Genomic DNA, 60,948 nt, shown 5'->3' on the forward strand with positions numbered 1-60,948 from the left:
CCAAGTGTATTATTTTTATCTTACAATATAATTACATGGTGGTTAGCTGCTGCACAGACAATAAATATGAACCACAGAGCTGCTTAGGGATCTTTGTTATCTTTGTTTGCTCCCAATTGTCTCCTGTATCTACTCATAACATATTTGCATCTCTACAGTATCATAATCACAAAAACAAGCTAAATCCCATGATGTGAAAAATTGTGAAAATGTATGCAATGAATCTTACAAAAGATGTGTCCCTAAAAGTAACAATGCTTGTAACAATTATTTATTTCTTGCAATGTTCCTTTACGCAGAAAACGTTATCTGAGTTGGCTTCTTCCTCCCACTGTGTTATACTATTAACATCTACTGTGTGTTTTTCTTCACTTTACATTTTGTCAAATTCTTCTTAACCACAAGGACCCCCGCCACTCAGGTTCTCACGATCCCTGTCAGGGAGTCACTCCGTGGGCTGTGAGAACCACCAGCAAACCCGGCTGCCGGAGGCCTCAAGATGTGGTCGGGTCCCTTGACACATGCACACAGACACAAACACAAACACGTACAAACATGTCACAAGTCAACGTATGTTGTATATAGGCAGAATCAAACAAGCGTACATAATGGCACACGTGGCTTATGCCTACTTTCACACTAACATCCTCTCCCCTTTTTCCGTCTTTCTTAAAACAAACACAGCTGTGTAGGTTGCTCCGCTGTAGATGCTAAAGAAGTGCTTTGTGTTGATCATAGCAATTATCACATGTATCACTTACTGTATGTAATTAGAATTAGTGTTTAGTGGTGTTCTTTTTCATAGTATGTAATTATCAAGTAGTTGCAGGAGTGGTAATACTCACACTGATAGTAGGTGTTGCAGCGCTGGCAAGCAGCACACTGGAAAAAAGGAATTAAGATATATGGGACAATAATGTGTGTTTGATATCTTTTTTCCACAAAAAAGTATAATTACCCCTTTAAATCCTTAAAATGACAGGTGCTCTTTCTATCTCATTAAAAATCCAGAATCTTTGAATATGCAAATATATATCATTTCAGAAATTTAAGTGCAAGACACAATATGTCTCCAACTTCACCAAAAAGTCCATTCTCAGTGTTTGTGCACTGGAGGCTTCAAGTTTCCACATCACAGCTCTGTAAATTGAATATCGGACTAGAATTTACTCCCAAACTAGTTGCGATGTCACTAATTCTGCTCATAGACTCGCCCCTAAAAATCTGATTTTCAATTTCCACTTTCAGATGAACGTGAAAACAGCCTTCAAGTGCATATACATCTTTCTGCACAGTGACACTCAAACATTCAGCTGTAGGAGCAAGATGAAAAACATATTTTTGAGTGGAGCTGGACTTTAAGGGGCACAGCCTTCCACATGCAAACAAAAGAACAACCCTACCACCATAATTCATAATACAGGTTGGGGCCTGCTATAATTCCCTCAATGAAAAGTCTGTTACTGTGGTGGTAGTGGTAACTCTCGTGGTAGTTTTGGAAATACTGATAGTTATGACACACTACAGGGTCATCACTGTGTTAATATTCTTCCATTCCCTTTGGGATCTACTGCAACCATGGAGAGGTTTGCCTTGTCTATTGTCATCATCATGCAGTCATCAATAGTTGAATGAAGAGAGTGACCATTTTGAGCAGATGGTTTGCTGCAGAAATACTTCCCTTGATGTTGTCTTCCCTGTCAAAAATTTCCAATAGCATCGGGGAAAAAAAGCAGCTCAAGCTGGCCAATCACGTGATACCTCCAAAGGTGCTGTAGCCCCAACGTGTCGTTAACATTGTTGAGAAGGTCCACATCAGCCACTCAGCTACAGCGACTACGTGCGAAGGCTTCGTTGCTACGCTGTAAACCCTGAATGCAAGACTATAAATGTGGCGCGACTCGTACTACACTTCTATACTGAAGTCTGGATCTTTACAACCTGAATGATTGGTTTCAGCACCCACTGAAACCTGTGCTGTCCAGATGTTGTATTTATGAATGGGCACAGGCAAACACATCACTGTATAGGTGCAACGCCTTTAAAGTCGATGCATCTCAAAAGTCAATTTTTCAGATTTTTTTGTAGTCATGGATTTACTGTTTTCTCTTTTGCCTCTTTGCCTTGGTTATACAGAAATACAAATAAAAGTAAAACATCTGACAACATAACAAATGTAAATACTTCCAGGCACACTGTGGTCACTGAAAGGTTTGTTGAGTTTTGAAAAGGATGTGGATCATAAGCTGTGGCCTTGACAGTCATCAAAACACCCATGGAAGGAATATCTTTTGTGAGAATGCTGTTCATCCCTCCAAAGAGTCCACAACACGACTTTATGACTCAACGTTACAGGGGGCGCTGAGGCTTCTGTGGCTCTTTGTGGTGACCCAACACCTTACTGATACACTTGATGTTTTCTTTAATTTGTCACTCGCCTGTAATTATAATGTACTGTACCATCTGTAATGTAATTATATGTTTTTAAGATAATTGTCATCATAGATTTACGATATTATTTCTGCCCACTTTTGTAACTTCAGTGTTGGTATTTCTGCCGCTACAGTTTTGTTTGAGCTTTGTTACTTCTGTGATGGCGTCCATCCCCACAAAACGTCTCACCACAGCTCATTAGCTGCACTGATGACTCTGAGCAGAAACTGCTGTGAGAAACGTCATTAACATCTGTTTGTGGTCCACACAGTGAGGTTGAAGGCCATGTGAAAACAAAACAACACTGACGAGGCTAACAACTGCAGAGTCTGGAGCATGGACCAAACATGGGTTCCCATGACTGTGTCTTCTCCCTCCCTCCTCCCTCTGTCACACCCCACCCCCCTCTCCCCCGCTGTTTTTCTTCCTCCCTTCTTCCCACTCACTGTCCCTCATTAAATCTCACCCTCTCTTCATCTTTACCTTCTTCCCTTCCTCTCTTTCTCTACCTTACTTCACCCTTTATGACCTATTTTCCTTCCCTTTGCTTCCTCCTACGCCTCCTTATTTTCTTTTATTCTCCTCCTCCCCTCTTTCACTCCTCTCTATCTGTCAGCGATATGAAGAGCAATATTGCAGCAGCTGGGTGGTGAAATGAGACCGCAACCTGAGGATCCAGACCTCAACATCAGCATGCATCTGTTCTGACGAAGTGTCCTTGTGCAAGACACTGAAGAACTATTAGCTGCATGTGCTCTTCTGTATGTATGACCTCTGACCTCCCTGTGGAGGAAAGAGAAAGTGCTGCAGTAGGAAAGGAACAGCTCTAGAAAGTCCCTGTCGTTTGAACACTTGAAGGTGTACAGTATGTACTGTACTGTAACCATGTTCATCAGTTTCAAAGGTCAAGCAATTTGCATGTGTAATTAGTATCAAGGCAACATGTTTTCTTACTTATTTCAAGGGCTTCTTTGTCCTCACAATGTGATTTGCATCTATTTTTTATAGATAAAAAAAATAAAAAACAGAAACTCTGCAGATTTTAGTCCTCTCACTAAAGTCATGAATCATCCAGTTGTGAAATATGAAATATAGAGAAAGACAATGTGTGTTAAAATTATTTTTGTTTCTGCCTGTTACAAGACTATAAAACTTTTTTCTCCTAAGTACGCAATAGTATAATATAATTTTGTATCAAAATACAAAGTACAAGTTGTACAGAGATCCTAATATCTCAAAATACTTCTGCATTTTTATATGCATTTCTGTACGTGTATTAATGTTTGCGTATATGTATGTACAGGTATTCATATTAGTATATATGTATCTGGCTGGCCACACTGACTTAATGTACCTGCAACATTCATTATTTATGTGAGTAATCAACAACAATTTCCATGATTTATCTCCCTTTCTTGTTATAAGATAAGATAAGATAAGATTTTATTGATCCCCAGAGGAGGAATTGACATGTTACAGCTGTGCAGGAAACAGATAAGAACTAGGAGTAATAATACAAACAAAATAAAAAGTCAAGTAAATGGATTTCAATCTATATACATTATAAACATTACAATACTTGTGGATTGTAAAAATAAAAAAGTTGTGAAAAATATGTGCAGAAGTAATGTTGCTGGTGTTATACAGGTGAAGTAGTGAATACAAAGTATATATACACATACATAACATGTATATATATATGGTGTATATATTTTATTATACATTACTTTAATTATTTTTCTTCTCTAATGCACTTGGATTTTCTTTTCTTCTTCTCCTCTATCACTCATTCACACCATGTATTAAAACGCTGCAATGTGTAATAAAAAAAGCGTAAAAAAAGTAAGCAGCTCATGCACAGTTTGCATGTGACTTGTGTTGTCGTGACCCTTTCATCCAAAGAGTTTTCCAGATTTTATTTTGAAAGATATATGATTTCGTGTAGCAGATATATCTACTGGTTTTCTCCTGGTTTCCCTAAGTTGTCCTAAGATTTATCATGTGGTCCTGACCCCCCAGTTGGCAACCACTGGTCTCCAGTACTAAAGGCCAAATACAAAACAGAAATTTAACTTACTGAACTGACCAGAGAAGATTCAGTATGGAACATAACAGTATTTTTTTATTGCTTCACAGTCTTGTATCAGTTTTGTTGTTTCCTCTGATGTCACCATGAAGATAAAGGTAATGTACTGACTACTTTGCAACGACCGGAAAAGCCACTTAGGCAATATTCCTGGAGATCTGGCACTCCCATACTGCACACACATACACATTACCACCCTGTCTGTGCCCTCTCTGTCCTGGTGTGTGTGTTCCTGCATGTTTATGTGTGTAGTGTGTGTCTGTGACAGGGTACAGGTGGCAACTTCATCATCAGCAGAGAAAAGTTCTATTAATATATCAGAGTCTGAGAGGAGCACCAACACACATACACACACAGACACACACACACACACACACACACGCACACACACACACACACACACACACACACACACACACACACACACACACACACACACAGGGAGGGAGGTTAGGCAGCATAGAGATATGGAGAAAAAGAAAAAAAGTGGATTAAAAGAGGATAAAAAAGAGACCCATTGTACTGAATTTCCATAAAGGCAAACTCAAAGAGCATTTAGAAAGAGAAGAAACAGGGGGGGGGGGGGATAGACATGGACGTTGTTCTCGTCTCCCTTTAGTGTTCCTGGCTCAAGACCAAACACAGAGTCTGACTGCCTCCCCTGGGGAGAGTAACTCCAGGCCTGAATTCCTTTGTGTTATTTCATGTTTTCCTCTCTACCGCAGCAATTTCTCCCTGAAACACAGTCTGTGTACCAGCCCTCATTAAAGGAACTTTACCAATGTCTGCAATGCTGTAAAACACACTGTATAGGCAGCTATGTGAGGTATACAAGCGCATGCAGACAGGCTTGTATGCACACACATTAACACATATAAGCATGCTGCCTGCTGTATAATATCCAGATACATACACACATTGACACTCTGCCTCATCCCCCTTTGTTTTCCTGTCACATTTACATTTTTATAAGGCTAGTCAAGGCGTTTTGGAGGGACTGAAGGAGAAAAGCGAGGGTCTTACATACACAGAAGTCATTTCCGCTGAGTTGGGGAGGTCTGTGAAGGGTCAAGCCTTCCCCAGCCCCGGCTGTGTGAATCACATAAACACTCCGCAACACTCCCACTTTGTACCCGACTACAGCCTCACACTGCAGGAACCACACTTAGCCTCTTACACACCACTTCATACTGTACTAAGTACCGAGTGTTTAGGTATGGAAATATTGTATGTCCATTGACAGTTGAGTCCTGCCAGATTGAAAATTCTTGAACCCTTCATGGATGTAGAAATGGATGAGGAGATATATTTCCAAAGCACAACCCCACCCACCTGCAAACTTTTTGACTAGCCACCAAAAATCTCAGAATATTTAGGCTGAAGAGAGCTCCCGCAGAGCCACAGAAGACGTTGTACACAGCTGTTTTTACAGGCTCAGTGGTATTCAACATTATGAGTAAACTGACAATTGTGGAGTGTCCCTTTAATTGAACTTTATCAACCTTTAAAAGTCTATAATGTGAAATATGTGTATGATCCTGGTATATAAACTCCTCCTCAAGTCATTAGACCCACAAAGTCATAGAAAAACTACCCTAGAACGTGACCTTGGTGTCCTCAGAAGCCACAGCCCTGGATGTGTAGACAAATTTGGTGATGATCTATTCCTAAATAATTCAATTTAATAAAATACACTAATATTTTCTGAAGATGTCTCTCTAAATATTGATTCAATAAAGCCCTTGTGAGCTTCAAATAAAAAAATCATTAACCACCCTTTTATTTTTTCTTCTTTTTGTTTGTTTTTTTGATTATATTTAATTGCATTTTTGTGGTGGGTTTTGTACTCTGACAATAGAATAAATAGATGATCCCATAAACACACTGAAACTGTTAATCTCTCTTTTTCATGTGTCAGAAATGAGCAGCCAACCCGTCAGTTTGGTGTATTGATTGCTTCCCATGAGAAAATCATCCCACTGTAGCGTTTCATTGCCGAGCAGCAGATCAAACATGCCTGTGGAGGATCAGGGTCGATGTGTTTGTTTTCTCGCACTCCTGTTAAAATCTGTTCCTCGTTTTCAACCTTGCAGGTACACTGACACAAACACACACACATGCAGACACACAAACACACATCAGCACTGCAGTGTGACTGTTCCCACAGCTGACCTTGTTCTGGGACCTGAAACCAGTGATAGTAGCACTGTATTATATCACATACAGTAGATGAAAGACGGAGTTAACAGCAGAGGTCACATAGGCAAATATTAACATACCTGATTCCCTTAAAGGTACATTCCATGATTTTGTTATAACATCTAATATGCCCTCTAATCCCCACTTTTCTTGTAACTCTGTATTTATGTTTTGGAATCAAAGTCTGTGATAAGTTTGAAAATTTAAGCAGTTTAGGATTTGGTCACACTGGTCATCTCCTCATCTGAACACGAAAGGTGGGGACATTTTTCTCTTTCTGTAAATTCCAAAATAATAATAAACAAAATAATCTCAAACTGGTTTGAGGAGCCTCTGTCTATTTTTATCCTCCCAAAGTTCCTGTCAGGTCAGAGGACATGTCGACTAAATTTCACACACACACACTTCACTGTGTGTAAGCAGACAGGCTGGGTGATGTAAGATGTAATGTCAACATTACAAAACACTTGTAGCTGCATTATAATATATGTAATCAGTACATAAATTTTCAAGCCATAATATCTGAAAGGGTTGTTTTTTTAAATGCTTAAAATGAAAATGTTTATGTATTCCTGAAATAAGTGACCTCTTGTGTTTGTGCAAATATTAACGGTCATTTCTCAGTAGTAAAGATAGGAGTAGAGTGATGTCAGCGCTGCGGAGGATTTTAGACGAGAGGTCAGGGTGGTCATACAAAGCGTGTGATTTTGACACTGCTGGAGTCCGTGGATCATCTTACATCTCCAACAAACTGTCAACGTGGGTTTCTTTTAACCATGAAGAGACACGTTTTAGTTGCCTGAAGACCTAAACCATCAAGGTGTCAGATCAGAAAATGCTCATAGGAGATGTTTTGGGGTCTTTTGGGTTTTGGTTATTAATGTAATTTTGTAAGGCAAATACAACCTTATTTGTCCTTTTTTGTAAAGGATATGATTGTGACGTGGCTGGGTATACGGGGACAGACAAGTACCAATAGCAACACCAACACACCTATAACATAAAGATTACAACATTTTTTTGCCAGTGTATATATATTTTTCTTACATACTAATGAACACACAGAAGAGTAAAAGAAGAAAACAACAAACACTAACACCACCAAGTTTCCTGCTTACCACAAGCCAGTGGTGAAAAGTAGTGTACTCAAGTATAATTTTGGGGTAAAGATGAAATCGGTGGTTTCCAATCTTTTTGGCTGTTGATGTCTTACAAAAAGCAGTGTGTAGTCGGGGTCACATTTCAGATGTCTGAGTTGTTAACAGCTCCACCAAAATAGTGATTTTTCCCTCTAAACTTCTCACATGCTTTCATTTTCATAAGTGTTCAAATGATCAAATATTTTACCAAAAGTCAAAGATAAGAGAAAAAGTCCACAAACTGAAAACAGATTTTTGTATCATAACTTTGTTTTTTCTTCTTTCCTCTCCCATTAATCATCTCACGACCCCTCAGATTTATCTGGTGACCCTTTGGAGGGGCCCGACCCCTAGGCTGGGAACCACTGGACTAAACTATCTAACTGTATATAAAGTAGTTCAAACTAGCTCCAATTCCAGCAGCTACAACAGTAACATAACTTGTACTTGTAATGAAGTGTTTTTCATTGCTGTATTGGTATTTTTACTTAAGTAAAGGATCTGAATACTTCTTCCACCACTGCCACAAGCTAGTTTTTCCCAAACTGCGGGAAAAGCACGTGTTGCTAATATCATTATTGATTGCTGCATTGCATTTCAATTGTTATTGTTAATAGTTTTTATGTACTTTTCCTGTTAGTTTTCAAAATGAAAAAGGTGTATGAATCTGATTAATCTGAAAATGACAGAGAAGCAGCAGAGCTCTGTTACTAACAAGGCTATCATGATTCATGCTAGCAAGATTTATTGAGAAAGCAAAACGCCATGTGAAGTACAAGATGGACAAACTTTTGACAAGCAAGAAAATTTAAACCCTTGAAGGGATTTTTTTTGGCTCCTAAAGGGGAAAAATTTGGGAACTTGTCCCAGAAGTAATCATTAAAGGTCAACTTTAATGGAAATTATTAATGGGTTTGGAATGCATGTTGGACCAATTAAATTGCCACTTACATCTTTTATTATTTTTTTTAAAAATAATGTGATTGTGCAACAACTCTGATCATGAAACACTTAAAAACACACAGTAAATCAAACTCTCACACTGCAAGGCAAACCAGGCTTAAACTGTAAATGTACCAAATAATGTGATAATATGGTTATAACTGACTTTATTTGCTGATTTGATTCCTCATGCTTCAATACAGACAACATGTAGAAAAAAAGGAAATTGGCTTCGCTCTTGATACTTCTGGCTTCATGTTTTGTCAAAATAGTTCTGGTAGACAAAGTAATAAAAACCTTTTTTTGTACTAAATCAGACACATCACCTTTGGCTAACTGTGAACACATGCCTTTGTGTTTTCATTGTGTGTGAGTCATGTAGATGGAAGCAGGATTTCATCTGGACAGCGCTCATGCATGTCCTGGCTTGTCTGACTGACCGTCTCACTTTAGACTCTCAGATGTCTCACGGCGTGTGTTTATACAAGTGTATGTAGGCGATGGTGTATTGGGTGATGTAGCAGCATGTACATAAATACTGTATATTTGCATGTTTCATTAACATTTGTACAATATGTTTGTGTGCCATGTTTTTTTCTGTATGTATGGATTACGAATGTGTGCAGTATGTGTGTGCGTGACACCAGTTTACAAGCCTTCGCTGTCAGTGATGCTGTTAAACCCATTTTGCAGGCTGAGGGTTAGTGAGCCCTGAACGATGACAGTTTCAGGTTTCAGTGTGTTCCTGAACACGCAGCGCAGCCCTGCAGTTGAATTTAGTGTCTCCGTCCACAGCTCATTTACAGCTTAGGTGTCGGGCGGAAGTATTTGGTTAGTGGTCCACCTACGGTCACTTTCCCAAGACTGTATAAATACACAGGCTTAAAATGGAAATGCAACTGAATTGTAAATAAAAAGAAATGCGGGTGAGTATAGACGTTTTCATAAAGGCAAAGCATGTGAAAAGCAAAAAGGATTCGGATGGCATGTTGCTCTTCAAGCCTCATCATAAATAAATTTCATTTTGCACGGATAGTCAGTTAAAATTGTAAAACAGAAACACAAATTTGAGTAATTTTATGGCCACTAACACAGAGTGATCAGGTTCAATGTCACTTCAACAGGAAACACTCGTTATGGGGATTGAACTTGTGGCTTTTTTAAAGTAATAACTATAATTCTAAAATAATGAGAAATAAAAAAGAGATTGTTATTACAGGCCTGATTGTTGTCTTGCCAACTGTTTCATTTCTATGTTGCTACAGTAAGAGCAGAGTTGGATTAATCCCAAAAATGTTTGGTTAGGATCTCATCTACACCACAATTCCTTCTCCTTAGTTTGAACTATTGCAAAAAGTTTGTTTTATTGCATTTTGTAACAAGATCCACTTGCTTTGTGTTTCCGAAGCTTTCAACCACATCTCATGGCTTTCCTCGGTGGATGAAGTTGCTCACTTGTCACAGAGAAGGTGTAGTTGTTATAATGTGACCTAAGTAAGTAATTTTGAAAACAGGAGGTCATAACCCCTGTCTCTGTTAAAGGATGGTCCTGCTCCAGCCATGCACCTACATTTTAGGTCATGTGATAATAACTAAACTATCTCCATTACAACTGAGTAGCTTCATCTGCTGAGGAAGGCCACACGATGTGGTTGAAAGCTTTGGAAACACCAAGTAACTGGATCATTACCTTTTTTTGTCAAGCTTCTGTTTCTAAAGTCATGAATAAACCTTCAAGCTCAACACCTTGTAATTGGTTCATTTAGGTTCAATCTACCAAATTGCTATGACAAAACGTGTAAATAAATCTCGAGTATTGAGAAGTAGTTTATTTTGTCTGTTTGGAAGTTCTGGCCACGGCAGCAGTGGAAAGAGCACAAAGCATATTCGTGCTATTTGTTGTAATTGGCCCTCTTTGCAGTTATGCTGGTTAAGAAGGAAGAAAAATGAAGCTTAATTTTTTGCTCTGCTCAGGTTTCCAAGTGTAATGGAACTGCTGGCTTCCAGACGTTAACATCCATCTACTTATAAACCCTTATGTTATAAGGTCATTTCCTGTAGTTTATTAGGGATTTAATTCTCACTCACAAACAGTCACTAATGCATCTCTCCACAGTAAGCTTGTAGGGAAACAGAAAATTGCATTTTCAAGTATAATTTATCCGGCACCACTTGAGTTTGAATGGCAGGGTTATAAACCAATTTAACAAACATAAGGACCAGTGTGTAAGATTTAGTGGCATCTAGTGGTGAGGTTGCAGATTGCATTTAGGTCCTCTCTAGAGCCAGTGTTTGGTTTGTCTGTTCTGGGCTACTGTAGAAACATGACGGTGCAACATGGCGGGCTCCGTTGAAGAGGACCCACTCCCTCTATAGATATAAAGGGCTCATTCTAAGGTAATGAAAATGCAATGATTCTTATTTCCAAGGAATTATACACTAATTAAAACATACTTATGAATATTATATCCATTTCTGCCAATAGATCCTCCTAAATCTTCCACACACGTCCTTTAAAGCTGCTCTAATCAATATTTTAATATTAACAATGGATCAAAAGACTATGTGATAAGTGTCACTTTTCACCTGACTGCAGTTCCCCTCAGCTCTATGGAGCATTTTGGTATCTTTCAGCTCATTGTTTTGGTTTTACAGCCCACTGCTGTACTGTTTTGGTTCACTCTCACCGCTCTCATGAGCATCGTTTTCAGCAATTTTCAACAAAATCACACTGATAAACCCACTTTACACTACCTGACTAAACACCAAACAGCAGACACACAAAGTTATCATGAACATAAAGGAGCAACTAAAGGGTTGAATATTTCCCTCAGAGTTTGGTGGAGACCTGGATCTAGACAGATCTAGAAAGATTAATATTACTGTAATCTTATATTCATCAGGCGGTCTGAGACACATCTCCAAATAAATACTCTCTGTCTGTTCAATGTGTTAATAGTTAGCTGTTTGCATATTAAGTTTCTCAGGTGATAATATACCTCTGAGTGGTCAGAAAAGAAAAGATTAGCTTTATTAAACTGCTCCAAACATGCAGGTGTGAAAACTTCTTAAGTGTCCTTTACAATTCCAATCAAATCCGTCTCAGCAATACAGACTGCCACACAATTTGTAAAAATACAAATAAATTATGCAAGCCATTTAGAGTGATAGAAATATTTCAAAACTGATAGATACTCTCATTTAAATTAATTAAAATATAATGGTAAATTGCATTTATCCAAAAATGTGTTTAATCTACAGACATGTATCTTTCACATATCTGAGGTGATGTGATGAAGTGAAGATCTATATAAATCATATACTCACATCACTGAAGTGTAGGATAAACCGTCCCTGCTGCTGAGGATATAGTTTGCAGGTGCAGTCAGCCTCGGGGACGCGCACGGCTGCGCGTTCAGGCTTTGCACGGTACCTCCCACTTCTCCAGCTTGTTTAAGTGCTGGCCTCCTCCGCTTCAATGAGCGCTATTGTTGAACAGACTGTGCGCCCCTGAACGTTGCCGGAGCCGGGTCTCCAATTCTGACAGACGGAGCGGAGCCAGTGCGCTGCGGCGATACACCTTTTGGTTTAAACTCTTTGTGGACGCTAACTCTGCTGCAAACTTTTAGAACAGTTTTTGGGGGGAAGATTGCATTGAGACACGCCGACAAAAGTGGATAAAACATTTGAGCAAAAGCTGCTCGAGCGCATTCCCGCGGACTTTGGATTACTTTACCAAGGTAAGCTTCTCCTGCGCTTCTTTCCTACTGACTTTAACTGTGAGAAGGTGCATTTTCTGCACAATGGGGATGATTTAATAGATGAAATCTCTTTCGACTCCCAAATTGAGACTAATGCGATTTTATTGCTTCTTATATTACAGAAACCATAAGATGCTGTGTGATATCGATTAGAAGCACGAAGTTAATCAGTTATCCTGTAAACTTTGACGCTCTAAGAGGCTCCGATAATTGATCCAGCCTCTCACTGCTTTACTGCTTTTACTCTGCCGGCTTCACACGTTAAAGATTCCCTCGCGGTCGGTGACTTTGTCAGTGTATCCTTGCATTCCTCTCCCCGCGCAAGGGTCACTATCTCGGGTCAGGATCTGCCGGCCAGACGCGCTCAGAGGGACGCACGGAGAGGAGAGACACAGAGAGGAGTGTTTTCCAGCAGAGATATGTGGAAACAGGATTAGCGTCTTATCGTTGTCGCTGCTTCAGACCGTGTTTGTGTCGAATGTATCAGATTAGAGGTCGTTATCTGCGCCTCCATGGTTTATCTTACTTTTTGCTGTTTGTTTTCACTTCAGAGAGGATACTCTAATCTTTATGATTGGCTGCTGATCCTCAGTGACAAATCAAGATATTCCCACTGGGACAAACAGGCTTGTAGTGGTTACTTTATTGTATATGCATATAGTGTTACCTGTCCAAGTGCGCTTATATAGGCAGCCTTTACGTATGCATACAGGTGTTATTTATGGAATAGATTGTATATATTGTGTATTCTGTTCTATTCTTGCTATATTTTAACCCATATAGTCTATAATATTGCAAGAGTTGCCTGCTGTTAATCTGCTTGTGATTGATGCTGAAAGGATTAGTCAATTAATCGGTTAGTCTATCAGAAGATTAATTGACAACTACTCTAATCATCGATTCAGTCATTTGTCAAAGAAAAATGCCAACATTCATCCTTTAAAATGTAAGAAATTGTTGCTTTCCTTTGTTTTGTATCATTGTAAATGAAATACTTTTGGGTTTTGGACTGATAGTCTGACAAAATAGGCAATGTGGGGGTGTTGCTTTGGCATTTTTCACTATTTTTTGGTATTTTAAAGTATAAATCTGAACAATAATGGAGAGATTAATGAAGAGATACAGTAGATTCTTTTTTTTTCCAATTATGGATATAAAGAGAAAATAAAATCATCTTTAAGATCACATCACATTTTTAAACACACATTTGATCAGTATCCATGTCCAGACTTTAAATAGACCTGCACGTCATGGTGATTCATTGGAAATGCATGAGCAACATGTTAGGCAAAGTGTTTTGCTCATGCTTCTCGAGTTGTTCAGAGTGGAACTGCAACAGTAAGCCGATTGTACAACGTCAGTACACAGAAAATTATAGTTGACACCAAATTTGATAACCACTCGACAATTTAACGAGAATGAATGCCAAACATTTACTGCTTCCAGCTTCTCAAATATGAGGAGTTCTTGCTTTTATGTGTTTTATATCATTGTAAATTAAAGAATTTAGAGTTTTCGAGAGCTGGTTGGACAAAACGAGGAATTTGCAGATGTCACTTTGAGCTCTCAGAAACTGTTATGGGCATTTTCAGAATAATAATCAAGAGATCGTTAATTAAAACAATCATAGTTGCAGCTCTATGTAATCTTTGCATGCTCATGTGCAATCCTCGCTCATCCTTGTTTTCACATCATAAAACATGTAAAAAAATAAGAAGATCTTTGTAATCTTAATCCATGTCTAAACTTCATATAAACCTGCACGTCACGGTCATACACGGGTAATGCATGAGCAACATGTTAGGGAGAGTTTGTAATGCATGGATGTTCAAAGAAATCATGAAATAAATCTAGACAGCGATATGCTGACCGTGACCTGCTGTCTTTACCTAACATAGCAACTTGCTGACTTCACTGTCTGTGGGCTCTATGAGGAGTTGGAGCACAATACAGGCTTTCCACGTCAATATAGGTTGGTTAGCTGGAAGGAACACAGTGTGGAGTATGGGTATGGGAAAAGCAAAGAAAGGTGGAGACAGAGGGATGGACAGAGGTACGTACAGGAGAGAGGGAGAGCAAAGCAAACATTCCTGACTCGGTGTCTCAGCAATTTAATTAAGGTTTTTGTGAGATGCTGCAGCAAGCACCTCGAGGTGAAGGCTTAACCCCTTAACTCCGACCTCCCCCCCAGTTTCCAGCTTGGACTAATCCCAAGGGTCAGCTAATAAGTGTTCGGGTCATGCCACCATGACAACTAAATAGAGGGGAACCCGGAGGAAAGCTCCCCAATCAGGGAGTTAATAACCCCATGAAGGAAGTTAAGAGGTACAAGGTGAAGGGGATTGAGTCGTGGATTGGGTAGTGTGTGTGTATGTGTGTGTGTGTGTGTGTAGATGAGATTTCGGTTGTTATCAGCCACACTAACTAAAAGCCCCTCCTCTTAGTGGGATTTAAGTGTGCCCTGTGGTGCTCTGATGTTAACACACACACACACACACACACCCTCCCTTCAGGTCAGATGTCGGTCACTGTACCACTGGCTGCGTCGATTTTTATAGGCAAATAAAATAAATGACACAACTGGCTGTTATGAAGTCCCACCTCCTGAAACACGTTGCTATTTTTAAACTTTAATTACATTTAAAGCACCGATGCATTGCCTGCAAAGTTTTTTTTTAGCTTCTCGGGGACATAAACAGTCTTCCTGCTGTTGCTGTCTTGGCCGTTTTTGCCATTCTGTTCCTGTTCTCCGCATCCACTGTGTTTGACATGTGCAGATGTGACATTTTTACCACAGCGGAGAGGCTTGTTTCTAAGCCTCACCCTTCTGCTCTCTTGTTCTGGTGTGTGTTCGATCTGTTTTCCATCTTGGGTTTCTGCTCTTGGTCTAATATTTTTTCTGGATTTCTCTTTTATGTGGAACAGAGTGTCACACTGACTCTAGCTCAGTTTTTTTCAATACCCGACCCTAACGCTATAGACAGATCGTTGATATCAGACAATCCTGCAAAACCCCTCATTACATACTTACATTTTTTAATGTCCAATGCCAAAGTTTTAACATATTTAACATAACAGCTGCAGTATGATTAATGTTAGGCAATTAAAATGCTTTAGGTTAATGTTAGGGAAAGGTTGTGCTTCTTCTTAAAGGGTCTGATGTCTTTGTCTCTGCTGCATGAAAGTCAGACATGCCATACACCCATCAACCACGCCGAACTCCACTCCCTTACTTTCTGCTTTGATAGAGGGCACACTACTTCCTGCATTGACGCTAAATGTTAGCACTGGATGTACATCGCGTGCTGCAGAATCATCTAATATGAGCTTAATTCTTAGGAATACTGGGCTGTGGGTTTTCTCGTTGAGCTGTCTTTTTCTCCCTGTATTTCTAGATGTGTTTCCTTCCAAATGTCGCACAAATTTTTAGCGAGTTGTGAAAATTTAGGCTAAAGAAAAAGAAAATCTCAATATTTCCATTAACTGGTTAAGTAAATATTTTAAAGAGCGTGCAATAATAAAAGAACAACATGCAGAAGCAAGCAGATTTATTAGCAACATTATTTAAAGCCACTGTGTGCAAGATTACAAAGTTTCTCTAGTGGTAGTAACACGAATGACATCATTGAAGACAGAAATGCACTAATCAGGGTAATTTGAATGATGTTATGATCACATAGAAATTCTTTACACAGTAAGTTTCTATCACTGCTCTGTGTTTCTTGTCTCTCATCAATAAACCAACTGTTCAACCTCATCTTTCAGAATCGTTATCGGTTTTTCAAGCACAAAATCAAAATGCACATACAGTTAAAAAAGAAAATCTTGAATCTCCCTCCTTTTGCCGTCCTGCAGATGTATAGGTGGGGTGGGCCGAGCAGCTTGTCTGCTCATTTTGAAACGTTTAAGGGAGCAGGGGCCATGCAGATGGAGCGGACGTCCAGCATCAAGCCTGTGATTGCTGATAAATGATTCTGCTCAGTACAGTAATTACACTGCTCAGGGCTAATTTCCCTCTCATGAACAATCCGCGACCTGGAGCTTGGCAGCCATACTGAAACCATTCACAGTAACAAGCTATCTTGATGATGTATGTTGATGTTGTTTCAACTGGTTTGCTCCACTTTTGTATAACTATTTGGCAGATGCATTTCGCCAAATTATCCAGTACTATAAATATAAAACAACTAACCCTGTAGGTGTGTAATTATATATTGATTCATCTTTGCTTCGTCTCTTGATGAGCGAAAAATTGACAGTTAACCGGAGACATCGTTGATTTGCTTGTTTTGTCCGTCCAACAGTCAGAAACCCCAAGACATACAATTAACAGTGATAAAAAACTGAGAAAAGCAGTAAATACTTATGCTAGAGAAGCTGTCACCAGATGATGCATTTTTGCTTGATAAATAACATAAATGACTAATTTATTGATTATCAAAATTCAGGAAATAGTCCTTTTAACACAACAGGTGTCACTTATGCTCAATTGATTATCTTTAAATTGTTGAAATTAAAGATATTGCATATCTGTACAAAATATTGCCAGTTGGCAACTTACTGTAGGCCTACATTGCCTTTTAAATATTAGTCCAACCCAAAACAGTTTGAGTTATTGGTCTTGGACGCTCTTTTCTACTGTGGCCCCGCTTTCTGATAAGCTTCTGTGCTCATACATTAAAATCTTGCCAAATGCAACTTTAAGATTTCTGAATGTACTATTATTTAAATGATGGCAGTTTGCTAAATTTGGTTTCTGTTTTCAGTGACATAAAAAGGCTCACATTACGTCTTTACAAGCTTTCTGACACCAGAGGAATTCTTGACTCAAACCTACAACAGGCTTAGACTTAACATGCTCACCAGAGGGGAACCTCTACTTTCCTAGAACTCGACCCTCCTCCCCCTGGAGGGTTTAGGGGTTGCTACTCCTTTACTAACCTGTGAAGCGTGTCCCTAAGTACCTTCCCCCCTCATCCTCACACTGTGTTGTATAAACACAGTGGTTCAGTAAGAAGGTAAAGAGCGTGACACATATAGACTCCTTGTAACATTCCTCTGTTGGTACCAGGAGGCACCAGGAGAGAAGGATGCCCCTAACAGCAGATCTGTGGTCAGATTATTTAAAGGGGACATATCATGCACATTTACAGGTCTATATTTTTTATCTGGGGCTCCACTAGAATATCTTTGCATGCTTTTCAGTTAAAAAAACTCCTTATTTATCCTATACTGGCCCTTTATGCAGCCTCTCAGTTCAACCTCTGTCTGAAACAGGCTGTTTTAGCTCATGTCTCTGTAAGGCCCTCCTCCTGAGGAGCCCACTCTGCTCTGATTGGCCAGCTCTTGGAAGCGGCCCCTTCAACAGACTTCCGCCAGATGCAGAGGCTACATCAACAAAACAATGAAACAAACTATAGTAGTAGGATTGCACAACTTTTTCTCGTTCTTTACCCGGAATGTCAACCTCTCAAATACATCCATACATGTTCGAGCCAAAATCTGATCCGAAATATGAGAGGAGACAATTCAAACAGCACATGGATAAACCTTAGCAATAACGTTGCAAACAAAGCATTGAGAGCAGGCTGAAGCCCTGGCTTTTGACTTGCAGGGAGCATTTCCACATATGTTTACCTCAAGTTTTGGAACTTTGACCATGTTTAGCACAGATATCCGACATCATAACAGTATATGAATAACAGAAAATCACAAAAAGCATGATACGTCCCCTTTAATGCAGAAATAACAGGCTGAGATTATAACAATGATTAACCTTTTGATAACTTGATATCAGCATCTCCCCCAGTTCATATAACATAAAGTGTTACGACACGTACACATCTTGGGCAGAACATATATTTAGACCAGTTGTGGTGTGTTGGATTCATCTTAAAACACGTGATATGGAGTGAGCACCAGTTTTGAGGAGATACTGACCGCAGGTCAGGCAGTATGTATAAAGAAAAGCGGTTGCATGCTTGTAGTCTTGATGCAAAATGCACTTTAAATGCAGAGTAAGAGCCAATGTTTCAACAAAGTTTCTTTAAAGAAAGACTTAGTTTGCATTAAGAATACTGTCTTAGCCTTGCTAGCTGCATTGTTCTAGGGACGGCAATGTCGGGTGATCACTTTGGTCCAGACTGAAATATCTTGACAACTACCCAGTGGATTGCCATTAAATTTTGTACAGACATTCATGGTTCCCAGAGGAGGAAACCAAATGACTTTGGTGATCTGACTTTTCCTGTAGCGCCACCATGAGGTGGTTTTAAGTGAAACAGCTATTGTAGAGATTGCCATGAAATACACACTTTCATGTACATCTCAGGATGAATTGTATTAACTTTGGTGTAGAGCTACAATGAAAAAAAGGCCAAGCTTCGTAAATGTGAATATTTGTTTAGTCTCGTATGATAGTTAACTAAATATGTTTGGGTTGGTCCCGATAAAAGACATTTTAGGACATCATCTCAGGCTTTGAGAGACAGTGACCAACATTTTTCACAATTTTCTGACATTTTATAGACCAAACAACTAATCAAAAAAATGATTGACAGAGTAATTGATAATGAAAATAATTGTTAGTTTCAGCTCTACTTTGGTAACTTATCATTTAGTGCCCTAATCCAGTCAAAAATGAAGTTTTTCCAATTCTTTGGTTTATGACTAAATACTTGCAAAACTAATGACACCCATGAGCCTCAGTTGTACTTTCTCTTACTTCACCATTTAGCTAAAAGCACAGCTGTGCTTAAGACCAACCTCACAGAGCCGCAAGCATGGCTATATAGACTCTTTGTCTTGTTAAAGTATTTTTTGGGCATTTTCTGCCTTTATTATAGAGTCAACAGTACAGAAAGATGACAGGAAAAGAGAGGAGAAAGAAATGGGGAAAGACATGCAACAAAGGTACTTAGCCAAACTCGAACTGGGACATTGTGATTCATAGTGAATGCCTTAAACCTCTAGGTCACAAGGGCGCCGCAGAAATGCTTTTGCATTTTGTCCGACATGTTGAATTTATCAACCTCGTGTTTCATTTCATTCTTTTGGGAACATCTGCCTTTTTGTGCCTCAGATCTCCAAATCCAACATAATTTACTCGTTTTTTGTTTCTTTTTAAACAGAAAACTGTTTGTAGAGAATCTATAACATGAAAATGATTGAATTTAACAAATTTTGAAACACAGTATTAAATACATTTTTCTTTACTGCGTGAGAACCCAGAGAAGCAAAGACCGTACTGTATATACAGAAAGCTTTTATATTCTGACTTGACACCTAATCTGTCTGAAGCCTTTAAGATAACACATCCCTCCCCCTCCATCCAGCGACAACAGCCATACCACTACCTGAGGGTGAGGGGCAGTGTGTGTGTGTGTGTGCGTGCATGTGTGTGTGTTTGTGTGTGTGGTAGATCAGGGGAACCCCACCTTCCAACTCCCTTTTTCTGAGCCCCTCTCTTTTTTCTGAGGGCACATAGTCTGGCTGTACACACACACACACACACACACACACACACAGACATCCTTTCATCCCCATTCAACAGCCCTCATTCCTCTACACGCACACACACACACACACACATACAATCAAGTTGGAGGTAGACAGTGGCCTGGGGGCTGCAGGGCCTCACTAAGCACTTCAAAGGGCTGAGGTCTGGACCTGTGATGTTCTGAGCAACTTGAAGGCACAACAGGTGAGGAGAGAAGCTCTTTGACAAACAGAAGGTAACCGGTAGTGTTGGTTACCATGAACGCGTGTGCTGAAGTCCACGCTCGTGTGTAATGGATCGTCTTTGTCAGGACGTGTGAAAGATTATTAAAGCAGAGTCGCCTCAGGTGTAAAATTTTGGGGAATGTGTCTGCTTATGTACGTCTGCATTTAGGTGCACATGTAGTATCATGTATCATTTACACTCCTTTTGTCGTACAGTTGACATGCAAACCCGGCTTTTGTGCAACAACAAGTCTGTGTTTGCCTGTTTGTGCCATTCATAAGTTTTTGCCTTTTTCATTCGTTTTTACTCTTTAAAACTATTTTCCAGTGATGTTAATGTGAGTAAACCTAAAGTGACAACAAGACATTAATAAGGAAAAATAAATCAAAAGACATCTAGATTAAAAAGGTTAAAATGTTTTTACACTTCTAGGTTACATATAACTGTTCATTCGACTGCATTAAATGTCTCTATTTCAACATGCAGTTAGAACCTAAAATGCTGTTGAAACAATTTGTAATATGGACACTTTACTTTTCATCTAAATTAGCCTGGTTTCAACCTAGACGTCTAGACATCTTTTGACCTGCAAATGATTTATTGACATGAATTCATTCACAAACTCAACAATAATAGGATGGGAATGCATGTGTATTTTAGAAGGGGTGTGTGATTTCTTGGCATGGGCCTTGAGAAAAGACTGAAACAAAATGAAAGATTTGGGAGTAGCTGTAGAAAAAGGGGGACTTACACTGAAAGGATAAAAGTTGTGGGAGTAACTTTAGCAAACGAGGGAAATGTACCAGACTGAGAACAGATGAATGTAGAATAAACTAAAGCTGAGGAGAAATATTAGGTGTGTGTGAGGAGCGTTCCTGGTTCAACAACTTCATTTGTTTCTCGCAAAAACTGCAGATTTTGATCTGTGACTTGTTTGAACATTTTACACAAAGACATGTTATGGAGTACTGGCAGGAGACTCTCTCAGCATGTCAAACAACATCATGATAAATTGTCACATTATACCTCAATAATGCTAAATGTAAAGATAACATTTTATCTCATGTTGGCTTACTTGTAATGTGTTTGTCCTGATTGATGAACTATGCTACTGGACTGTGGGCGGCTTGCTTGGTTGGTTTGCTGGTCCAGTCCAGTGTAAGAGCTTAAACCGGTTTGATTTTATGCGAACTGGCATTTGTCATTATGAGACGTCCAAGCGTCTCACACAGAGGCTCCAACACTGACAGGGCCGGCTGCTGCTGTCCACACAGCTGGACGCCAAAGACGAGCTGGAGGAGCCAGGCTGACTCAGGCTAACGGCGTATATCTCACTGATAACCTGGATAAACCTGCTTATAAGTCTGCTTACAGCTTCCAGCAGACTGAGAGTAGTTTGTGTTTTGAAAACAACCTTTGGATATAAAGGGATGTGACAGATCGTTTTACCAGCCTGCATGGCGGCTAGCAGCTAGTTACCATGGCTAGCATTATTAGCATAGCATAGCTGTGCCGTTCTGTGTGTAGCTGTGGTGCTGTTAACACCGTGACTACACACAGCACTCTAGCACAAGAAGAAAAGTTAAGTTGAATGGTTATTGTGAGAAATAAAAACACGTTGCGTCACTCAGTTGTCCTGATTGTGGTGCTGCTACACTCTCATTCATGGGCTCTCATTATGTTCCGCTCCAGAGCTGTTGAGTCACGTTCGACACCTAGTGGTTAAATTCGGTATTACCGGTCCGATCCGGTATTTGGCTTAATATCAAACCAGTTCGAAAATTTTTATATTGGCCCAACCCCAAGCTCCAGTTATGTCTTTGGTTTTTATAGCTTTTGTCAGATTGATTTTGGGCTTCTGGCAATTTATTGAAAAATGTCAGAGTTGTAAATTCATGTTTGATTTATAGTCTAATATTTGGACGAGTAGCAATGGAAGGTCATAAAGATGGATGAGATTACTGAAATGAAAGAATTTCTTTCACAGGAAGCTGCGACTGCTGAGAAAGCATCACCAAAAGCAAATAAAACAACCATTATAGGGTTTTGAGTGTTTAATTTTTCTCTTTCGATTGTCAAAGGATGAAATTAAACTGGATCATTGATTGTAGAGTCTTAAATTTATTAGTAGATATTTGCGCCGCAATGAGTAGTTGATTAATTGATTAGTCAGTTGACAGAAAATTAGTGGTTAACCATTCTGATAATTGAATGATAGTTTTAGTCATTTGTAGGCCTGCAGTTAATGATTGTTTTCATTATAGATTAATGTGCTGATTGTTTTCTCGATTAAAAGATGAAACGTTTATAAAATGTCATAAAATTCTGAACACTGTTTGCCAAAGCCCTTGGTGCAATGTCAAATGTCTTCTGTTGTTCCAACCACCAGTCCACAACCCAAAGATATTCGAGTTATGTCAGAAAACAGTGGAAAACGCGGCTATAGTTTCTTAGAGCTCATAGTGACATCTTTAGTGTCTTCTTTTATTTTATCAACAGTCGAAAATCCAGAAACAAGTCCATAAAAAGATATTCAGTTTACGATCATGTACTGTATGACACAATAAAACTTGATAGCTTCTCTTTTTAGAAACTGCAGTTGCTGATTGCAGCTTCTCAAATGTGAAGATATGAAGCTTTTATGTGTCATACGTGATAGTAAATGGAAAATCTTTGGGTTTTTGACGGTTGATATTTTAGGACATTTTATAAACAAAACGATGGAGAAAATCATTTGAAGATTAATTGGTAATGAAAACAATTGCATGTTAGTCTAAAGGGAGTTGTGTTACAGTACAAATATATCAACAAAACTTTAAGTCAGCTGCAGTGGGAAATCACGACCTTGACTCTCATGTGATTAGTGCTGCAGGAGTGGCCCTATGCTCAACAAATTCATCGAGAAAAATTTGGGTTGAAGGTTGATTTGGCCCTGAGTCAGATGCTCAGTATTTGTGCAAAACAGGAAATATCACTCCTGTATCTGTAAATAACAGCCTGAAGTCAATTTACAGCATACTTGGGTGCTGCAGTGTGTACGCCCAGTCTTGCCATACTCAGTTGTGTTGTAATAACCAATAACGTAAAGTCTCGAGATCAAAGACACTCGCTGGTCGACAGAGAAAGCCACATATTCCTGTTAATATATGTAAAATACATATATATAGATATGTGTGTGTGTTTGTGTAAAAAAAGCAAACAGTGAGATAATGATTTTAACAAAGCATACAGGTACAGTACTGTACATTTGCACACATTAATTCTAGCACAGTTTCTGCTCTCACTGTCACACACACATTCACACATACATGCACACACAATCACAGAGTCCTTCTTGGAGGCCTTGCTGCAGCTGGCAGGGGATTAAGAGGTCAGAAGTCAAAGGGGGGACCAGTCAACCCAGAGACTGCAACAAGAAACTGACGAAGCAGAAGAAAGAAAGACTGAGAGAGATACACAGAGAGAGAGAGAGAGAGAGTGCTGAATCAGACTCAAACTCCTCCAGATAATCCAAATAAGAAGAAATCTACCCCACTGAGCGAGAACCTCACAGCGGAGTGCGTTTTGTGGTTCATTATGTTTCCACTTGGCTCGAAGCCGACCATATGATGATGCTTGGACCACCACAGAAAGACAAACAGATCAAACTAGCACGTTGAGGCTTGTGCAAGATTTTCAAGTGTTACTCACTTGTTTATCAAAATGGGAGCAGATTTCAACAGTTGTTTTTCCTCTAAATGTCAGAGATCTTGAAAGGCTCGTGGCCTTTTTTTTTTGCTTTGTCAGATGGTTTTGGATGTATTTGGTTCATGTCATAAGAATAACTTGTCACGGTGTCTAAACTCTAGTTGGCAAATTTCTTAACACACAATACTGTACATTTTAATATTTTTCTGGAGCCTCACAACATCTGTCTGAACTGTCACAATTATGAGCCAACTGCTGAAATCTAAAAACAATCTACAATAAACCATGGAGGGGAAAAAAAGAAAAAAAAATCAAAGGGACAGGCTAAATGATCCCCATAATTTAAAGTATCCAAATAAAACTACTGTGGAAGTGAGAGTGTTTCTGTATATTAAACAGATTTGTGTCTGGCTGCTGTTTAAAAAGGCAAAGGCAGGGCAGAGTTATGTATTTTACTGTTTGTGGGTGACTTTGCAATGTTTGGGTTGCTGTAAATCAGGAACACAAATATTAAAATGTGCAGAAAGCTGAGAACAGAGCAAACAACATCCACAAAAAACTATCAACTTCAAACAGTTGTGTATGTTCAGTATGAAAACTTTAAAGTTGTTGTTTTGGGCTGTCAAAGCTCACATTATTTTCTCATCATTCATTGCACTTTTGCAGGGTAAAGAGCTCTTCTGCATAATCTGAGCTTTTTAAGAATAAGAGAAACAGCTCTTAGTTTGGTCATGTTCTTAGAAGAGTGTAACATTTAGGGTAAAAACTGAAAAGATGGGAAAATCAGGTTTTTCTGGGAAAAATATGGCCAGTACAATTCATAACCAAGCCTCTGTTTGAATGATTGCAGCCTCAGATGAAGCATCAGCCTAAATTACTTTGCACTTGACTCTGCACTTTACACATCCTCTGTCCACTAAACCCAGCATAGCAAACTGGCTGTGGGCGAGCCAGTGGTATTTTTAATTTGGACATCTTGTTCACAGATGAGAACCGAAAGCCACTTCAAAGAGATGGCAAGCGGATCAAAAGTTATGCTGCGGCAGCTTTTAATGCACACTGGCGGGGAGAGTAATGAATAGTGGAGGTGTGTGTTGCTTGTGCTTGAGTATGAGTGTGTGTGTGTATCAAATAAAGACAGAAAACAAAGACAGCAGGCACACAAGATAATTAAAAAACCAAAGTAAACAGAGTTAAACTACTGACAGGTGCGTTTCAGCAAAAAGGAAGTGCTCCAACGCCGTGATTCTGTCTTTTAACTTCTTGTCTACACTAGAAGTGAGGATATGTCACCTCGTGGAAATTGACATCTGCTGCTTGTGATCACCTTGCGTCAACATTGTTGGCACATTTCTTCCACACAGCACCTTGATCAGCCACTCATGTTACCATTACAACAGTCATGGTGACTGGTCAGCATGTGTTAGTATTTGTGTTTTGTTATGTGATCATAAGTGTGGCCGTGTTAATCGATATTTCTTTATCCAAAGACAAACAGCGCAAAGTGGAGTCTCATTTGGTTAGTTCCACTATTACAGTCTCCCACAGCATCGGCTTTTTATTGTGTAACTAATAATTCCGACTTATATTATCAATAAAATGCTCTAAAACCATCTGATTTAGTGATTAGTTTGTGAAGAATGCAAAGAATGGTAATAACCTAAAATCATATAATAGAATATATATAATATTAGATCATATATGATACGTTAGCATCACAGATCTTGAAGTTCTTCACCACAGAAACAGCTACAGCAACACAAGAACTAGTTGAGTTAGGATCAGGACTGTGACTTAACTTTACTATAGTTCGCAATAGTGATCGGAAGGTAAGAGACAAAACCCGGAAATGGAACAGACAAGTAAGTGCATAAGGAGGGTGACTTCTTTCATAATTTTATGCCTTCATAGTAAAGCTATACATAGTTGTTGCTAGTGTGGTCAGTTACCAAGGAGTTAGCAACAAGCTAGCAACTCTTTTTCATTGTTTCAGCATACTTTGCCTACTCTTTGCTAATAGCTGCTGTATAAATGCAGTTGCAACTTGTCAGGTCACAACCAATCAAATGGACCGCTTGGGCTTAATAAGGCCTACAGTTTTATTGTGAGTTTGGATTGAGATACATGCTTCACTTATTGTGAGTCAAACAAAGTTTGTTTTATCTGTGACATTCCTTAAACATAAAGGTAATTGTTCCTGCTCTGTTAACTTGTGTGCTTGAATAATCAATTTTAGAGAACAAACCAAGTAATTTGTGGGTACAATTTGTTAATTAGAGGGTACACTAGTAAAAACTATACTCTGATACCTGCCAGGCTCTGTTTTATAGTTCTGTAGAGGAGAGACAGTTTTTTTCAGTGTGTCACGTGTAATGTATCACTACATTAGCGATGGCCGCTAGCTAAAACAAGACACTCCATAAACACAGACAGCCCAATACAAGTCCAAGACAAGCAGTCAGCAGGTCAGTCAGCTGGAGAGACGTTGCTCTGTGCATCTGAAGCCAAAACTCTCCAGACTGTTTAGAGTTAGTCGTGCACTGGAACAGATGGGACGCATTAGACAAATTGAGGTAGCAAAGATTGATGAGGCAATTTCACAGCCTTATAGCAGAAAATGAACCTAATATATCTGTGTTGGGTTTGATTGGGTTGTTGGTCAGTTCAGAGACTTCTGGCTTTCACTAAACTCCCCGCTCATTAAATTTTGACTGCTGCCATTATTCAAAGGGATGGAGTTCGTGTGTGTACGTTTGTGTGTGTGTGAGTGCTAAAGGTTTAAGGGAGGGAAACAACCAAGTTTGTTGCAATTTGTACAATTTGCCAAATGATAAAGTGAAAATGACCAAACACATAAATAACTTTACCTGTTGTTTTCTACGGTTTTCTTCATATAATTTTCTCTGCCTCCTTAGCGTGTCACAACCTGGCAAGAGCAGAGAAAACTTTTTAGATGGAGTGTATTCTGTCAGCTGAACAACACGTCAGGATTGGCACACAAGACAGCTTAGTCAGCAAACTGCAGTGGACATGGAGTAAAAACTGTGTTAGGTCTTTGTTTTAACCATCTCTGTGGCTCACCACGCTCTTGCACAATGCGTTTTTAGTAAATGTACAGAATGTTCTTACCAAACCCTCAGAGAGGCAACACCATTATGCACAGAGTTTAAATGGAGTGGAAACCACATGGACTCAGGCTACAAGAACTCGATCAGACCCACTTTGGGATTCACTTTTTAATGATGCATAGATGATATGAACTCCCCTCCATATTATGTATGTTATGTGGACTCCAGCGCTAAAAGGAACTTTATATCAACTGCATATTTTCTCAATTTGTACACAGTGAAATAGAGTAAAGAGCAACACAGTATAAAGATGAATCAGGCTTAAGAATAAGAAATTAAATGAAAGTATTAAAATGACAGTATTAGTGAATTTATTAGGAAAAATAACTCAGTTGGATATTGAGGAGTGCAACCTTTTTGCTTTTCAGTGATGTGACTAATTTGTGGGTAATGTGGATACAGCTGCACTTCTGTGTATGCATACCTGTGTGTTTACTCCCCATTAGCTGCGGTCAAAGCTAATGTGAGAAAATCGGTTCTCACTTATCTCGAGTTCTATCTCTTACCAGATTCACACTTGTGATTAACATGGCTGAAATACACATACCCGTGTATGGTTGTCCTGTTTGTTGTTCAGCTGAGCCTCAGTATGTTCTTCAACTAGTTAAAAGTCACATATCTTCCCATGAAATTGAAATAACCTGATATTATCTTTAAAAGGAATCTGAAAGAAGCATGGCAACACTTTCACTGACCCGTTTCAACTGCTTTGAAACTGTTTAAAGTTAAGGAAATACTTAAAAAACATTGAAGTTGTACCCGACTGCCTTTTTATGGGGTAAAAAATACAAAAAACAAAAAATAAATTGGCAACATTCTGGTGGCTATAATAGGTTTTTCATGTTCCTGTCACTCTGACCCTCTCTCCTGTAACTCTTGAGTACTTCAATGAACATTGTAAAACAAAATAACCCAAAATATATTAAAACAAGACTAGGTCAAAACCTGGTGTATGGCTAGTAGCCTAGTATATGACCGTGGATGAAACACTAGAGGGCTTTTAATCATAAATGACGGCTACAGGAAGAGACAACATGTTGCGACCAAGTCCCCAGGAAGTGCGCCAGGCTTTGACTGAAGCCAATTTGACATAGAGCCTTTATCAATACCAAGTGCTTGCTAGTTTGGATTTGACAAATTTGACTCAGGAGTACAAACCACCGAGGACAGGAGGATGCAGTACGATCACTCTGCGATTGGAACAGCAGCGTACTCGCTGGCAGCAGCAGCTCGGCTTCAACACAACTACCTTACTGTACTGTAACAAAATAATCTCAACTCAAAGCTCCACTAGCACTTTTTTTCTCACACAATATAATAACCTCATTTACAGAGAGATGCAGTAAATTATGTTACTCAGTCTGTAATGTAGCTATAATAAAAATCCAAACTGTTATGACGCTTAATAAAATAAAACGAAATCTAATATAGACTGATCTGTTTTAGTACATTTTTATTCATGGAAATGTGGTGTTACCTGTGCATATAGAGCCCCAGAGGCAGCGTTGTCGTTCTGTCCAGTAAAAACATGAAGCTTCACTTCACATTCAGACTAATGTAGCAGCTTCAATTGTTAGATATCATCTGTGAGACCAACATTTATCTACCAAAAGGAATTATATCATATATCAAAATGCTACAAAGACATTAGAGCCAGCGGTAAATTACCAAAGAGCTGAACAAATCAGTTCTTCCTGGGATGACGACAGGCGTTGACCGGCCGATCATCTCAGGAATCGGGCTGCTAGCATCTAAGATGGCCGGCTGGTCTCACGCAGCCTCTGGATCCTCACATCTCGGAAAACGTCAGAGTAAATTCCCAAATAGGCGTTATTTGGAGAAACTGACCACATATTGGGAAACTACGTTCATACCTTAAAAAATATTAAAACTTAATAAAGTGACATATTAATATATTAACAGTTCTACAGTGAAAATGACAACAGCTTAATTTCCTCCATTATTGCCGGTTGGTGCGAAATGCATTCTGGGATACTTTGGCGGTCTTCGGCTGACCCATGATGTTACTTCAGTCAGTGACAGACATTCGCGTTTATAGGGCTGGCCCCGAGGCTGCAGTTCAGCCAAAAAATAAAAAGCCATCTTTTACCCTGAACAGTAAAGTTTTTTAAAAAGGCAAGCATTATTTATGCTATCGGTGCAAAATCAAATAAGGTCACTTGTGGCTTCTGTGGGAGTCTGTGTGTGTGTGTTGGTGTTGTGTGTGCGTGTGTGTGCGTGTGTATACACTCCATCCTTCCACACAATCACAACAACATCATTTTTCTCCCCATCCCTCTCAAAACATCCCTACAAGCCTCTGGGCTCTTTTCATAGTCGTGTGTCAGCACCCGGTCTGCAGTGGAGCGTGTCGTCGCCGCTCCCTCACATTTCTCTTCCTCAGTTACGCCACACACATTGCAGTGAGGCTTGCTGTGTACTTGCAAACAAGCAAAATTGCAGGATTAAAATGAAGCATAGCATTGGACTTTGTCACAATCTGCTTTACTGAACCTTTTGAAGTGTAAAAAATTGCCACACACCTTGTTCGCAAACCCCCTGCAGCTACACTGTCATCTACTTCTGGTAAACGGTGTGACGTGACTGGTTGTGGTGTTCATATTTTTGGCTTGTATTGGTTACGCTGTACAGTCAAATTGTGTCTTACTGGTTTTTCCATGAACTCACAAGTTGATTCCTTCTAACATGAAACAGTAAAGTAAGAGAGAAAAAAAATAAGAAAGAAAAAATAATCTCAAAATTATGGGGCTGAAAAAACCATCCCACCTAAAAAGAAAACAAACACACGAGAAGCAAGACAGAGTGTTAACGTGACCTTTGACCCTGTTCATCTAAATCACTGGTAGGGTAACTTGAGAGCTTTTCCATCTAGCACAGTACATTAGACTCACACTCACTTTACTTAGGAGTTTGAATAAGTTGTCTCTCATTTGAAGGGAATGTTCATAAGTTTGATATTTGCCTCTGATAGTGAAGGTAATGTTATGTGTTGGAGTGTGTTTGCGGGTGATACCATCAGTGACCTGAAACCAAGCTGCTTTGTTAGCTGTTGTAAATGTGTGGTCTCAGCATGAGGCTCCAATCACACCAACATTAAAAAAACAGAATTTAACAGCAAAATCAGTTAACAAAAAAGTAAATCTGCCAGATTTTTTTCTCTGCTTCAAGTTCAACTTTGGTGTAATTTTACACATAAATTGGCACCACTGACCAATAGCATTGACAGTGCTGATCTTTGGGGAACAGACAGCTGGATATTTGCATTTTTAGATAGTTTTGTATGTGTGTAAGTGAATTGTTTATGTGTAATTTGCCTCAAATTGACCCATGAGGGATGAATAAATTATTTTGAATTGTACTGAATTGAGTCCAAATGGAGGAAGATATCGTAGCTTATTAGCTTTTTTGCACCATTTAGTTTTATTTAACCTCCTCCTCTGGAGTATGAACTGATCCACAACAAGAGGGATGGTTTATAGACAGTTATAAGGCAGGGGTCAACGCTATAAATGTCTTGAATAAACAGGGAACTTATTGACCCGTTAGCAGCCAAGCTAGAGAGCTTTTTATCCTTCCTCTACTCTTTACTGAATGAAAGATGCACAATCCAGAGTACAAAATGCCAGGACAGAGAAAATAGGAAGAATCTCAGGGAACTATCATGGCCGACTAGCGCTTCCATGTTCCTGGCTGTGTAGCGTGTTAGCGGTTAGCTCGCCAGCTAAAGTTAATTGCTACTTAGCCCTAAAAGTAGTCACAATGTCACCAAGTTTCTAGAACCACTTATTTAGCGAAAACATGCAGATCAATTTCCAATTTCGACCGTTCCGCTCTCTGATGTGATGTGGTCTTAAGATGTTGGGTTTTTTTTTGTCTGTGATGTTTTGCTTTTGTGAAAGCGTTAAGCTTTGCCTTTGGTGTACAAAATTAGGAAATGCTCTCCAATATCAAAATATTCCACTGTGAAAAATGGGTTTTCTGGAAATGACAAGTTGCTCAAATAACACAGGGTGAACTTTGTCCAAATGAAAATTGGTCCCATATTTTCCTTCTCTTGCAGACACAAAAGTGGTTCTCAGCAGAGTTACCCTCCCAGGACACAGTTTACGTGTCTGGAGCTGCTTTCATACTGTGAAAATAATGGCAGGGATCAGATCTGGTCTTGTAAACTTGATGGAGCAGACGGCCTGGTGTGGCTCTGAACTGCACCACAAAGAGTTAAAAATCTGATTTTCTGTTGCTGTGCAAAATGCAGCTTTTCTTTCTGGGTCACGAACCAGCCGAGGTCACTGGCTTTAACCGAGCCAAACAAACACACACACAGTTCAGTTTGCACTAATTGATTCCCCTTCCAGCAGACACAAGAATGAATTTGTGTGTGTGTGTGTGTGTGTGTGTGTGTGTGTGTGTGTGTGTGTGTTTACTTTAAAGGATCTGTCAGGAGTTTAAGTAAATAGATAAGTGACAAAGTAACCCCTCCCCCGCCTTCTCCCCTCGCCCACACACACACACACATGCCAAAGCAACATTTCTACACACAGACATTAACTATGTGTGCGTCATATTAATAAAATGTTCTGCGTTCATAATTTTCTTGAGGTGAACTCATTTGCCAATTATAATCCAATTATTTCTGTGTGTGTGTGTGTGCGTGCGCTAGAAGTTTATCTCAGCAGTAAATCCGTCCACACTCCCTGACCTAACACTGGGTTAATGAGGTGATCCAGCAGCAGGGGATGGTTTGTACAGGTCTTTCGGCCTGTTTCAGGTCATGCGTGTGTGTCTGTTGGTGTGTGTGCATAGTGTTCATGATGGGGAAAAGCTGTATATGCATAGGACGAATATGACATGGAGAATTTGTCTGATTGTAAATAGCAGCACTGATTGTTGCTGATTTTCTGGTGCAAATCTGCCATGCCTGTAAATTTCCGGCACAAATTACTTAGTAGGCTTTGGTGAAGACAGAGGTCCCATGATAATACTGAGCCAGAGCTCCATCATGCAATTTATAGCTTCCTGCTGAAAAGAAGGCTGTAGTCAAGTCTGAAGAAAGTTCTGAGTACAGTTTAGCACAAACTTAAAAGTACTGTTTTGCTCAAAAGGAAAGTGGTGAACTGTAATATAAATGCAACACTTATGGCATTCTTACACATTTGTATTGAGGTAATTGGTGGCCAAATTTTAATTGTTTATCAACAGGCAGAGCTTGACAAGTAAAAAATAAAGTCTCCACATTGTACTATTCCAACAAAAATATGGCTGAAAACATCCACCAAATGACCTGTAACATCACAACATAAGCCTTACTTGTAATGCGCTGCATGGATAGTCACAAAGAAAATGTCAGCTTTATGTCTTAAAACTAAACATTAGAAAAAAACATTTATGCATACATTAAAGGTTCATTGTGCAAAAATTGGCCACCTATGGCTACTATCACCCCTGAGGTACAAAGTGACAATAAGAGACAGTACGGGCCAGACGGGACCAGGGCTAGCTGGTTAGCATGCTAACTTCAGTAGATATCTCTGCAACACAATACATACAGGTCTTTTACATAACGTCAAAACTGTTATTTTAGTTAATTTTGGGATTTTTTTAACCTAAAATTCTGGCCAATTCTTACACATTGAACCTTTAAGGCTTCTCCAAAGACAGTTAAATAAATTTAAAAAAAGAGACGCCCATTACCAAACGGGACTGATTTAAGTCAAGTTCAAGTGGGACATTTGTCAGGCCCTTGCTCCCACTTTTCTGTAACAGTTAAGCCCCTGCTGTGACCAAGCGCTCCAATCATAACTTGAGGGATTTCTGTCCACTTTAAACATGCTTGATGCTGTATGTAAGATACGTTGCAGATTGTGTCACTTGGGCTGATTAAATTTCAGCAATGTCTACCATCTGTACAGTACAGTATGTGTGTTCCATAGTTTATTTGTTGCTAATTCTTATTAAAACCTGCACTAATTGGTTTTTTTGGCCACTTGGGGACAGCCCAACAAGCTGTAAACGCAACATGTTATCACTTAATAAAGGTTACATAACTAAAGTGTTAGCAAGCAGTTGCCTATTTAAACATCACACATACACAAAGAAATATTGGCATTCACATAGTCATATTTGTGGCCAACTGATGAATGTAAGTCCAATATTCACTTTCCTTTCAGATCTTTTTTGGTCACTAGCAACTCCAGTGGGAAATCTTTAGCTGCTAAATGCTCCACTATGTCCACCCGCTAGTTGCTAACTTTATCTTTCTGAGCATGTAGCATAAATATTTATTCAAATTTTTCTGTTGAACTACATTTAAGCTGTAGTGCTACCGTATCTGTCTAGACTTGTATAAAATTGAGGGGAAGTGTCAACCACCCCCACTCATACCCGACAGTCCAGACCATCCTGTAGCCTGCCAGAGGCCAGAGTTAGGTAACTGACAGCTGGGTTTAACAGGCATGAAGGGGCCCCCTGTTGGGTAAGAGTCCCACAGGTGATCATCAGTCACTAATCAGGCCTGGAGGTGGAAACAGGCATGGATGGATGAAGAGCAATGACTGAGTATTTCACTGAATACCACTTCTTGTGGATCCTTATTTTTACATTAAAAACAGGTGTATTCATGCCTTAATCCCTGTGTGCATCTGATCCAGGTGACCACCGGGACAGACAACCAAGTACAACAGCAATGATGGTAGGATGCAGTAAGAAAATGGAGAGAAGAGGGACGTTTATTGGATGGAAAACTAGGCCAATTAAAACCTCAGTGAACTTTTGCCTTTTCTAAATAGCATTTAATGCTTCTTTGAGTGTCTGTCGCTATCTCAGCTTCAGGCTAGATGCCGTCTCCAGATGTAAACAGCTCATTAAAATGAGCGACAAGTGATGGCAGGGCAAGACCTGACAGATCTGAGGGGGATGAGGGAGGAGGGAGGGACTAATAATACACTTGACTGCTTCAAGGTGAAAAGGTTGCTTATTAGTTTGTAGCTGTAAGACTTTCATCCTAGAAAAATCTGCTTAAGCTAACACGAAATAGTCATTAACTGTACTTTAAATGAGTTGTAGAACTTGTTGTGTGAAGCTGTCTTAGGTTTTGTCCATAAATGTCAGACGTCATGTACTCACTATAATGACCGTAGTCTAGACTTTAAAAAAGACTAGTAACTATAGGATTTGACTTAAGGATTAAGCAAATTTGTACAAGCAGTAAGAGGGGAAGGACAAGAAAAGAGTAGACATGTTTTAGAAGCTTATTTCTATTGCAGTCTGCCCGCTGGCACACCTGTGAAGCTGAGGACAGGTGACATGCTTATTTTCAACTGTTGACAGACAGGACAAGCTCGGAGGCAGGCAAGACACACACACAAACACACACACACACACAGAAGTACACACACAAAACCTCCTACATTCATTATTGTTTTGGAACGACTTCTGTAGTTGCTACCGCAGGATGCCTCCGGTTATTGTGCTTGCGGCATGTCATTGCTGGCATACGCCCTGTTATCACGCCAGTGAAAAAACCGGTGTCACCTAAAGGCTTCCTGAATCAAGGTGTGGTGTGCCAAACTTTAGCACAGGTAAACATCAAACTAGGCTAATTTCTCTTTCTAGTAGAGATAAGTCGGTGCGTTCTCTGCTCTTCCTGCTGTCTCTACACACACATATTTTTTAACCTTCATGCTTACATTTTTGTGTCCACAGTTTAAGGTAGGCGGCTGCATTTCTATGCACATCAGCATGCACAGGGTTCATGGCCTAAAGGCACAGATGCATATTTACGCATGCATGCACACACATATGTATGTACTTCTAAACGTGTGAGGATCCTCAGTGGCATAATTCAGTACTTCCCAACCTTAACCTCTAATCTATCCATTTATCCCGCCAACTTAGGCCAATGATACAGAGAGAGAAAGAGAGAGAGAGAGAGATACAGAGTGCACCAGAGAGAGACAGCAAGGTGATATGACAGGGAGTGAACTGTAAAATGCAGCACAGACTGCTCCAATATCAAGGTATTTACCCCCCAAATGCTGTACTCATTCCTCCTTTTCATACTGACCATTAGAGGATCCACTCCAAATGCGCTTTCAATGTAAATGACAAAGTCCACTGTCCTTGTCTTAAGAAAAATGTGTTTAAACGTTTATCTGGAGATGATGTGAGGCTTCAGCTGTCTGAGTTAGTCAAATAAAGTTGATATTTTCCACAGTTGTGTCTTGACACACAATGTCTTCCTGTTCAGCTGTGATGGAGGGATTGTAACAGAAGGAGGGAATTTGGCACTAAGAAGACAGTTACTTTGAAAGATATGGACTTATTTTGACTAAATTGGATGGCCTCATATTAGTTTCAAATGAACCTTTTTACATTTTTGTGCAGAAGGAGGACTTTCACTTACATTGAAAGTGGATTTCTTAACAGCCAGTATGAACAGGAGGAATGATTCTAGCAAGAAACTTTCGAAATGTTCGTTTGGGCACCTGACTATTGTTTTAGGACGTACATGAAAAATGGTGAACCTGTCCTTTACCTCTAACACCAACTTAAATCGGACCACACTGCAGTACTGTTTAGAAATACTTCAGCAGGAAATCTAAATCTGTTTTAAAAATCTGTCTGTTGACTTTTGCCCACACTTGATCTGGTATTTTACTGTGAAAGAGCTTGAATCCCCTTACAGCGATGTTTCCTGAGCCCACAGAGGAAAATCGAGGTCTGACAAACAACAGCAGCAGCAGCACACCTAAATAATACTCTGCATTGTCATCATAGCAGCAGCGGCATAGCTGGCATCTGTGCCATACCTGAGTCAGACACCGAAACACCCAGGCGTCGCCGTGGGCCAAACCATCCACTGAGCTGGCCAAGGATGTTATCAAATGATCAGTGATTATTAGACAGAAATCCAGTTTGGCTGGTACTATCATGTCATTTGATACCGTATGATTATCTCCTCACCAGTGATTTAACTACTGGGAGTAACCAGGTTAAACAGTAGTTACTAAGTGCTGATAGTATGCCCGCACGCACTAACCTTCCGGTCTTGTGTAACAACAGATATGGACATCTTTTTTTTTTTTTAATTAGGAGATATTTTGTGATGTTCTGTTATTTTTATACTGTTCAGATATCGGATGTCTATGGTCAAAGTTCCAAAACTTGAGGTGAATGAATGTAAAAATGTTCCCTGCACATCAAAAGTCCAGGCTTCAGCCTTCTCTTAACGCTTTGTCTGCACTGTTTTTTTGTTTTTTTTTACTTTCCCGATTCAACTTGTCGTGCATGCCCATAAACGGCCATCCGTTGGTAGCCTTTGTTGCTAAGGTTGTTCGTTGTTTGTTTGAACACGTACCGATGTATTTGAGATGTTTCCATTTAGAGAAAAAAAATAAGAAAAACAGGTGAAATCATACAACTACTGTTTATTTAAGTGGCCTCCAGAAACTGAAGAATTTTGCCGAGGGGCAGCTTCCAGGAGCTAACCAATCAGAACAGACGGGGCTCACTGGGAGAGGGGCCTTAAAGAGACAGGAGCTAAAATGTCCTGTTTCAGACAGGGGCTGAACTAAGGGGCTGCATAAAGGACCAGATAAGATAAATAAGGAGTTTTTTTTAACTGTAAATCATACAAAAATATTCCAGTAGAGCCACAGAATAAAAATATAGACCTGGAAATGTGCATGATATGCCCCCTTTAAATCTATGCCTGCTTATTGCACTTCTGCTCCAACAAGAAGTGGAATCGACTTTAACATTTAAGCATCGTGCTCTGTTCATTTAGTTCAAATAACAAAGAATAGTGGGTAACTGGTTGTCCAGGGTGTCAGTGCTTTTGCTTTATTGTATTACACGACTCACCTGTTGTAACATTCTTGAGCCAGACACTGGATCCCTAACTGACCCCGACCTCTGACTTCTGACTTCCACATGGAGGCTAAAAAAGCTTTGTGCTGTTTGTGAAGCCACCGATGCCTTTATGACAAAGAAGTTGTCAGTTCATACATTTTCCAAGAAGCTGCTGGTTATTCCTGCTAGCGCAACAAAAGTGCAGAGGCGGCAGAGACAGAGAGAGGGACAGAGCACCAGAAGTCAGTAGAGAAAGATAAGAAAAAGGTACAAGAGGACTGGTGAAGAAGAAGAAAAATCCAGCGGGTAAGAAAAGATGTGACTCAAATCAGATTTGAATCGATCAGCTGATAAAAGCTTAAAGAGGGAGATTTTAGTTTCAAATAACAGAAGGAGATGGACCATGTTATTAATTTGTCCCAGAGGTGACTAGTCATGCTCCCTTTGTGTGTTTGTGTGTGTGAGTGCACAGTCGTGTGTATGATGACTGAATGACAGAGAGGAACAGATGAGATCAAGCTTCTAATCCTGCTGGAGGGAGAGAAAGAGAGGATCGTGTTCTGTGTATGTACTTGAGTGTTTATGAAAATACTCAGTATGTGTTTGAGTGTTTTTTTTCTTTTACACACTCTGTTGTGTTTGGTGACATATCTATGTACCGCTATTGTGAGTCAAGAAGCAGTTTGGCTTTTTTCCGCCTCACTGCAGGCATACAGTTGGTTCACTGTCATGCAGGGTGAAGATCACAGCAGCCATAAACACGATGACCTGCAAAATGTAACTAAATCAATCATCATCATCCTAATATAGAGTAAATCACAGTTGTCACTTCCCAGTCTAGACAACAGTTGTCACCACCAAGGTGTTAACTACACAGAGGATGACTAAGTTGCTGTGGATGTCTCACAGTCTCTGTTTAGTTTACATCATAAAACTTGGCTACATTCACAGTAAACAGCTCATTTTTTTGGATGGAGACTTGGAAGCAAAGACTAACAGCAATGACTTTTGAGAACATTTGTGCACTGACTGCAGTGGAAACTAGTGAAACGATGTCTGCACAACCTCAACTTTATTGTTTCCTATTAGGGTCATTTACCCTTTTGCTTGATGTACTATATGTCTTCCAGTTGTCATTGGCTACTGTTTGGCAACAGTTGCCACTTTGAATGTCTGTGTTATTGTCTGGCTCCACATTATTTTAGTCCATTAGTAGGTATGCACTGTGTGCTGAACGACTGAAACTGAGCCACAGGACTTGATCATCAACAAGTTATCGCCCACAACAACAGCACCGCGTCACAAAATCATCCAAAAAAAATAAAAATACTGAAAATTCTTTTCAATGAGACCACTGTGTTGGCAAAGCACGAGTGCTGATGTGGAGACCTCGGGCAACAAATCTCAGGGTCATCCAGAAGAAAAAATTTACTCTCTTAGTCACTGTGTTTTCCAATTACATAAGTGCAACAACTCATTCTAAGTAGATTACTTTGCAATGTGTATAGTGTAATTGCTGGCAATACTGACAATAGCTGTGCCAGAGAATAAAATGATTTTCACTGTAATAACTTTCCACAGTTGTAAAATCCCAACTAGTGGTATTATAAATAGGTTTGCAGTGTTTTGGCATCTGATAAGCCATCAGACTCATGGATGTATTACTCAAACTGAACTTCCTGGATTGTATTACCTTTTCTCTGTGGTACCTGAAACAACATGCTCACTCCAATGCAGCCCCTTATGCTTTCTTTTTTTAAGTTTTTTTTTAATACAGTGCTGTTTCTGTTCTGAATGTGGTCTTAGACTCCCTGAGCTTTATTCTAGTGCATGTAATTGTCCTTTTTTAAGGACTGTATTGTAGTATGTATTGCTATTATTTTCATTTAGAATAAAGGGGAGATTGTGGTGTGCTGAGGCTGCACTGCCCAGGATTACATATAATGGAGATTTGCTGAAGTGTGCAGAAGTTAAAGTCATATTTGCCACATTGTATTTTTCACAGTTCAATAATTTAGTTTAACACCTGTAGGAATGAACCAAGTGATGAAAAAGTTTGATCTACACCAAATGAAAATAAACGTAAAAGCAACCATTGAGACATTAAGTGTGTGTGTGTGTGTGTTTGGGTTTTATGCGTGTTATAATACCCTTACACATGCTCATTTGTGCATGTACACACACACTCGGGCTGCAGATATTCATACATTTCGTGTTAAGAGTTTTAGAAACATTGAAGTCGTTAAACTGATTTTACTGGTAAGCTTTTCAGGCATGAGGTAACAGGATATTCCACTTTGGGGAGTTTCGGGGGTGTGGGAGTTGAGGTAAGGTTTGTACCACTAACTCACGTCCCCTTTTTTTCTCCATGAAAATGAGGTAATCTCCCTGTAGACCGACTTCCTAATACAATTTACGATCCCCTCTCCGCTTCTTTGTACATTAATTCCTGACTCTCCGGTTCCTCCCCCTCCCTCCCTCCCCCCTTCACCTCTCTTAAAGTCCCTCTAAATCCTTCCTCACACTTTTTACTTAAAGTGGTAATCCTGGAAATCTTTACTAGTTAATTTTGCCTTCTTCTGTAATTTCTACTGTCATGTTTTCAGTCCCAGTACATCCTTTTCCTTGAATTTTCTATTAATGAAGTCTTACTTTCTGTAGGTTGTGCTATTCAGTGAAAAATGGTTACAACTAATCCAACAGATCCCAAATCTCTGCACCCTTTTTGGTGTTTATTGCAGTCATCGTGGTCATTTTTATCATCAGTATTTCCAGTTTAACTTATCTGATCTTCACAACTTCTAAAGTGAACCATTGCACATCACTAAACTAATATAAATATTATTTAATAGTTCATCTTTACTAAATAACAAGTACAACTATGCAGAAAATGCATTTTGCCAGAGGCCTGGGGCTAAGTGTGTTGTTTTCACAGTTGAACTTGTTACTTAAAGATACCCTGCAGAGTTTCTGACCACTAACAGTGCTGTGGAGCAATGTTTTTAAGAGTGGGTCCATATTTTGTTAGTTTTGGTGCATACACATAAAGATGTACATGCACAAGCAAGCGGATGACATGATACACATTCCTGCCAGTAGTTTCACACTATTTCACTGATCTACAGGTGGTGGTAATGTTTACAAATGTTTTATGATGAAGGAAATGCATTCAACACATTTGTTACACCTCAAGGATACACACAATGTGTTTTGGTGAGTAACACTGGATGTAAAGATAGAAAACTCCACAGGGCACCTTTAAAAAAACGCAAACTATTGAGCAATGTTTATACTAGCCTCCTGTTGTACGATGGTTCACTTTTGACTTCATCATATATGATTCATGCTTTCATCAGCACCGGGGAAGATCTTTTGAACGTGGTGCATGGAGCCCTCTTACTGTTTTTGAACATTTTTAAGGATAATTCTGGTTTATTACATCTTGGGTTGATTGCAACAGTTATAATCACCACTCACCAAAATAATTGCTGAGATGTGGGAATATAGCGACATCACAGTTGATCGAGCAAGAAACATACGTCAGACATTCGTGTTGTAAAGCAAAGTTTAGCCAGATTTTTTTACCTATGATTTTTGGAGGTAAAACGAAAAGTTAGGTCAAAGTTGAATCGGGTGATCGGCCTGTAAACTGTGATGGACAATGGGTCTTTATTTCACATAAGTAAGTTTGGATAACCTGGGGGTTTGTGTACAACCTGTGTGATCGCTCATGTTTCTTGCCCCATCTGACATATTTCCAGCCATTCCCAGATCTCAGCAATTAACTCGGTGAGTATTACCCATAAGAAAAATGTTTAAACCTATGAAAATAAGATCTAAGTTCTGATAAACCAGAATTATCCTGTAATTCTTCTTGAGTGATATGTATAAGTCGAGTTCTACTTGAACAGGACTTTCTATGATTCCCTGCACTTCACGTTGAGAGAACATACAACATTGTTATATCTGGCTTCTGTCATGCACTTTAAGTTTAGAGGAGTCAGGCTTTGTTTACAGCAGATTTTGGATGAATGGAGTCAGTCATCAGCTACCAGCTATTAAAACACCACATTTCTCTCTCTCTCTCTTTCATTTGTGTCCTTTTCCCTCTCAGTTTACCTCTCTCACTCATTGCTCTACCTTTCTCTTATCATGGGGGAGGACAAAGGTTTATGTGGGTCTTTCATTCTGTCTCACAGTGAGAGATGGCTGCAGTGTATTGTGGGTAACAGAATCCAGCTGTGTTGTAGACTCTGTCTGTGTGTGTGTGTGTGTGTGTGTGTGTGTGTGTGTGTGTGCGTCTGCTGGTGTCAACATGTGAAGTGTTTATGTGTGTGTGTGTGTGTGTTCATGGCTGCGTGTGTTGTGTCGCTATGCAGGTCTTGGGTGCGTGTTGACCTGTTTCATGTCATTTTGACAGCAATGTTTCTCTTTCATCATGCAGCTTTATCTACGTTCATACAAATAGCTGAGGATATACTGCGTGCCATGAGTCTTAACAGCAGAACACTCTGTCAAGTTTAATAAGGAATACATGAAAGAGCAACGAGAACTGGTTTTGCAACACTTAGTTATGTGATTGTATAGTTTGCATGCAGGAAGAAACTGCTCCCTGTGTTTTGATTGCCATGGTTAATATGGTAGATGGCAGATTCTTGGCTTTGTGATGTGGGCAAACAACAGGAGAGGGCCAAGATGTTAAAAAAGGAGAAAAGTACTTAAAATAGGCATGCACAGATTGGGCAGTACATTTTCATTCTTCCCTTCATCTTCAAAATTGTAAGTAACTAATTACATTTACTCTTGTTATTGTACAAAACTCATTTTTTTGTGGATTTATGCCTTTAAATATTTTTAAAAATCATTAATTTTATTTTTGTATTTCAAGTATTGCACTTCTCTTCATTCAAAGAGAAAATGTCTTTTGTCTCACCCCCATCCGCAGGCAGGTCAGAGGTCAGGTTCAGCTACGAAACAGCAGCCCTGGAGTGTGAAGGGATTCAGTTTCTTACACAGGGATGCTTTAACAGGGCGGATGCTTGCTGTCATGGAGGACTGAATCCTTATCCTCTGTGGTTGAAGGCATTTCTGCCTTACCACCCAGCTGCAAGCCTCCCTGAATGAGGCTTACAGAGAGGATACAAATGACAAATCCTGTCAGGAGAGTTTACCTACAGTACTATGCATGTCCTAACAGAGGCCTTTTGGAACAGAGAAGCTTCAAGACCACATACACACAGTTTGCTTGGGATTTGAAATGGCAGACAAGCGTTTCATACTATAATATATCCTGAATGGTGTGAAGAAAAGGCCTCAGAACTTTAATTTTTATTTGCAGTAATTGTCAAACGCCTTCCGATGTGCATGATTATTTTCTCTTTTCTCCCTCTTTCTTGACTCTGAAAAACAATTTCTTTTCATTCATTCATATTCCATTCATTCCTCCCCTCCTCTGTCATCAGATTATCCACTCGGCCAATGCGCCAACAGCAACACCCTTAAAGGAATGACAATCAGATCTTATTATAACCATGTTACTGTTCTATAAACAGTACGTGACTGCCCACAGAGACAAAGACAGATCTGGATTCCAGGGCAGAGAGTGTCTTTAAACTTAGACATTTACCTCTAACAAAAGCAGTCATATACCGTGTCATAGCAGTAATTTGTCATCAGTGGAGCATGCTGTGGGATTGCAGACAGTTTCATTGTGTTCATATGTGTGTACGTGTGCATCAAGGTGGGCATTGTTGTCTGTGTTTTAGTGAGAATAATGCTGATGATAACAGCTCGTTTCTTGTTCTTCTGGCTGACAGAGTGGTTTGGTGACTTTACTGACCTAGTGCCAGACATTTTTCCACTTAAGCCGCTTTGCTGTCTCCACTCATTAATTCATGCAGGGAGTAAAAGTGATATGTTGCTGTTATACCCAAGAGGCAAGACCTTGAGACAGTAATATTTGACCTGTTTTGTTCATATTAACCTTTAATTTAATTTGGGAAAGTTATTTCTGAGTATCAGATGCTGTACATCAAATGTTGAAGTGTTTCACTCTAAAAAGTTTATTAATTATTTTGGCAAGTAAAGCAACGTTGATGCATCTTTAAATTCTGCAGACTCCTGGCGCCAGGTTGTTATTGCGGCATTGCAAGACATACTGTAATAACACAGCACATACTCATAGTGATACATTTTAACTCAGGACCATGTCATTGTTTTGTGTCAATGAGTAAGAAATGGCATTTAGCATTCTTATATTGCAAAGTTGTCAGTTATATATTTTTAAATATTTTTTTATTTTTTATCTTTTATTAATTACCTCTGCCAAAGAGGTTGTTTTTCAGTCCTGTTAGTGTATTCTTTATGTACCAGAAGATTTCACTGCTTTAAATTATTTGGTTGACAGTGAGCAATGCAATGAGTAAAGGAACACACATGGTGTGGATAGGGCCACCATGTGGCACTTTTATAAAGCACTCTTTGTTTCGGCTAATAACTCCAAAAAAGTGATGCATTTTAGGAATTGAAAGCTAAATTTTCTGGATGAAGATGCATTTACTAGTGAAGCTTATGTCCATTTCCACCTAAAAGATTTTCCCGCCATTTTCACGTTTTGGCGAGGGAGATGCTGCACCAACAGGATTCAAACGGAAACCAAGTTGTAATTGGACACGGATTTATAAAACTTAAGAGCCTGTCAAAGATCAGACATCCCTCTGTGGTTTACAACAAGACAGGACAGATTCATTTTACACACTCAGAACCCATTGTATCCCAACTCATTCTTATGCCACTCATTTGTTAGTGTCAGTATGTTGTGGTGACTATAAATTGAAGAAAAGCATTAGAAACTGAGATCTGGTATTCACAGACCAACCAATTAAAATGTGGCTCTTTGGTCTATTGTTTAGACTGTCATGTGACTAACTGGATACAGGTTTGAACTTTTTCAAGTGTCCTTGAGCAAGACACTGAAACTCCACCACAATAGTGTCAGCTTCTGGTTTATATTAGCTGCTGTTGAAATCCCAAGTTTGGTTCTTCAAATGCCAAATTAAAAAAAAAGTTAGATCTAGTGTTTACCACTAGAATATCAGCACTCTTTCTCTAAACAGTCAGTTCTTTAACCTATCTGTGTCTCCTTCCTCTGCAGCCTCCTGTCCTTTCTTCTCTCAGCGCTTGATATACATGCATTTTAAGGTAATATTACAAATTCCTGCCATGCTGACAGGCTTTGCCTTCACTCACCGTATGTTATAAGGAAAGGGGGATAAATGGAGGAGACAGAGGGCAGGGGGGGAACGGAGGCATGGAGCCAGAGGTGCGCTCCTGACTTAAATGAAACATCTTAGGTTTCTCCTCAACTTCCACCCCATGAGTCTTGCACAGGGCAGCGAGGAGAGAGGAGTGCAAGAGTTTACTGACTCAAAAAAGGTCAGGGGAGAGGAAGGAAGAGGGAGGGAGAGAAAGAGGGAAGAAGAAGGGTGATAGAGAGATATGTGCTGCCTTACTTGTGGTCTTGATCCAATACACTATTTGGTCATTCTAACATTACCCCTTTCTTCTGAACAGTTCAGTGTAGATTAGAGATTCATGTAGACTATTTTTTACTCCATGGTACATACTAGATATTATAGTTTTCAAATGTATTTTGCAAGCTCATGAGAAATTATATATGAGCCCTCTTTTGTTTATAGTACCATATTTATGTGGATTGATTCCAGCATATTTCCATTTTATATCATTTATTTTATTCCGCAAAATTTAATTTCCAAATCCCTTCAGTTCCATTTGTAATTATATTTTCCTCTTCCTTTTTATCTTTTACCCTTTCCTCCCTTTGACTATTGCCAGGGTTTCTCTCAAGTTTCAGTCTTTGTGACTCTTGGACAGCTTCTCACTATGCAAACCCATCCAAAATGAGCCTGATCAAATCAAACAAGTTTGAAAAAAATCTTTCTTGGCTCCAACTGGTCTGAAGTTCCAAGGTCACAGTCTCCAGACTTGATCCTGTCACACTACTGAATGAATTTGAATGACAAAAAAATCCCATTCTAGCTGAGGCTGAATCACAGCCTACATCTAAAATAGAGTCCTTGAGTCAGACTCCAGTGAAACACAAGTCAAATGTACATTACTTATACAATATTGTATATCTGCATATACACAAAGGCTACTGTATATGGACCTTATATGACAGTGAGAGAACAGTCAATACAGAATTAGGGAAGGATATGAGAGTTGGATTGTTCATCTTTTTGCACAGTGAAATGATTCAAACATTTACTACACTAAGGAGGCACTACTCCTGCTGTAACCCAAGGCAGTGAATCTAAACACGAGTCTCTTGAACCCTATTTTTTTTCTTTTGGGCATCTGCATACAAAAAACCTTTCTTTCAAACCCCATTAGAGAAGAAGTGAAGAAGTCTAAGGTTTGATCCACACTTTAGCACAAACTTATTCCTTTGTACAGCTTTGTTTGGGCAGTTGGACTGTTTCACAAGGTTTTGGACAAACCTTGGGCTGTATTCATGACTCTTTGCCTTCTGTCAAAATCTTATGGTGGCAATTTATATGTGCGTGATGTCATTGTTTCAACACTGACTAGCTAAGAGTGAGATTTTGAGTTTCATTATTTCTTAGCACTTACAGGTCTGATTTTTAAAGTTGATGGATTGTTTGTCATTGCATGGTCACCCTACTCCATTTATCATCTCTGTCTAATACACACATACAAAGTCAACAGTTGCTGTTGCTCCCCAATTTCCTGCAGTCCTGTATGTGGCACCCATGTTTTTGGTAACACTATTCGGCAAATATGTCAGAAGATGTGATTGAGTGTGTGTGTGTGTGTGTGTGTGTGTGTGTGTGTATTCACACTCACAGCATATTTGCCTTTCATATGTTTGTATGTAGTAGCAGTGTGGCTGCTGATGTCCAGCTGCATTACGACAGACTCAGTTTCACGGGCTAAGGACTGTGTCATAAACACAGGGATGAGGCTGAATGGGTTTCTCACTTACCCCAGGAGGGGTCACCCTGGGTGGGCTGTGTTAACCTTGTGCCTTGGCCTCTGGGTCCTGATCCCTTGGGTGTCTACTAATTAAGGATATAAAACAAATTCACTATAATGGAACAGTCAGTGTTTCTGTTTGTATGGGTGCATGTGTGTGCAGGGAAGCAGGGTTTAGTTGATTGAGTTAAAGTGTTCTTGTGTCCATTGTATTGTACTTTATGTCTTTGTGCTTGAATGATTTAATGTCAGTGCATGTATCTTTGTGGATCAAGACAAAGGGATAGAGAAAAATTCCCCTGGCATTTATTTACAAGCAAATAGAATTAGGCTTTAGGAATTAGATTGTGAAAAGACTTACATAACTTCTATTTATTCATCAGTAACTGAAGAGTCTATTTTACACTTCAATTGTTACTGTAAAGTCTCACTCTTAACTATGGCCAGCTTATTAAGCAAATGGTGATTAACACTGACCATTTTCTCTCTCTCTTATGTCTTTCAGAGTTTCAGGCCCGACATCACCATGCTGACTTATATCCTTCTCTTCTTTGCCTCATCTGGTCTGGTGTCATCCTTTGAGTGCCCAGCAGACTGTTCCTGTCAACCCCAGGACTCAATATTCTGTATTCAGCGACGGTCCAGCACTGTGCCCCGCGTCCCCACCAGCACCCGAAATCTCTACATCTTCCAAAATGGCATTGATACTTTGGCCCAAGATGACTTCAGAGGTCTGGGGGAGTTGGAGTTGTTAGATCTGAGCCAGAATGAGCTGGCAGAGGTTCCAGATGGTGTGTTTGAGATGCTGTCAAAGCTGAAGAACTTAGACCTGTCATCTAACCACATCACCCATATTTCCAAAGAAAGTTTTTCTGGATTGGTCCAACTGGAGAGGCTGTATCTCCATGCAAATCGCATCCAGAGCATCCATATGGAAGCTTTTGATGGCTTAGAGATGCTACTGGAACTCAAGCTCCAAGGGAACCAGCTCACCTCACTGCCATCTCTTAATTTCCCCAATCTTCTGCTTCTAGATCTCAGCAACAATAACATCCCAACCCTGGGACCATCAGACCTCCAGACTCCCCACTTGGAAGCCCTTAAGGTGGCCTCTTTGGGGCTTATCTCTGTGAATGAGGATCTCATAGCCTCCCTGGGGAACCTCCATGACCTCGACATCTCCAACAACCAGTTAACTGAGGTGCCTCAGGCCCTAAAGCAGGACTCCCTCAAGGGATTGATCAAGCTTAGCCTGGCTGCCAACTCGTTGGGTGAGCTCAAGAAGGAGGACTTCCAGAAACTGAATGGGCTCCAAGAGCTGGACCTCAGTGGACTTAATCTCCAGGGATTTCCTCACGGTTTCTTCCAGACCTTCCCCAGATTGACACTTCTGACAGCAGCTGAGAACCCATTCAATTGCTTGTGTCCATTAGCCTGGTTCCCTGTCTGGCTAAAAGAGAGGAGTGTGAATCTTGGGAGACCTGAGGAAACTAGATGCCACTTCCCCCTAGTTAATGCTGGGAAGAAGCTTTCAGCACTGGAGCACAAAGATTTTGGGTGTCCACCTACCACAACATTGATGATTGCCTCCCCCATTGGGAGTACTCCTGTTCCCCAGATGCCAACCACATCTCCAGAAGCCACACATACCAATGCCATTCCTCCTCCACCCCCACCCAGTGAGGAAACCCTCCCCTCAAAAACAGACAGCTACCCCCTTCCACCAGAACCTCCAGTTTCCCCTAGCTCTACCAGTGGGGAATATGAGCAGCACATCTGTCCAGCAAACATCTGTCTCAATGGGGGCACTTGTAATTTTGACCCGTTGGGGCAACTGGGCTGCCTGTGTCCCTCAGGAACCTCGGGCCTATACTGTGAAAATGTGGATGAGGTTCCTGAGCCACCAAAACCTTCAGCAACAGAAGTGTCTGTGGTCGCCCCTGAGATACCTGCTGAGCTTGATGCCATCAGCTCACGCCAGGTGACCTCCACATCTATCCTTCTTGACTTGCACCGCTTCATCGAGACACGGCCACACATCCGTGGCATCAGGCTGACCTACCGTAACCTCTCAGGCCCTGACCGCCGTCCCATTATTCTGAGTGTGCCGGCATCCTACCCTGAGTATACTTTGCGTGGTTTGAGACCTAACTGCACCTATTCAGTCTGTGCCACTCCCCTGGGTGAGAGAATGAATTCAAGGGTCAACAGCTCTGTAGAAACTGGGTCATGTACAGAGGCTCGCACCGCAGGGGTTCCACTGACATCCTCAGAGCCCAGGGTGGAGACACAGAGCCAGCTCACATACACTCTCATACCCGCCCTGGCTGCCCTGGCACTGGTGCTGGGGTTGGCTGTGGTGGTTGGTACAATCATCTGTTTGCGTAAGAGGAGGCAGGCCAAGGCAGGAATGGAACTGGAGCTGGGCCCTGCTGATCCTGATCCCATGGAACTGGAGGGGGTCAAGGCCTGCCTGGAGAACGGGGGAAATGGTACGCTACCCCACAAACAGCCTGAGATTGATCGTTGTCATACTCCTCAGCCACCTCCATCCTTGCAACAAAATGGGGGTTTGGACTATGAAGTACCTTTGATGCAAGGACATTGCCCATCAAATAATAATCTAGCATCCCTAAAGCCATCTTATTTCTAAGATGCAATAAAATACAAACACTTGGAAAGATTTTGGAGCGAGTGGGCTTGCCCATCGAGACTTGTGAGATCCTGTTGTGGCTCATTTGGTGGTTAAAAATCAAATTTTCATTCCAATTTCAGATATCCATAATTTGAAAAGTGGCACTTATTATCCTTTATTGTCCAAATGACATGACTACAGACTGGATCATCTATTTTAGAGATACTGAATGATGAATTTAAGATTACAGCATATTGGAAATGTGCTACCACTGTGGGACAGTGAACAGGATATGGTTTAAAGTCATCCAGCAGAGTTTGATGGTGGTGAAACCTAACCAAGTGATTAAACTAAGTGCAATCGACTAGAAGGGTCTTAGTAGCAGACTGATAACGAAAGTGCCTTTTTGCATTGACACAACTGTAACTGATGGCTCATTTTTAAAAGGATTCTTTGTTTATATAAAAGAAACTATTTGAATGAGCTATAATCCTGTTGCTGGATTTGGAAGATACTGCGTTTGGTCTACAGAACTGGAGGAAATGACAGTGATATAAATGAAAACAGTGATGCAGATGTAGACTCGTCTTGACCACACGTCCTGGTACAAAATTGGATTTCAAACAACTCCAGCTGCTCCACGGGGATTATAAAAAGAACTTGCACTGAAGGGAGATATTCCTTTTCCTTTCCAGTGTCACAGTCACGAACTGCTACAAGACTGATGGTCACATGAGAAAATGCAATAACAAAAAAAATTGAAAATACTAGTAGAAAAAGAAAAAGCTAATAGGTTGATAACCATAAAAGCTGTCTAAACTCCATATTTTGTTGTTGACATTATCTAATCTGAAACAAAACTTCAGGTTTCTACACATACGGATTTGGATTCTTCTCTGTCAACAGATCTATCAATAATTCTCTCCACACATCCGAAAGCTTTTGGCTCCATGGGAGATAAATTTGCTGTGAAAGATAAATGGACTGAATGAAGAGCCATTGAGAAAAGACTTTGCCTGCATTGTTCTGTGCCGTGACAGGAAGGCTGTTATGTTTAGCTGATTTTATGATATTCTGTTTTTGCCATGTGTTTTTGTATTTTTTATCATGTTTTTTTGCTGTTGATGTCCATTCAGTATTGCTATTGTTGTGAGTTGAAACATTATTAATTGTTCTCCCTTGAAAAATCCTGCTTAATTCATTATGGATTCCATAATTTTAGCATTTTATGTTACATGTAGCTGAAACTTTCCAGAGCTCCTTGCAGTGAATGCTGAAGTAAATACTAGCTTAAGTTCTTAGTAGATCTAAACTAAAAGCAACCAACAGTAAAGAAATATCCATTAAAAAGTTTTAATTAAGATATTAAATTAAAACAAGGTGATTTTAACATGTTGAGGTTCCCCAAAATAGGTCTGGGGAACTCACCAACTGAATGTAATTGTAAAGTGTCAGATACTTTATTCTCTCTGCCAAGTCTGCCAACGCTCCATAAAGACATGGTTAAGACAAGCCTCAGACTGTTTTTGACCGCCAAAGCTTCAAAATCTGTGTTCAAAGGACTTTTGCCACAGAGCCCACTCTTATAAAGCTGCACACGCGTCCCGAGAAAAGCAATTTCAAAGTGCTTTGAGGTATATTGCTGAGTGTCAGTGAGTTTTAGGTACTTGTTTCTTCTCAGCACTGCTGACCATATCCTTTCTGATATAAGGTCTAGACAGTGCCCCCCTGTAGCTTTTAGTTCTTTCACACCCTATCCTCTCTGCCCCACCCCACCCCCACTTCATGCATCAAGTGTGTTTTTGGTCAACAACAATTATTGGCTTGTGTGTTGGGAGACTGTTGTGCTTGTTTACAGCCAACCAGACTATGAAATGTACAGACTAAATGCACCGTTGTGATGTATTTATTCTCTTTTTCCTGTCTGGAGCTGGGAATATCACAAGCTTTTAGTGCTACTTTTCTTTTTTATATCTTTTCCATTCATGAGAAAGAATCTTAAACAGCAAAGTATTTACGGAGACGTGCCTTAGGAACATTGGTATCAAGGCTTGCTGACATCTTGTGTCATATTACATGCTGATGTGTATTTCTAGAACAAAAGGGCCTTTATTTCACTGCAACAAGACATTGCATTATATTACATCATAAACTAATAATGAAGAAACATGAAATCTAATGAAATTTACTTTGAATGCAGAATCAATTTAGTCAGATTTTGAAAAAGGAGTTCTCAGTTCCTGCCTTATCTAATAGTGAAAAGCTTGGATGACTGGGTGTTATCAGTTAGTTTGTTCAGGTGTGTGTGTGTGTGTATATATATGTGTGTGTGTGTGTGTGTGCCTATATTTTTGCCTTCACATTTACAATACATTGTCTGCTTTATAATTGAATCCATGCACTACACTCCAGCACTGTCCAAAATCAACTTACCATTCTCTGGCTTCACTCTGTCAATATTCCAGTATAAACACAGACACAGATGCTCATATATCGGCAATCTGCTCTCCCCTGATATATCAACTGGAAGACTTTTTGTATTGCTTTGGACAGTGAGAGGGGCAGGAAATGTTTGAAATATTTTCAACATGCTTGTTACAGTACCTTCTCTGTTTATTTAGGGAAACCTTTTTGTCTTTTTTCCATATTGTTTTTTGTTCGTTTTAAAGTCGATATGTTTTTGTGTATGTGTTTGTCAGAAAAGCAATGCTGAGAAAAAGAACAGTATTAAAAAGATCTAATTTTAAAAGAACCTTGTTTTTTGTTTTATCAAGAATGGTGTCTGCTGAAGTTTTATATGGTTTTGTGCCATGTTAGCAGCATAACTCTAGTGGCATGTCTCAAAGGATTGGAAATTTTGTATGTCAGTATGTCAACCACTTTGGTCCAGACTGTAATTTCTCAACAGTTGCTGGGTGGATCGCTATAAAAATTTATACAGATATTCATAGTTCCCAGAGGATGAATCCTACTATTTTGGTGATCTCACTTTTTCTCTAGCGCCACCACAAGGTTGACATGTGGATTTCAGTAAAATGTCTACTGTTCTATGAATTGCCATGAAATTTGTTACACATATTCATGTCCCCTACAGGATATATTGTTATAAACATAACAATATATAATATATACAATATATAAAATGTGTCCAATACTTTGGTCTATGACTTATACATAATATATACATGCACAACTAAAGACATTTCAATCAGCCTCAGCTGCACCTTGTGTTTTGTGCTAATTGGCTAATGTTAGCATGCTAACATGGTAAACTAAGATGGAGAACATGATAAATTTCAATTCAGTTCAACTTTATTTATATAGTACCAAATCATAACAGAAATTATCTCAGGGCACTTTTCACATAGAGCAGGTATAGACTTTTTTAGACTCTTTTACAGAGACCCAACAGTCCTCCTTGAGTAAGCACTTGGCGACAGCGGCAAGGAAAAACTCCCCTTTAACGGGAAGAAACCTCAAGCAGAACCTGGCTCTGGGTGGGTGGCCATCTGCTTTGACCGACTGGGTTGAGAGAGGAAGAGGGAGGGGGAGAGAGACACACAGTAGCATAATAATAACAATAATAACAACAAGAACAATAATAATAATAGAAACATAACTAATGATAATAATAGCAGGCATAGGCATCAAGCAGGACCATGCAAGCACAACGTCCCCACAGCCACTGTCCAGAAGAGCCCACAATCCCTAACTAGGGGGTCTATGAACCTGATCCAAAGGAACCTGTGCATGATTACATACAGATGGAGGGGGGGGAGGAGGAGAGCTCAGTGCATAATGATAAGTCCGCCGGCAGTCTAGGCTTATAGCAGCATAACTATAGGGCTGGTCCAAGGCAAGCCTGGCTGGACCTAACTATAAGCTTTATCAGAGAGGAAGGTTTTAAGCCTACTCTTACACATACAGAAGTAGTAAGCCTGCATTTTGGGAGGGCAGTGTTCTAGCGGGGTAATAGAGCTCTAGAGATATGATGGTGCCTGACCATTAAGGGCTTTCTAGGTGAGGAGAAGGATTTTAAATTCCATTCTGGATTTTACAGGAAGCCAGCGCAGAGGCACTAAAATGGGAGAAATATAATCTCTTCTCCTAGTTTTTGTACGTACACGTGCAGCTGCACCCTGGACCAGCTGGAGAGTCTTTAGAGACTTGTTAGGACAGCTTGATAATAAGGAATTGAGCCTGATAATAAGGAATAAACATTATATATGCTTAACACCAGGGTTTTAGCATTGTCATTGTGAGCATGTGTGCTCAACAGAGCCGCTAGCATGGCTGTAGACTCCCTGGCTGTTATCAAACCTCCACTGTTTAGTCTGCTTGAATCTTACTTCCTTTTATGTTTGTTTTCCACCTTGGTACCCAGGTGATGCCCAAAAACAACCAAACTGAGACCCTTTGAGGATGTGGTCCAGTCCCAAACAAACTCTGGAGCAGTTTGTTTGCAGTAGGAAAGGGATCCAACCTTGATCCAACCCAACCGCAAGGCATACTCTTCAAGTTTGAGCTAAACAGCTCCTGTAGCCAGGTGCCCTTTGCATACATACATACATACATTGCATATTTAAAATCCAGCCAGAGGACCATCTTCAGGATCTTGTCCCAGTGTTTACATACTTGCTCCTGCTCCAGAATCAATGGACCAATGAGTGGGGTGAACATTCTCATGTGGCTTGTCGTGATGCATTTTGGTTTACTTGGATATTTCTGTGTGTGTAAAGAAACCAAACCAATGGGAAAATGCGCAAATTTACCAACTCATCCACTGATTCAGACCAGAGCAAACAAACTGTACGTTTGAAAACACCCTAGGTCTTGTTTAATGGCGCAGGAATGTGCTCAACAGTGATGGCTTTAGCAGCTTTCCTCCTCCTTGTGGATGTGAGGTTATAAGTCAGTTTCAAATGGAAAGCAGTGTTGTCATAGAGCAATGTTAAACACAACAACTGAGAAAGGATTTCCAGTAACAACAGAAGCTGATTACACACTGCCTGTATCTCTCAATACCTCATTACACTCATATACACACATTCACTAACCTCAACCACAACATGATTACTTTATGACGTTATGTTGGTTTGTGGATGGAGGTCATTTTCTGTATTTTCCTCTAATAGCCAAGAACAGATGCCAGTGGAAAATATTACAAAATAACATAGTTTCCAAATCACATACGTAGATTACATTACTCTGCTACAGTTTGCCATTGGTTGTTTTCTTGTTAACTCAGTATTTACATGTTTTACATCTTACTCACAGTAAATTGGAATGAAAACAGTGCAATAAGAAAAAAAACCCCAAACACCCAAACATATAGTGAAGAGTGCAAGTTGCAGCCTCTAAGAGTAGAAAATAGGCATTTCTCTTGTGAGTATTATGTAATTTTTTCCACCAAGTGAATGTTTACACGATTAATTCACTACCATTCTTCATAGACAGATTTAAGCAAATAAAGTCTTCAGAGTTGTGTCACGGTTCAGTATCCATGACAACCAAACAGAGACTGTGACCTCATTATTCAGGTATGTCTGCTTTAATACAAAAACACTGGACCTGCCATTCAAATTGCACATGTAATGGACCTCAGCTGTCTTTATACCAACCTTTCTGATAGACAAACCTGCCTTTAAAAAGAATTGATCTAATGGGGCCATTTTTATGGCTGACATTGTGATGTGTCAAAGCACAGGTGTAACTAGTCATCTTAATTATGCATGTCACTTAAGTTTCCTGGTAAGCCATGACTGTGAGCCAATATGTAAAAATGCCAAAGCCCTGGAATTGGCACACCTGAATGAAATGCTGTCATTATGTTGTTAATTACATCTGTGCTTTTCCTGCTACAGTATGTCAAAGTTCAAATCTCAGTGGGTGGAATGTTTCCTATTCCGTATAATCAATCCCTGTGTCCTAATTACAAATTTCCATGTTTTAAGAATGTTGTATGTTCACATTGGATAAATTACAAAATGAAGTACACTATTGTCTCTCAGCTCAGAAAAAAAATCAAATCCTTGACAAAAAACAAACATTATTTCTTGCTCTTTGTGAAGTGTTTTAGTAGCTTTCCAAAAGTTGCAGTTTGATCACAATTTATATAATTTGTATGAAATGTAAGAGTAATTATTTGTACACCAACTGAAAAAATATTGTCTGTCAACATTTGTGTATAAAGTATTTGGTATTTGGACACATTTTATAAATCCTAATCAGATACAACCAGTTTTAACTAATGAGCTGAGGAGCTGGCTGCATTAAGATAGACACAGAGTACATGCATACAGAGGGCATAAATGAACCATAACTCTATGCTGAGATCTGCATTAGTCACAGTTTGCCAGTTGAACATGTTTAATACCCAGAAAAAAACCCCCAGAAGAAAGTCAATACAGAAACACAAATACTTAATTATACATTCATGGATGAGATTATACCCTTTCAGTTTCTAATGAAAATGAGATTAAAATGAAGGAGATTCCTTTAAAAAGATGGAAAACTGACAGAAGCCACAAGGGCGGGTTTTTAAGATTATCATTCTGGATTCCACAGAAAATTACTGGGAGGTAAGCATTTTTGTTTCGTTGTTTTGTGTGTTTGCTAAAACAAGAACCACTTTTGAAGGGTGTGGCCTCGGGTGGCGTACTATAACTGTGGCAGTAAGGAAGGAGAGGCTTCTTTTTTAGGATTCAGCAAAACAGTCGGCAGTGTAGACAAAAGACAATATAAACCTAATAAAATGTCATAATAGTACAGGGTGCTGTAAGAGGTAACTGAAACTGAGTCTATTTGTGACGGCCTAGAACATTCTTGGTTGACTCTTCAGATCAGCTTCGTAGGTAAAAGAAATGAGTGAGAATTACTGCCTAAGCAACCTTAAGAAAAACACCAAAAACTTTGAATAATATATTTAAACACTCAGATTAATACTGTAAATTCCCAGACAATGTAGCCCAGCCATGAAAGACAGCCGAAAGTTTGTAAAATTTCAATTTTTTATTTTGAGGTGGACATCTGGAAAAATTAACTCATGTACATGACAGATGAGTGTTTGTGACAATGTGTTACCCCAGAAACATAACAGACATTGTTGCAATTCCTGAATGGCATTCAGTGTTGTGCTGTCTGAACCTGTCAAAGAACACAAGGGATGTGTCTTGGAAAGCATTTTTATAAGACGTCCTCTCTGTTTAGATTACAGTAACAGATCTAACAGATGAGATCAGGTGGTAGCTAAGCAGCAGTTAGCAAGTCTATGCTTCAACAGTTTTTTTTAGCACTGCACTGCAGACATAGATGTGAAAAATGATGTCTGGCATTAAAGGTAAAACCCATCACTTGTACAAAGAGGTAAGCAGGAGGATTATCTAGCCCTGATCCAGAAATTTATCACAATCCTGGATGACCTATCAAAGGTAACCTGAACATCAGTCACCCAGGTATTCATAAAATGCGTAACTGAAAGAAGTTTGCAACTCAGGGACAGTAATCTTAGTAGTGAGTTATCAATCAAAGTCAGGTAAGCGTTAAGTTAATGTCAGTCAAATACAAAGGAGTGATTTCAATTTAAATCAGTACAATGTTAATTGAAGATGAAACCAGATTTTTTGCTCACTGACTGGAGTTTTGCAGAGCAGCAGTGAGCTCAATACTGCCGCTTGTGGCTGGAAGCTACTGTATGTTACAGCATAATGCTCCTATATCAGTATTGTTGCTTTAAAGCTGCCAGACAGCAGTGGTGCCTCTGAGCACACACCTCTCTGGTCAGTGAACGAAGAAGAAATCCTGCACCATCTTTGATTGGTAATAGTAAGTGCAAATTGCAAAATTTTCCTCACATTTCACTACGTAAGCACTACAGTATATTTAACAAAAACACCAGTATGTTTAGTGCAATTTAGGCCACACGTGTCATTTTTTTCAACTATTTTCACTAAGTTGTTTTTTCTGTGCAACATGAGTTTTGAAAGACTAACAATGGTGTTTCAGACAGAGGTGCAGCAGTGTATAGGCCATGGTTCCCTAATTACAAAAACACATGCAACATATTCACAACCCAAGACCCATTTAAAAGCATGCCTGCTCCTACATGTGATCAAAGGTCTCTTTCACCTACTTGATATGTATGATTTGACTGGATTGAACCAACAGACCTTGTCGATATAGGCAGTCAATACATAAACTACATACACCACAATGAGCCCCTAAATTAAAGCAAACCCCAACTTCACAGCCCATCACCCTCGTTAACCCCACAATGTGCTTCTCGTTTAGAGACCTTCCTCTACATGGGCTGCTGCAGGGTGCTGAGAGAAAAGAAAGAGACTGAGAGGGAGAAAAAGAAGGCAGGCGAAGGGAGAGGCTTGATTTATTTTCATTTGAACAATCTGGTTGTAATGAAAACAGTCATGACTTGCTGGGGGTGGATGGATGAAGTGAGCGGAGAAAAGAGTTCGGAGGAAAGAGTGAATGAGGCGAAATCCAACTGCAGACAGATTGTTGGACTTGATAATGGTTTAAACGGGCCCTACAAGCCTCTTAACCCCCTGGCTCAGTGTGTGTGTGCATACTTCAGTGTATATACCTAACTTACCATATTACAACCATGCATTCCATATGCAACCCATTTGTGCTGCAATATATCTATCAATGCAATGCTGGCATACCTGTGTGATATGTAAAGGCCAATGAGAGACAGAGAAACAATGTTTACTACAGCTGCTAGCACACTAAAAGCATGGTTTATGTCTTTTGGACACTGATGCATTTTGAAGAGAAAGTTCTGGCACTAAAGAGCTTGGATGTCTCAGTTAAAAGGGATTCACATACTTCATAGTGTTTAAAATCATTTATGAATGTACTAAACCTTTTGGCACTAATTCATAACACAGATCTACGGTCCTTTTCTGGAATGCATTTCTAATCTCTAAAGAGGAATTCTAAACTGAAGTTTTTTGTTCCAGCTTGGATCCAGTCCCAGTGATTCTTAATCACACCCACTTACACTGGAGTTACGCATGGATTCACAGCAACCTAATTCCCTCATAGCAAGAAATTCAGACACAAGTCATCTGAGTGGATGGTTGACCATATATCTACTGATTATGGCAACACCCAGTAAATGTCTGTTTACTGACAGTCACAGTTTTCCTGATTTAGCAGCTACCTGCAAACATACCTCCTGTACCTAACCAACTTTTTACATTTTCTCTTGCTGGTTTATCATTGACTAAACTGTCTTCACAATCCATGTTATGGCAATGAATTACTAAACCTGTGTTTAATAGGATCTGAAAACCAGGATGAAGAGTTAATTCATTTTTTCATGATTTAAAAAAATCTATTCAGTCATCTCAGGCAGCAAAATGAGTCAATTGAATTAACTGTCTTTAATCCTGAACTGCATTAATCATGTGGTTAACACAAATGTGACACCTGTAAATTTCAGGCACTACAATTTGATGTCCTTGTTCTTGAGACCAGAGGCCTCATTACATACACATAAAACAGGGCTTGAAAGATACATACGCCACTTCCCACTGAAAAGTTCTTGGTTTTGAAGAATGTGGTCACCTGTATGGAAATTCTGACTCAGGTGTACAAAAATTTTGGAGACAGTGGGAATTGGCAATGCTGATGGCAAAGTGGGGAAATGAAGCCAACGACCCAATCCTTTCACTCCATCAGCTTTACTTAGACAGTAATTCTGGCCAAGTTTACCACAGCAAATATTCATTCATATTTATTGCCATTCCATTTTCAAAAGATATCCTGGTTTGATTGAGCTCATTAATTAAGACAACCCAGTTAATTTTGGCAATATGTAATCCAAACATTCTGATTGCTGTGTCCATATAAATATGGTGGTAGCATGGCAAAGCGGAACAAACTGAACATTGATGGTCACGTAACTGTTTAGATAGCTGCTTTTCAACAATATTAATCACTTAAAGAGCTGCTCCGAGTCAAGACAGCGCAGGCTCCCTTTGTAGTTCTCTCCAAAATGGCTTACCACACTGACTGAGTTGAGAGCTCATGTTCCTTATTCTCATGAGAAAAACACAGTGGATAAAGCTGTCGACCGCTCTTTTCCTCTCTGAAATGCAATACAAGGTTTAATTGAATTAACTTTAATTGCCATTCATTTGCCCGGTGGAACCCAAAGGTCTCCTCTTACCCAGGGCCCTTAATGACTTCCATGTTCTCTGAGGCAGAATTTTAAGTTCAATGAAAGTGCTGTGCTGTCCTGTGTTGTGCTGTGTTAAAAGTCTTTAACACTGCACAACACAGGACCACCCGAGATTTCACAGATTGTTGGAACTGTTAAAAACAATTTCCGAAAGTATGTGGACTGGAGCTCTCTAACAAATAGAAATAATGAAGACAGCAGAAATGAGAACGGTAGAGAAAGGAATTTGAATAATTCTGTGGTTTACTTTTCTTGTCAATTGAAACTATTAGATGTTGTTTTTTTACAGCAAATCATTTTCCAAAAGTTTGAAAGGGGTCTGCCTGCAGGTTTCCTCTGTGGGGATGGCTCCGGTGCAGGCTCTGCTCTCAGGGCAGCTCCACTGTCAGGACAGGAAATAACATGTTGTTGGTTTTTTGCCATGTATTAAAAACCATAGCAGAAGACGCAAGACATGCCCACAGTTGTTTTCAAGAGTCGTGCATAGTTGTGACAATGTGACTGTGATGGGTAGCTCCCGATCTGACAAGTGAGGTGAATGCGGAGGTGCCTTACACCTGCATTCTTTCTAATGGCCAGCAGGGGGCAACTCCACTGGCTCCAAAAAGAAGTCTGATTGTATGTAAATCTATGAGAAAATGACCCAACTTCTTACCTCAGTAAACAGTTTCCTAATGAGGTGATGGTCTCAATCACTAGTTTCAAGTCTTCTCCAATACAGCATGATGTTAATTTTGTAAATTATGGCCCCATTTAGAGTAAAATAGACGATAAAGCAGGGTATGCTTTAGGCTGTGGCTATCTTGTGATTGACAAGCCGCTCCCACAGCGACAATGTTAATTACATAACGTAACCATGGTGTAACCCCAGATTCACAGAGTATAAGCATAGCCTTAGCCATCGCTATTTCAGTGTGTTTTCAGTTCATGAAAGTTAATTGTAACATTTTGGTTGTCTAAAAGAGTCTTGTTCAGCGTTTGGTTGTACTAAAAGACCTGCTAAGGATTCAGCTGGTCAGTTTTTCTGGTAAGTACATTTTGTTTTAATGGTTTTAAGCCTGTTTTTCACTAGAGATAATTAACATTAGCATTGGCATTATCAGAGTTAACCATAGACTGTAAATGAACCATGCTAACCCAGCCAGTACCTAGCACTAGGGTAAACTTCACCTTCTTGTCCAAATATGGTCACTTCTGGCCCCAAAATTCCAATCAAATCACCAAACTCAAGGCTTCAAAACATGGCCATGCAGCCAATTTTTCCCAGTGGCCACTCACGTAATTGCAGCGAAAAATACCTCTGCAACCCAGAAAGCATATTCCCCATAAACCACAATTGTAAAAGAAATGTCTGTAAAACTGTTGACAGGACACTTCAAACTGCAAACAAGATCAAGTATGACTCTTTCTATTATGAATTTTTGATCCATGGAGGTTATATGTTTGTAAGACTTTCCTCAAGCCGAGAAAAGCGATTTAAAAATGGACTGAATGGGTGCCATATTTGGTCTTGTATCCAGCTCTTATAATACATCCATGCTTAAAAATGGCAGTACACAAACCAATGGGTATCGTCACTTGACTATGTCCATATTTTTTTTTTACATTCTATGGTTTATAGTTACTAAATAAAGTATGGCAATGGATGTTTAGTTGTTTTAATAGTAGCTATATCAAAGAAATGTAAAAAAACCCCAAAAAATCTTAGTGTAATGTGTTGATGTGAGTTGCACTCTGCGGCTTGTGTAGGTTTTCCTTGTCCTCATATTCCCCCAGAGTTACTGAACTGCATCATTGTTAGCAGAGTTAGCTGTAGGCTGTAGTGCCAATAAAGCATCGTGACTTAGCATTTAGTATAAGTTTAAGTTATTCAGTATTACTATGGAAAAGGTATTGAAAATACATTGTTTTGAGTTACACATAGATTCTTTTATTTTAAGGTTCAAGGAAGTAACCTGCCTTGGCTTTGCTGCCAGCTTTAATCATGATATTTGTGTGTAAAGTCTACTGTTTACTTTCTTTTCTGTAAAACTGCAGCATATTGATGAGTAAAATGAACAATGTGTTTGAACAACACCCATTCTGGTCATTATTTGAAGTTTCCTCTACACAACAGTGACTGGGAA

At 39.7% G+C, this 60,948-nt stretch overlaps 1 protein-coding gene across 1 annotated transcript; it reads left to right on the forward strand.

The window, feature by feature from the left end:
• The first annotated feature begins 12,269 nt into the window (after positions 1 to 12,269).
• On the forward strand, positions 12,270 to 51,370 carry LOC137180103 (vasorin-like). The gene is made up of 2 exons (XM_067585325.1): positions 12,270 to 12,539; positions 46,489 to 51,370. The coding sequence occupies exon 2, from the start codon at positions 46,510 to 46,512 to the stop codon at positions 48,634 to 48,636; it is 2,127 nt and encodes a 708-aa protein (XP_067441426.1). The 5' UTR covers positions 12,270 to 12,539; positions 46,489 to 46,509; the 3' UTR covers positions 48,637 to 51,370.
• The last annotated feature ends 9,578 nt before the right edge of the window (positions 51,371 to 60,948 follow it).

This window comes from Thunnus thynnus, chromosome 3 (genome assembly GCF_963924715.1).
Source record: "Thunnus thynnus chromosome 3, fThuThy2.1, whole genome shotgun sequence".
Lineage (NCBI taxonomy): Eukaryota > Metazoa > Chordata > Actinopteri > Scombriformes > Scombridae > Thunnus > Thunnus thynnus.

What these genes read in the sequence shown, in the direction of transcription:
- LOC137180103 (XM_067585325.1), top strand. Translation starts at nt 46,510, where the DNA reads ATGCTGACTTATATCCTTCTCTTCTTTGCCTCATCTGGTCTGGTGTCA.